Source organism: Corvus moneduloides, chromosome 17, assembly GCF_009650955.1.
Source record: "Corvus moneduloides isolate bCorMon1 chromosome 17, bCorMon1.pri, whole genome shotgun sequence".
Lineage (NCBI taxonomy): Eukaryota > Metazoa > Chordata > Aves > Passeriformes > Corvidae > Corvus > Corvus moneduloides.
The window spans coordinates 9,456,064-9,526,190 of record NC_045492.1 but is presented as its reverse complement, the minus strand read 5'-3'; the positions used below and the strand labels follow the sequence as shown (position 1 = coordinate 9,526,190).

The following is a 70,127-nucleotide window of genomic DNA, read 5'->3' as shown; positions in this document are numbered from 1 at the left end:
GAGCAGACTCAGAGAATTGGTGAGGTGTCAGAGACCTCTGAAGATCATCTAGTCCAGCCCTCCTTGGGCCACCTCAGGACCATGCCCACACCCCTTTTGAATGTCCTCAAGGGTGGAGACTCTGAAACCCCTCTGAGCAACTGGTTCCTGTACTTCACCCTCACAGGAAAATGTTTTTCCACACATTTAAACAGAATTTCCCACACTTCAATTTGTACCCATTGCCACTCCCAGTGGGCACCACTGGGGAGGGTGTGTCTGTTTCCCTGCTTCCCTGAGCTGCTCTGTCCTTACAGCCAGGTGTAAATCTGGGCACAGAGCCAGCCCTAGCAGCAGTGACCTGTGCAAGGGGTAGGGCCCAGTGCTGGTAAAACCCCAATCCTACATCTGTAGGGCAGCTGGAAACACAGAGCCTGTGGTCACCAGCTATTTCTTGACTGTTCTTGGGGACTCCTTGTGTTTCACTGTGGATCTTGCTCGTTTATCAAAACATCTGGGCACCAGAAGACACCTTTACAGAAGGGTCTGTACTGTTTTTTAATCAAGAAGTAAAAAGTTTGCCTTCTTCACAGGAGCTTTGCCCTTCATTTATCTTTCTGGCATATGGGCAGCAGAAGGTCTCTGCTTCTGACAGAGTGAAAGAGTCTTACATATGGCTTAATTACAGTAAATTATCAGCAGAGGGAAGGGTTTGCAGGGGGACAGCTGAATCCCGCTCATGGGCTCAGTGAACGTCCGCCCAGGATCTCAGTGCTGTGCCACATTTCACAGGGACACTTTGCTCCACCCCAGAGGACAAACTGTTCAGAGAAAAGTCCATCCTCTGGTGTCTCCCTGGGCTGGGGACCTTTCTGGAAACGACAGCATGGGAATTGTCTGGCTTCTCAGCCCTTTTGAGCACCATGACATCAGAGCCTGATTGACATTACCAGCATCACCCTGAGTGTCACCCAATGGGAAGTGCCTTTGCATGCAGCTCCCCAGGATGACACAAGAGACCATGTCAGGACAATGGAGGGTTGCATAAAATGTTCTTCCTTTGCCTGGTTTATGTCACATCTTTGAAAGTGTACCCCTCCTGTGACAGTCTGAAGTGAATAAACAAAGTTCTGGGGAAATGGTATGCAGTGTTCAAACACTTTGCTGAACTTTAATGTTCTGTAAGTTGTAAGGAAATGACTACAAAAGCCTTGGAAGAGCAAAGAGAGAGTTAGCTCAAGGCAAGGTGATATTCCCTCATTAAAATCTATTTGTGCAAAGTTAAGACGTCAAAGAAATTTCACTTGTTCCAGGAGGGTATGAAAGCCCATGTTATTAGTGATCAGAAGGGACTTGAGAGTCCTATTTGCCAAACAGGAGGGTGTAGGGAAAGAAAAGAACAGAAAAAAAAGCATTTGAGCATTTAATGTTATCTGAGAGGAATAACGAATTCAACTGCCTTAAAACAACAACTCTTTGGATCATAGAAAGTAGTTTTAAGGAAAAAAGTCTTCTAAATGTGGGTTGAGATCCTGTGTGCAGTTTTTCAACTGCTGCACAGCAATACTGACAGTCCAGTCCCAAGGGCAACCAGCCTTGTGTCCCTTCACCCATTTTATAGAGGGTGAATGAGGCTGTCAAAGACTCGATTATTAACTCTTAGATTATCTGGATGTGTGCTTGTGTGGGTGGTGTGTGCTGCAAAACCACAGGATCACAGGCAGATATTTAGCATTAAACTTGACACTTTTCATATTATCACTGCTCAGGGTGACATTGGGGTTTTTACGATCCAAGAACCAAGCCTTCCTCAGATGGAAGCTGTTTTGTGGTTGATGGTCGTTTGGCCCTTCAGATGCAGGGTTTTGGCAGAATTAGAATGCACCTGCATTCAGAGTTGTCTGAGCAGAGACTGGCACAGGTTGCCCAGAGAAGTTGTGGAAGGCCCATCTCTGGAAGTGTCCAAGACCAGGTTGGACAGGACTTGGAGCAGCCTGGTCTAGGAGAAGATGTCCCTGCCCATGGCAGGGGTTGGAACAAGATGACCTTTAAGATCCCTTTCAGCTCAGGCCAGTCTATGATTCTATGATTCTACGTGGCAAGAAACACCTCCTTACTCCATGGCTTGTAACTCCTGAGGATTTGTGCAGTGTTTGCTGAGCGTTCTTTCTCTTTCCCTGGGAAATCACCAGAATTCTCCCATCTCTGCCTGGGCTGGGCTGTCTGTCTGTTTTAACAGCTTCTTTTATCACTGGCAGCCATGTGAGGAATGACCATATTAAAAGGTGAGGCTCTCTTTCTGTGCTGATAGCAGCCAAGGCCCTCCCCCAGTTCTGCATTAATGCAGAGTGGTGAAGTGGCCACGGGCTGATTGCATTTGCTAATGCTAATCACCGAGGGCCAGGCGAGGTGAAGAAGTGAACTATATTTTATTCAGTTTGACAGAAGGAGGAGTCAAATGGAAATGATTTTTATCTCTGGTTGTGGCCGAGCTAAATTAATGCTGAAAGGCTCATGAGAGCAGATGTCAGTATTTTATGTGCTCTCCTTGGTTGGGGCACCAAACTGCACATCAGCTTGTGCATTGACTTAGGGACAAAGCTGGGCTCTGTCCCCAGCTGCATGGGCTGAGCAGCCTGGAAGATGAAGATGTAGGGAGTGAAGTAATGGTTTATTTTGCCTGCTTGAAACAAAGACAGGTCACCAGAGCTGAATTCCAAGTGCTGTCAGGTCCTTTCCCATGACGTGCACAGAGGGAAAGCAGGGAGAGAAAAAACCCTAGCAACCCTTCAGCACAACACTAATTAATTGCTGAGCACCAGTGATGATTAGTACCCTGCCAGCACTGTAGACCTCTGCCTGTATTGATTTTATCTGAGGAGCCCTGCACCCACGGACCAGGTAAATACAGCTGTGTGTTGGGCTGTTCCCCAGAGTCATCCAAACCTTGCCATCCTAGGAATCCTGGAAGCTTTCAAGGTTTAAACAGGGGGTAAGATACTGCAAGGGATAGATAGAGTTGCTGCTGTGCCCAGGTGAGAGGGAGGGTGGGTGAGAAAGCCTGGTAAGGACCCCTGTCTCTCACCTCCCTCTGGGGAGCTGTGGGCTCCTTGCCATGGGATCCTGGGTGCTCTGTGGCTAAGGGCTGTACAGGGGACTGGTGGGAGAGTAATCAAGGCCTGCCATTACCCAGGCACCAGGAAACCTTTCAGAAAGCCTTGCATCTTGCATTTTTTCTTGTAAAAGCATCTTGCATTTACTTCTTGGAAAAAAACCACTGGGCTAATGACAGCTGGGTGAAAGCGGAGCAGTCACTGGAAAGAGAGAGGATGGAAGAAGCTCAATGAAATCTGCCCAGTGAATGAGGGAGAGATGGGAAGAGAGTGAACAGGGAAGCAAATGTGATAATTGGCAGAGCATGGTGAGCAGTGCCACCCACACAGCGGCGGGTGGGATGTTGGGAGCTGAGGCAGGAGCCACTGCAAGCACATTTCCACGTCTTTATTCTCCATATCATGCTCCTCTTCTAATTTCAAGGTCTGATCAAGCCTTACTATTGTCACCCCTTTTTGCTGTAAAGACACCTAATAATGTTGACAGTTGAGGTGGCTGGGGGATGTGATATTAGTACTGACAAATGCTGGTAATTTGCAAGCAATGTTTTCCCTCTAGCACCAGTGGGAAATCACCTAACCTTTGCCAATAATTCTCAACATAACTCACAAAATCTCATCTTCTATCATTATGAGGAGCGGCATTTCTGGAAATTATCAGCTTCTGCTTGAATTTATCCATGCTAGACTATACAGAGGAGGCGATATTAATCAGTGTGTGAGGCCCACTGTAGTATTAAGGATTCTCTTACAAGATCTTTTTGCCATATGCTCTCTGATATTAAGCATACTTGATTATGCTTTCAGATAGTTTTTCCATCCTGTCACCTTGGCTTTAACTATTTTTTAGCTGTTGTTATCAGATCAAATTTTTTTAAATCATAATTTACTTAACATGTCTGGGGAGAGCACTTGGGTGTGTTTATGCTTGAAACCAACACTGATTAATCAATAGCTGGTGGACTGGTATCAGTGTAACTGGCACAGATTTGAAGGTTGCAATGGGGACAGTGAGCTGAGCATCTGACCTGCCACATCGAGCATAAGTAACAGATTTTCAGAAGTGCTGGGCTTAGGGGCAGCTTCTTTGGAGAATACATTGAGCTGTTGGCCAGTTAAGTCTTTGGCAAATCTTGCCTTAATTTTTCAGTTGAGAATATACAAAGAAACCACACTGATAGAAAATATCCCAACACCTGTGCCGAGCCAAGGAGCCTCCCGAGTTCACACACAGCCTGAGCTTATTTTACAGAAGCTGTAGCCAAACAATGCTGGTAGCAACTGTCTTTAAAGTGAAATTAAAATGTAATGAGGGTGGGAGGCAGGGACGAGCTCGCATGGACCATCTGAGCTGTTGCAATTCTAGAATTCATCAGTGCTGGTGAAAGCGGAGAGCGGCTGTTGTGTTATTGATGCAGGCGGGGAGCAGGTTATTGCATTATTGACATGCAGGAGGTGGAGAGAGATTACCATGCTAGCAGCGGGACAAGAAGAGAGATTATCCAAATGTAATAAGTCATTGTTACAGCAAAGACATTTTTCCACACTTCCCCCCCACCACACTCCTTACCCCGTCCTTTCCACCTCCCGCCTGCATAATATGAAAGGTCAGGGATATCCAGACAGATGGTTGGGAGGGTTTATGGAGAGGGGATGCTTTCTTTGGTCATTTTTTCTGAAATGGTGATTGTGCTCAGGAAAAAAAGGGAAAGCATTTGGGTTTTCTGCCTGGGATTAACTCACCCCAATGCCATACTAGGCAAGGGGGAATGTGGGTGAGGAGATGGTCCCTGTCATGGACATCTGTGCTGCTCTGTGTGGCAGCTCCGAGAGGCACAGCTGCATCCAAGGCACTGGAATAACCAGGGCATAAGTGCCACTGGATTCTGGCTTTTTATTTAATAAATAACTTCACTAATTTTTTTTTACTGTGTAAAAGGGGCAGTCAACTTTTCGAGGAGGCAACAACATCCTCAAAGGACTCTGATTGCTCATTGAGAGAGTATTTATCTCTCAAGCTCACTTATTTGCTTGTAGATAACACCTGTCTTTTATATTTCAGTTCCCTGGATTTAGTTCTCTCTTCATCTGGAACTGCCTGCTCTTAGAGCAGGCTTCTTAATACCAAACCCTAATTGAGGAAAATTATTGCCCACTGTAGAGAAAGTGACTCACTATGTAAAATATCCCCCCTGGAAAATACACCAAGCTGCGTTCGTGGGTCAGAGCTGCTGCTCAGAGAAGATCATGCCAGGATGCCCCATGGATAACTGTGAATTTTGGAGCTGGCCTGAAGTGATCAGCTCATATCCTCTCAGATTTAATTGGGTTACGGGGTGACTTCTGATCCCTGATCCCCAGGGAAGGAGCCACAAAGATTGCGGCATCTGCAGCAATCTCATCTGTCCACGGCCGCAGTCAGGGAGAGAAGAATGGCTGCTTAATCAGACACACAATCTAAAAATGTCACATTATTATTTATGAAGTGTTTAATAATCACACCACAATCATTGGACGCAGTGAGGTGGAAAAAGAAAATGTAATTTTTCAAATAATATATTCGAATTCTGTTATTTGGGGAAGAAAAAAAAAAAACCCTAAGTAAATTATTTCTTTTAATTTGAAGAATACAGTTTGTGCTCGTCTTGCAACAATGCCTCATTTATGTGTGGATGAGGAGCCACAGGCAGCTGGGGCAGTCTGGAATTTAGCAGTTTGAATGAGCCTGATGTGCCCTTCTGCTGTCCACGTGCACCTTTCACTTGCTGTTGTGAAACCCTGCAAACTTTGTTCAGGAACACACCTTGTCCGTAAGAAGCAGCACACTGGGAAGTTCAACCTGGCTGTGATGTGAATACTAACAAAAATCCATAACTTTTAGATAAAGCTATAGGATAATGGCACTTGCAGCTGGGATAAAGAAACAGCTCTACCACAGAAAAACACTTATTTATCTGTCCCAAGGGTGGCTGGAGAGCTAAGTGCATGTGCAGAGATTTGGGTCTGGGACCTGGACGGGTACAGGGGGCATTTCTGCTATGGGCATGAATTTCTGTGATGCTGGAGAACGTGACTTGTCTCACAAGAAAGGCAAGCAGACCACTGTGCTTGCAGAGGCACAAAAGGGAATACAGAATGTGTCTTTTCAGACAGAAATTAATCTGAAAAAATGAATTGGTGTATTTTGCAATTATTTGGCAGTTACATCCGGTTTTGTCTGTATGTTTCATCTGATATCTTTTCCACCTACTATCCTTCCCCTTTTTGACTGGGGAAGTATTTTGTAGAAGAGAGCTAAGCTCAAAAATGTAAACCCTTACCCTGTCTTGTTTCATGTCCTTCCTTCCAGACTGGCCTTGCCTTTACTGGTGTCTTGCTTCATTTTCCTATTTTCAGATCACTGCTCATGTTTGGAGTAGGGTCCTCTGAGGAGCTGAGCTGTTCTAGGTCCTGTTGCAGGAGAAGGGAGTTCAGAGCACATTACTCCTCCAAGGCTGGCACCTTTTGCTGCCTCCTGGTTCGTGTGCCAGCATGATCAGCAGTCAAACAGCCGAGGGGATGGCAGAGTCCAGGCACGTTGTGCTGCTCAGGAATTCATGCTCCCTCTGTTGGCTGCCTGGCTCTGGAGCCATGGAGGGAAAGAGAAATGTCATTGGGTTATGTCAGGCAGAAACGATTTCTCTATTTCTAATTGCTGGGTGACCAGCAAGCCAGTTCTGGAGGTGACTGTAAAAATAATTTTTTTGCCTCAGGAGCATCCCCCAACTGCTTCTGAACTTGGTGTGTTGTGGATAACTCCAGTTATTTCATTTAAATTCCAGTTAGTTCATTTAAATGCTTCAATCTGAGTCGGGTGTCCCTGTGGGAGGAACAGTGGGAAGCTGAGGTCTGTGCGCTCAGGTCTGGGCAAACTCAAGCAGCTTTAGGGGACCTCCAGCACATCCCTGGGGAAAAGAGCCTTCACAGTCTGCTATGTCCCCAGATTTGTCACCTGTGCTTTGGGCCTGGCTGTGGGGATGGTGCAGAGCGCTCGGCGTGTGATGCCATCAGCTCATCTCAGTTTGCCTGCGCAGACCCTTGCAGGAGGAAAGGGCCTGCCTGCCTCCTCATACCCTCCTCCACACCAGCACCTCCCATCCCGTGGATGTGTAAGGGATGGGATGGGGAGGAAGGCAGCCCAGTCCCACACAGGTCTGTGTTCCATATAGCTCCCATGGATCGTATCACCTCTGCTGATTAATGCAGTGCAATCAACAGTTTAATATGTTACTACTAAATACGTTAATTATATTATTCCTTTCTGACACTGCAATCACTAGATTTTTATGCTTTGATGCTAAATCTAGTAAAATTTTAAATTGGAGTAATTAAATAATTAGCTGTAATATGTGACAAGCCAACAAAACGATTGCTGTTTTATTATTTTTGTGGTGACAATGTTGCTTCTGTTTGTGTTCAGGCAGCCAGGCCTTGAAAGGAGTTTGCAGTCAGAAATACCATCCTACTCCAGACCAGAGATCTCTGCCAGAGTGGGTTTTGACTGGGGGAAGTAATTTGTATTGTCTTCAGCTCTAACAATAGCTCTCCATGTTTTTATGACTTCTCTGTCTTTAAGATATACTTCACCACCCCTCTCTCCTAAAGAATTATTTCTACACTTTTCCAAAGCTCTACTGTCCCTAATGGCTTTTCCCTCTCCGTTTAACCTTACACTTCAGTGCACTTGTTTAGGCTCTTATCCTTGGTTCAGGGCTCTGGCTGCTTTCTGCATGCCTTTTCTTTTTTAATGTATATATATTAGGTTCCCAACACATCCCTGTGACAACCAGAAAAACAAATATCCCCATTTCTGCCTGAGGAGCTCCTCCTGGGGAAAATGGGTTGGGTGAGGTTTCACAGCGCAGCACTGGCAACTTGAAATTTATAAAACTGGACAGCCCTGTAACAGAAATAGATCTATCAATGCTGTGTTATGACATGCTCAGAAATCAAATATCAGTGTAGATGAGCAGAAAGATTGGCAGCACAGGCTTGGGTTCTTCTTCTCTTTTGTTTTGCCTCTTTATCACTTCTTCCACTCCCTCTGGCTCTTCCTCTTGCTCTCCTGTTTATTCATGTGACCACTTGTTCCTTGAGCAGCACACAAAGTGCTTGGGATGTCACTGGTTGCAGCAATTATAATTAAAATATTTTATAAATCTTCTGGAGAACATGGAGATTTTTAACTTGACAGCTGAGCAAGGTTCTGCTAAGGAGGGTGTGAGTTTTTAATGGAGTTTTTCTTTGCTTGTTTGTTAATTTTAATGCCAGCCTGCATTTCTTACAGGTTACCAGGAGGAAATCCTGCTCTTGTATATTATTCAGGACCCTTTAGGTGGGTAGGGTCCTCCTGGACCACAGGCTTTGCCCCTCCTGCACAGATTCACCTGTTTCCAGCAGCTTCTTCCAAAACCTGAGAGCAGCAGTGATATGTTTTACAGCCCCACAGAGTGTGAGGAGAAGTGACAAGATTTTCCTATAAATATGACTCTAATCACACAAATGTGCAAACCCCTTAGGAGGGATCCAGGTGAATTTCACACTCTGTGATAGGTTTTTGTTGTCATTTCATTTTCTTGTCTTTTTTTTTTTTTTTATCCCCCCTAATTTTTTACATTGCTGCAATTTCTGAGCTGCACCTCACCTTTTTTCTTGTAGACAGCTCAGGCTACGTCCCCAGAAACACAAAAAGGATCTAAATTAAATACTTCACAGCAATGCAGCACTTTACAGCCTTGAATTGACTATCAGTCCTCACACTCTCTCTCTCTCGGCCAGCAGCATAAAAATAGGCTGTCTCCTCTAAAATAAGTGGAAAACAAAGAAAAAGAGCCAGGTTGTCTTTGGTTGCCCAGTAGCACCATCAGATTTAGTGGGCTTACATCAGGGGTTAATTTGCCTTAGAGAGATTCTGTTTTTTTAAAAAAGAAGCCTCCAATTTTCCTCTCACTCTATCTGTGCTTTTATTTGGTGGGTACCAACCCAGTAATGACACCCATGTCCCTGTGAAACACGAAACTGCCGAGCCTGTCGCTGTTGTTGTTTTCTGAACACTACATATATTCCTAATTTCAAGCATTTTACATCACCTCTATGTGTCTGGCATCACTGCTCCCTGAGAAGCTGCTTGCTGGCCTATGAATTTTGTTCGCTTCCCTGGGGAAAATTCATTCTCTCACTTGTTTTAACTTCTTGTTTTAATCTTAAAAAGGAGCAGTAGGGAGTAACCTTGCAAAGTGAGATGGATATTTAAGGGGAAAGAAAAAAAGAAAGTAATTGTTGAGCAGGCCTTTTATATATATATAAGAAACACTATTTTAAAATGTTAGAAATTTAAGTATAGAGACACTCAAATGGATTTTTAGCAAAATTAGTGGAAACCCAAAAATAACACTGTAAGAATAATTAAGGCACTTTGCTATTCACTCCTTAGGCATTTGGTAGGCTTGGCTCTTGTACAGCAGGAGCTGGATATCATTGCAGGGGGAGGGCTGTAAAGTAACTTACACCAGGTGAAGTCTGATGAGATGTAACTTAATAGGTGCCTTTTAGGGAATGTTACAATAGCTCTACCTTTCAGCCCACTGCAGCAGCCTGCTTGCATAGCAGTGGGATTTATTGTCCGTCACCTCCGGTGCTATTTATATGGGTAATTTAATTTAACGCCAGCAGGAGACTCCAAATAACTCTCCCCAGCATGGGAAGAACAATAACCTCGAGTGTATATTCACACAATATTTCTGACCTGCAGGGCTGGCCAGGTTTGGGAGCGGATGTGCCTTGTTCTGCTTGGAGGAGAACTGAAGGCAGATATGCCCCTGCCCTCTTTCTGTTTCATTTAAGGGGTTTCCTAATTCTCCTTTCTCAGAGCTGGGTCTCCAGGGTCCATCCTGTCCCTGCCATCTCTTCCTCCCAGCTCTTGCATCTGCTGTATTATATTAAACTGCACAAATCACATCTGCCTTTATGACCAAGCCTTGATCCTGGATTTTTTGACAATACACAAGTCCAGTTTCAACAGCTGACCCAGGAGCGGAGTGTGTGGCTTTTAGGGGACAGGGACATGGTGGGTAAAGGATAGGAAACTCAGAACTGCATCCCTCACCTCGTTGTGCCAGCCTGTGTTTGGGGTGATGGCCCCTCTTGTTTTGGCTACCATGACATTAAACCTCACTGGAAGTGCCAGTTCCACCAAGGTTCTGTCCCACCCATTGCAATATGGTGCCTGTCTGTGTCGAGAGAGCATTTATAGGCTTGTGGAAAGGTGCCACATGCTTCCTCGCCGGTGAACAGAAATAAGGGAGCACTAATTAGGTCTGTGGTGTTGGCAGGGGGATCCATGTGTCAGGAAAAGAAAGCACAGGGCTCTGCAGAAATCCGGCCATCTCTCCAGTGTATTCATCAATATGTGTGAACCAGGAGGAAGAGTAATTCCACGTTTAAGGATCACAACACAGGTTTCGGCGCCAGGCTCCTGTGAAAGATGCAACCTTCCCAGCCGAGCCGTGTCTGAATACATCATTTAACGTTATCTCACAGTGCAGCTGCCTCATGTGTTCCAAATGTCACCAAGTTTGGGGAGATTTCTGAAAGGGAATGTGCTCAGTGCTTCTTCAGCTGCCTTTATTAATGAAACCGGAGAGGGAACAACTGGAGACAAATGATTCTGCTTGGCACATGGGATATGTTGATGCTGGTATTTCATCCTGCAAATATTATTGGCTGGAGTGGAAGTTTTCCAAGGTGGGTACCAGTTTAATTTAGTGCATTCACGTGTCTGGGGGCAGCTGGTGGCCTTGTCTGCAAATCTGGTGGCCCAGGTGAGCACAAGATGCTCTGACTTTGCCTGCTGATGTTACTCCTCACCTTATATTTCCTTGCAGCACTAAACCCTCCTTTATTTTGGCTTCTTCCAAACAGGGCAACGAGAGCCAATTCCCTGCATCAGCTCCACTGCCCAGGCCTGAGCACGTCCAACCCCAGCATTTTGCATTGGCTGCATCACATGAAAACCCTCTGCTGCATCCTGCCAGATGCTGCTGCTCCTTACACTGCTGCTCCACAGTAGGTGAGTCCTGGCAAATCCTGGAGGCATTCCCACCCCTCACTCAGGGTGCTGATGGCTGAAGAAACATTCTCAGCTTTTTTGGGATCTGTGTTTAATTATTGCACTCAATTAGTCACTTCCCCCACCTCCACACTTCATTTATAATTTTTTTTTCCACGAGTCATGAGAAGGTTGTAGCCAAAAGAGATGACAGATGATTCACAGACAACCTTCTCTCCTGTTTTGTACTCCCAAGAACTTTGGGAACCAGAAAGGAAGTAATTTTTGGACTAATGAAACAGCTCCTGCTGGGGCCATGTAGCGATCAATTATCCGGCCTCTCCGTCCTCCTTCCCTTTGGAGGCTCTGGCACCTGCACATTATGATTAACGCAGGCATTGCAGGTAACACTGAGCACATTGGAAGGTTTCCACAAGCCAAAGGCCATTTCACAGGCTGGAACGAAGGCTGTTAGGGAAAATAAGGGCATTGCAATTTCATACAATACATGGAGAGCTGGCTCTAGAGGAAGACACACCACCCTCCTTTGAGAGAGCACCCCAGAAAGGCAAAGCTCTATTTTCCCAGAGCCTTTTAGTGCCTGCTTAAGTTCTTGAGCTGTTACAGAAAATAGGAACATTTGGGCCCTATCAGTGTAATAGCTAATAATGGCCTCACAGTTTACTTATCTTCCCAGGAACCCTTTAATATAGCCGGCCATTTGCTAACAGATGGGAAACAGGTATGGAGGAAACCTAAGCAGCTGGTCCAAGGTCGTAAGGGAAGGCTGTGGCAGAGCCAGGGCTGAGTCCAAGCCTGCAGATCCTGAGCCAGATCTGTGACCAGTGACATCCTGGTGACATCCTTGCCTGGGGAGCATCAGGAGATGACACAGGGAGAGCCAGGCCCTGTCCTGGGCTGTCCTCAGCCCCATCTGCTGACAGAGGAGCTCTCAGATTGCGGCTGAGGCTGAGCTGCCCAGACAGATGTCGCAGCCTGACCCGGAGCAGGAGCCTCAGGAGGAGGATTTTTATGAGTGGTAGCCAGGATTTGGCTTTGTTCAGCAGCACCTTTGCTGGGAGACCTGAAGGAGCTGCTCATCTTGCAGAATGCAGATATGCAAATACATCTGTATCTATAAACCTGCCTCCCTCATGCAGCTGGGGAGGTTCAGCTCAGCACCAGGGGCTTTGCTCCCTTTTTTACTGAGCCCACTCCGCTCAGGCTCGTGATGCTCCCGATTGATTCCTGTTTATACAGAATTTCCATGTTAATGTTTTGTTTGGTGCATCTCACAGTGAGATGCAGCAAGGCGTTTGTACAAACACCTCCAGGGAAAAGAAAGGGACCTCCTGCCTTGCCCTGCAGCTCACTGACAGCCTGGGAGCACCTTGCAGAGGGGATGGTCACTCCTGGGCTCCCCAACACCTCCTCTGGGAGCCCCCAGACCCAGGAGGTGACATCTTAAAATCTGTCGGGCTATTTTAAAGAGGGCCATGTCTTTTTTTGAAAACGCTTCAGGGAAACAGATGCTTGAGTTGTTCTTTAATGTAGAAGGTAACTGCTAATTAGTTTTGTATACAGCATAAGCCTTCGCTCCACATGGCATATTTTGTGTCAGCGAAGGATCCCTGTCAGGGACTTTATCTGCTTGCTGTCCTCCCCCGGCACTCAAGAAAGAATGGAGTTTCCATCTTCAACCCTACCTTTCCATTTTCATCATTTCTCTCTTAAAAATCAGATCATGCATCCTCTGTGGCTGACATGGGGTGTTTGGAGGAGAGGACCAGCCCCTTCCCCCTGGCCCTACTCACCCTTTCTCCACGCAGCCTGCCCGCCTTCCACGTGTGTGCTGTGGTGGCAAGGCAGGTTTTTTTTCTTTCAGCAGGGCCCCTCTGCCACATGGGGATTGCACATATGTGGGAGGAATACAGTGCATGGCCCATTTGAAGTCGTCTTTATAAATATTCAATTCCCCTTGACGCAACGGGCAACACAGCAAAGCAGCCCCTCATGGTCTTGCATGCCAATAATTTGCAGATTAAAACTCCTCCAATGTGCATCTCCACAATGGGGCCTGCCTTATCTGGAATGGGCCTGTGAAACTATTGTGGTGATAATCTGGGGATTAAGAGACTTTAATAAAAAGCTTTGACATGACAGGTCATAGCTGCTCTGGAGAAAAAAAATAAAGAAAAAAAAAAAATCAAATCTGTTTCTCCCGAATGGCTTAATCCCGTGTGAGCCAGGATCCTCACTCTCCAAGGGTGCCAGGGGGATTCAAAGGTGCTCAGCACCTTGCTCCAGGAGCTCATGGTCCCCCCGACAGGGTTAATTGCCTCCCGAGCCTGCTGTCCTCACTGTGCCCTCTACAGCCACCCTGGGGGGCACCCTGGGGCCTTTCCAGAGCTTTTCTTAAAATCCACCACTCCAGGGCTGCTCCTGCCCTTACCCTTGGCTGCAGAGGGTCCACATTGTTTCCATCCTCCTGGCCATGGCCCAGCCCACACTCCTTGTGCTGGTCCCAGTGTGTTTTGGGGAGGACTCCCAGTTCAGGACCCCACATGGAGCCTGTGCCCACCCACATTAATTACATTTGGGTTTCTCATGGAAATACAAGGCTGCAGCAATCCTCATCCAGCACTTGTCTCTAAACAAACTGTTAATATTTTAAGTGTCTTTCATGAGCCTGAGTCTAATTAATTAAAGGTTTATAAAAACAATTAGGTTTTGATAGGGATCACCTTCTCTGGAGTCCCATGTCTGCACTGAAAAAAGAGAGGGGTTAGAAAGGCTCAGGTTGAAATTTAGAACTGCAGTGAATAAGAGAATACACAAATCCCACATGGATTGGGGAAATTAGGACATTTGGTGCCAGATTGTCTGACTAATTAGATTTCTATCAAGTCCTCAGGGACTGGCTGATGCAGCATTTTAATTTAAAGCTGCAGCGGTAGCAGCAGCAGCAGCTTCTTTCCTTCTTCTCATGCTCTTTATATCAAATGGTCTGTGTTTTTCACCAGCAATCATTTCCCTTTCTAATGCTGGACCTCTGCAAGGACCAAACCTTGTTCTGTGTTTTGCGGGATGGGTCTGCTTTGCTGAGTTTTGTTGGAATGAGAACTGCTGGGTTTTGTTTGAATGAGAAAACTCTCTGTGCCTGCAAAGGGATTTTCCCATTCCATGGAGCATGGCATTCCTTGACAGACACGTGGGATAAACTCATAGAGGAAAAAAGCTGAGGTGCCTCAGAGTTACCCAGTTCATCAGTGAGTTTTTCTAACTGAGAGCATCTTCAAAAATTGTTGTATTCCACAGAACCAGGAAAAGCAGACCTAAGGAAATGTTCCACCATGCTGCTCTCTGAACCTGCCCCCTGAACATTGTACCAGGCACCAGGAGCTTTGCGTTCCAGATGAAATACTGGCAGTTTCTTGGAGTCAGTTCATTTCCACCCTGAACCACCTGAAATTAAGATCAATGCTCAACAGATGCTCCCTGCAGGGAGAATAGGGTGGCACCTCTCTCAATTATATTCATTTAAAATAAGGTGATGCAATTGTTCTGCAGCCAGATAGGGGCTGGAAAACAGAGCAGGTTGGTGGCAAAGACCAAGTCCAAGGTGCCTGTCCCTGAACCATATTGCTGGTTCAGGTGCCTATTTAGAGCAGGTGCCTAACTTTTAAGCCTGTGAAGTTAAAGGGACTGAATTTGGGCTTAAAGTGTATAGAGCAAAGCACAAACCATCAAATTCTTACTTAGTAGGCACCTAAATTTAGTGTTAATTGCTCCAAAAATAGTTTGTGTTATTGAAATAGAATAAGTGGGGTTTTTTTAAAGCCATTTCTTACTTGACAGTATGAGATTGCAAATATTCCTGTGCCCTATTTAATGAAAAATTATTATGCTATTATTGCTATTTTATATGATGGATACATAATTAACAATGTCTGTAGAATCATTTCTTCTCCCATTTTGCTCTACTTCTTCCAGACTATTTTATCAAAAAAAAAAAAAAAAAAAAAAAAAAAAAAAAAGAAAAGAAAAGAAAAGATAATGGAATTATATCTTATGCTTCAATGAAACTGAAAACTATTATTCCTCCCGATAACCAAACCCAGCAAAGTCAACCATTCCAGTGACTATTAAACACAAAAGGTACATTTTAGATGTATTATGAATCTACTGCTAAGTCTTTAACTTATTGCTTTGTGAAGAGAAGTTCAGCAGTGGAGGGAGCTCAAATGAAATCACAGCCTCTGAAGACACTGAATCTCCCAGCGTTCATTGATTGAAGGCAGGCCTATAACATTATTGAAATGGTTTCACTTAACCTCATTTCCCCGTTATTATTTTGTTATGCTTTTTGGGGAAGGTTATAGAATACTTATTTACTCCTGTCAGTGATCCCTAGATGCTAAAAATGATTTAAGGCCCCTGTGATCCAGCCAGATGCACGATGCAGGAGGCAACAGGAGCCAGGCCAGGACCAACAGCCCTGTTTGTGGCCTGATCATTTCAATTTCCAGTCGATGTGCTGAAGAGGGAGAAGGCCAGCTATTGCTGTAAAAGCATTGAGAGCCCCAGCGATGGATGAGATCCCACTAAACTGAGTAATACAGAAACAGAACAGAGAGGACATTCCGAGCCCCCAAGTGCCCAGAGCTGCTGAACTCTGAAAGGTGCCATAAGCACTACGGGCAGAGCAAATGAGTTTGAGTTTCTGTGAAAATGCAGCTCTTATTTGGGGTCCTGAGAGGAATCTTGGGTCTCCTGAAAAGCTGAAAAGCCTGACTTCTCACACCCAGATCTGTGGACCTATAAAGTGCTCCTACAATTTTGTGCTGGTGCTTTTTCACCCTTGAAATGTCAGAACAGATAGAAAAGGCAGAATGATGCTTATAAAATATGTTTTCAGCGAGGTGCTTCTGGACAGAGATGTTTTTTCCCTTCAATGTTTCTCTCCTCACCCAACAGATAAATATAACAATTTCCAAGCTATTTGGATTAACTAGAAATTAATTTTCTTTCTTCTCCTTTTCCTTTCACCGAAAGAAAAACAACAGAACAAGCCACCGTTTTGCATTGATAATACTGTTTCATTTCCCTTTCTTTCATTTTAAGTCCTGTTTTATTTTCAAATCAAGACAAGGCACATCCAGAGAATAATTTTTCTCATTGGAAGGTAGTCATCAGAAATGGGAGAGATGTGGTTTGTGTTCCTGTACTGTGAAACCTGGCTGACATGTCTACCTGAGGTATTGGCTTGAAAATTATCAAAATGTGATCATTTTTACTTTTCTTAAATATAATTTCTGCGTATACTCTGCATTATACCCATGAAAAATTGTCTGTGGCTCCACCAGAACTAATATAGTTTTGAAAATGAACTTGTTACCTGAAAATGCATTTATTTTGGTTTGCAAAGTGCATACTGTGAAAACATTGTCCTGAGTGACCATGATAAATGTTATTTATATTGTTCTGTGAATAACAATCTGATGAACAACTTGAAGATTTCTTCCCAACCATAATCTAACAAATCTAGCTGGAGTTTTTGAAGAAAAGGCCAAAAGGTCTTGTTTCAGCAGTCTCCAGATACAAATAGTTTTGTTCCTAATTCAATCGCTTCCAGGATTTATCCATCTCTCCTGATTTTAAGCAGGGTGGGTGACCTGGGACAATCACGAGAGGGAGGGGCACAGGTCCTGCAGGAGCAGGGCTGATGTGGTGGTGGGCTGTGTGTCACACTGTGGAGATGTGACACATCATTCAATCATTCTTCACAGTGTAAAAGTGAGTCTGCTTGTGGAAGGTGCCTCGCTGCCTTCCTTCAGGCAACTGGGAAACTGGGACAGGGCTACTGAAAATCCTGAGGATGGTGCAATATTAACCATTCCTTTAATTCTATTGCTTGTAATGTCAAACCTTTTTGCTCTCTACACCTACCTGCAAGGAGGTGGTAGCCAGGTGGGGGTCAGTCTCTTTTCCCAGGTGAGAAGCAACAGAACAAGAAGAAATGTCCTCAAGTTGCACCAGGGTAGGTTTAGATTGGTTATTAAGGAAAATTTCTTCACTGGAAGGGTTGTCCAGCACTGGCACAGGCTGTCCAGGGCACTGGTGGAGTCCCCATCCCTGCAGGGTTTAAAAGCCGTGTGGATGTGGCAGCTGGGGACGTGGTTTAGTGATGGGCTTGGCAGTGCTGGGGGAACGGTTGGACTTGATGATCTTAGAGGGCTTTTCCAACCTAAACGATTCCATGATTCTATGATTCTAATTAGTCTCATTTGCTGACACACAAGCCTTTAATTGCAAGTTGAATAATTAGACATATCTGCATATGCAAATGAATAGGGTTATACTATGTCACTCAACATGATTTCTCTGGAGACAAATAGCTCTCTATATTTCAGGAGAGAATATGATATATTAATTTACTTAGACAAATAACTTTATTTAGAATGAGCCGCTCTCATGTTTGTTTATATAAAGCAATAAGAGAAGAAATAGAAGAGATTTTATGTGGAAGGAAACAGCTGGAAGATACTAATTTATGAGGGGGGAATCCTTGCAAACCGTAATGCTTCTGTGCAGTGAGAGATGGGAGCAGGGAACCTTCTCCGGGCAGGAACCTGCTCTTGGGGGCTCGAGAGCTGCAGCACGGGGCTGTGGCCTCACTGGGACCACCGCTCCCATCCCGCCCATCCCAACCTCCTTCCTTCTTCCCGGCATTTCTGCATCCCCCTGCTGTGCTGGCGATGCTGGCAGTGCTCGGCCTGTTGTTCCCCACCCAGATGGCCGCTGCAGCGCAGCCATGGGCTGCAATTTGGGGCGGGCGCACGCCGGGATGCTCAGCCCTCCTCCGCCCACATGCGGGCCGAATCCTCATCAGGCAGCAGGGAGGGGGCTGCCGGTGGCGGGCACCCCGCTTTGGGCGTGAGCCAGCACTCGCCGGAGCACACGGGACAATTCCCACCGCGCTCCCAACGCTCCGTGTGGGAGCGAGACACGGCAGGAGGGGGAATCCCACGCTGGGCATTTGGGGGGCTTGGAAAAACCGCACGGGGAGGGGGGAGCAGCAGCTGCGAGTAGAGCACGTGGGAGCGGTGATGGCATTTGGAAGCAGGGATATTCGGAGGCGGTGATATTGGGAGCGGGGATATTTGGAAGCAGGGGATGTTTGGAAGAGGGGATGTTCGGAAGCGGGGATATTTCCGTGCCTGCCGGCACTGCCCCTGTCCCGGCCCGTTGTTAAGGTAATACCCAACACAGGATGGAAATCTGCTCCGCACCCCGGCCGCTTCCCGAGTAACGGGGACGAGGATGGCGCTGCTCGCTCGGGACTGCCCCGGGGGCTGTGCTGCAGCCGCAGCGGCGGGACGGCCCCGTGGGGCCGGGATGGGACCCTCCGGTCCCGCCGGTGGCCCCGAGCCGCCCCCTCCTCCCGCGCCGTTACCGCGGCAACCGGGGCGGCTGCAGGGGCGCGCGGCGCCGGCAGGGGGCAGCACCCGCACGGGCCTGCCCGGAGCGGCGGCGGAGGGACCGGGCGGGATCGGGATCGGGATCGGGATCGGGATCGGGATCGGGATCGGGATCGGGATCGGGATCGGGATCGGGGGTGCGGGATCGGGATCGGGGGTGCGGGATGGGGACGGGGTGGGGGCGCGATAAGGATGGGATGGGCATGGGATAGATGCGGGATAGGAATAGGATAGGAATGGGACGGGAGCAGGATAAGGATGGGATGGGCATGGGATGGGTGCAGGCAGGGTGCAGCATCCCCCCCCCTCCTGCCGCACCCAGGATCCCATCCCAGCTGCCCTGCCCAGTAATCGCCCTGCCGGCTCCTGCCAGCTCCAATTGCAGCCACATCCCACTCGTGTCACGCCGGGGTAGGGGGTTGCTCTGTCCCACGTCAGGATCAGCCCCGTGGTCACGGCAGTGCAAGGACCATCATTTGGGGTTGGCTGACTGCGTTTTCCCGTGTTATCCATGCAGCAAAACAAGGGTTGTGAACAGGATTCCCATTCAGGACTCATACGCCCAGCAGGATGCCTAAATCGTGTTCAGGATTTCTAAAACCGTCCTGAGACACCGACTTGGCAGGATCTGATGATGCAACCTGCTCCTCATCGTTTCTGAACTTCCTCTTCCTTCCTAATTTTGAACTTTTAGTTCAAGCATCACTGCCTTGATTTAGGCACTGAGGTATCCGTCATGGGAAGCTCACAGAAAGATTAGTGTCCCCCTGCTCTGTCCCTCTGCCCAGCTAAGGGAATGGCCACATCTGCTGTCGGCACAAATCAAATATGAAATTACTGTGAGTTACTCAAAGATATTCCTGGGTAAATTGGATGGTGGTTAAGGCACACTTTATTAGTGAAATATAGCTAAGAGCTAAAGGAAGGTCCAGTAAACATCTCCATTCTTAATGCAGGCTGGCACAACACCCTTAATGCTCTACAAACAGCACATCTTTAATGCAAAGAAGTCTTGTGATATCAGAAACATGAGGAAAATGGCTGTTAAGGCACCCAGACCTCTGTGCCAATTTTTAAAAATCAAACTACCAGACAGACTCACTAAGGTGCTTGTCGTGTCTCAAAATCTTAGGATTCCCATGACCAAAAGCCTCCTGAAGCCCTTAAAGGTATTTTGTGTGTCCTGGTGCTGCAGGAGTTAACCAGTGGAGAGGGTGGAATCTGCATAAGGCTGATTTGGGGAAAAAAAAATAATGAAATGCAGCTTAGCTGAGTCTGAGTGGGATTTGGGGAATGGCATTTCTGAAGGGAAACCTGTCCTAGATCGGCGCTGCCGTGCTGTGGAAGGGGCATCTTGCTGGAGGCTGGTGAGGCTCTAATTCACACCCAGAAACATCCCTCCATGAGACACAGGTTATTTATCACTTCCCATCTTGGTGCTTTCCCTGCACAGGGGTGCAGGGTGGTGATGGGTGGCCCTTGGTGCTTCCCATGGGTGCTGACACCCTGTCCTGGACACCACAGCACCACGACATGATTTTATGTGGAGCCACCTACCCCGAGGCTACACCAAGGTTGCTTTAATTTGCTCAAGATGAGCCTTTCCCCACTGAATTATTATTGTTGTTATTATTATTATAATTATTATCATTATTATTGAATATTTCTACATGCAACATCTGGGAGCCCCAGTCAATTCTGTGCAGTTTTTCCTATAAAAGAAGCTCCATGTGATTGATCCTTTCCCTTGCTCCAGAATCCATTTCCCACAGGGGTGGATGTGTGCTGGGAGCCATCCTGCCTTTCTTCCCAGATTCAGGGGGCAGGGGGATCTCAGGATGCCTGAGCCCTATTGCAAACTCCTCTGTAAACCTCTGAGTTGATGAAATCACGCAGGTGCATTTCTGTGCCCCTCCCTAGGACAGCTCAGTGCCCTGTTCACGCTGTTCCAACGACACACAGAGTCCTTGCATGCTTCCCTGCTCTGCCTGTGGGTGTGTCTGTACATGGATTTCCATGTGCACATACCCAAATATGGTATTTTTTGGAAAGTTGAGGTCACAGTGCCATGATGCTTTGCTAAAACCCATCAAACTGTCGTTCCCATTAATGCTTTCCTAATCCCAGTGTCTTGGTGAAAAGCAATCAGACCACTTTGGCTTCAGAAAAGCCACGGAGCTCTTTTCCCTAATTCCTGGTTTTATTCTCCTTACGTGGGTGCAGCATTTTAAGGCAGGTTGCAGCTCAGCATCACCCTTTTGATTCTCTCTAACCATTTCTTTGCCTCGTGGCAACACAGAGCTTTCACTGCACAAACAAATCTAAGGGATAGATAGATTTCCTCGCTGTGAAATAAGTAAAGCAGATGACTGAATAAAGTTTCAGTTCCCTGCCTGGTTCAGCAGCTCTCTCTTGCTCTATTACATTTCCTAACTTGCCTCAGCAACTCTCTTACCCAGCTCTGTGACTCTCTGAGCAGGTGATGCTGTTGGGTTTCCTCTGCACTTGAAATCCTGGCCCGACCCTTTTACACAGGGCCAAATGCTGCTCTCAGTTCCCCCGGTTAATCCAGAGTAAATCCCTGGGATTAACTGGATTTAACCCTGTGCTGGCTGAGCACTGTGTGCAGCCCTGACTGGTGGTGTTGCCCAGGGTCTGCTGGGAACCATGTCCTTGCCAGGAGCCACAGGATGGGTAAGGAGGTGCTCCCAGTAACGACCAATAAACCAGCCCACACTCCACAGGTAATGGCAGGGCAACCTGCAATGGAGGAGACAAAATCACCCAAAATCATCCTTCTTAACAAAGACCATCTCTTCTTCCCACTTTCACATCTTTCCTCCCTGCCTGCCCTGAGAGTTTCACTGCACAGTTTATCAGGATTCATTTCATTTTCATTCTCTCTGGTTTCCTCCCCAGAGCACATGACACCCAGAATGGGGGTTTGGGCAGCTGTGCAGGGTATTCCCTGCTCTTCCCTGCACTCCTTGGGGTGGGGGCACAGGGTTTTGTTCCAGTATTTTTCTCTTGGGAGCCTGGGTGAAATATTCAGGGCCTTTGTTTGACCAAGCCCAGGCTCAAAGCCTGTGTGAGGTTGGTTTTTCTATCTGCTGGATATTTTCTTGGCCTGAACTGAACAAGAGGAGGTTCTGCCTCCCTGGGACCTGGGCAAGGAGCTCATCCTTCCTCTGACTCTGCATTTTCCCGAGACTCTTTTCATGTCCATTATCCCCCGAGGGTGCTGTGGCTCCAGCTGGGTGCTGTAGGACGGAAGGCAAAAAGTGTGGGGTGAGGATGACTCTGGTCCTGCCAGCCTTGGATGGTGGGGGCTTTGGGCTCGCTCAAGCTCTGCCAAGTTGCTTCCCTCTGTTTGCATCCCTACCTCATCCTTCCCAGTCAGGCATGACCTGGAGCGAGTCCCTTTAGCTCTCCTCATGTGCAGCTGAGGGAGAAGCGCTCAACTCTCACTCCCCAAAGCCCCCTCTGTCTCCTCCGCCTCTATTCCACCCTCACCAGCAGAACCCTTCCCCTGGCACAGGAGGCTGCTGGAAAAAGAGAGCAGCAAGCCCCAAAGATGTGTCATTGTGCTGAGTGCTTTCAAACCTTGCAGGATGTCACTGTGTCACAATTTCAGTTCATTAGGTGGCGCAGGGAAGACGCTGTGACATCAAAGCGCTCCCTTTCCCTATAGAAACGGGAGCAGCTCTTTTGATCTCAGCCCCCACTATCCCCCCCAGATTAATATTTACTTGTACAACCCAAACCTACGGGGATCCTGTGCTTGATTCTGCCATATGTTCTGGGGCGCTTTTCCTTGCTTCCCTGCTTTTCTTTGGGAGGTGGCTTGTCAGCAGGGGGAGGAGTAAGCAGTAATTTTTAGATGTTTATTTATTTCCCTGCTACCCTCTGCTCCTCGGGCACAGCAGGGGAGGGCACCCAACCTATTTCGTGTCAACCAGTTGCTTTGAAGCTTGCCACAATCAAACGCTTTTATTTTGGGTAACCCGGCCAGCTGTTTGTTTGCTTCCCTGCCTTATATTGATTCAAGGAGATAATCTCCCAGGCCCCACGTGCTTAATCTGTGAGCTGCTAATGTTGCATGAGATATCGAAACAGTCCCTTTGCCCCTGGATTGCTGGGATATTTATGGCTGAAAGCAGAGGTTTAGAGCATAATGCTCATCTTCGGAGCAGCACAGAACATGTGTGTGGCTCAGAGCACAGACTGCTGGGGACTTTCATGGGGATGTTGTAGCTCTAATTCAGTGACAAAAGGTGGCCTTGTACTTTGTATTGTAGGAATATTCTGATATAATTTGGATCCTAGTGAGTCATTAGGATTTGTAATATGAGGGTTCAGCCACTGGCAGCATCTGAGTGACAGCAGTGGATGCTCCCTAAGAATCCAAAATGCAGGGCAGGAATTCAGGGTGGGGAAAAACTCAGCACAAGTGTGAAACCCCAGCTTCTTCCCCCCCAAAAAAGAGGGACCAAACCTCAAAGCCAATTTGAGCAGGATCTGGCTCTCGGTGCGTTAGCAGCTGACAAAATGGAGTGGAAATGAATTCAATTCAGAAACATCTAATTTAATGAGAGACTCTCTAAGAATAATTTTGCCGCAGATGCTTAAAGTGATTTCAACTTGAAAAGCAGGAAAGACAGACAAGATGATAGAAAATGACTATGGAATTTATACCTTCCCCTCCTTGCTTTAAGCCCTGCACATCCTGCGCGTGTCCTGGCATCAAAGCTGGAGAAAACCCTGTGCAAGCAAAGCTGCTTCTCCTGGTTTTATGGCCCAGACACAAAGAGGTGGCCACTGAAGGTGTACACAGCCACCTGCCTTGCACCCACAGGGACCAGTCAGGGAGCAAAATCTGTGGGTTTTTTAATGAATTTTTTTTAGTGGTGTTTTCAGTGCTGCTTGCAGAGTGCAAACAGGCAATATTTAAATGGTGTGCTCTGGGTATCAGTCATTCACACCATCGTGGGGAGCTCTAGATGATACTTTTGTGCCCTAAGTGCTGTTTGGGAAGGCAGATCTCAAAAGTCCTGACACAGAGACTGTTGCTGACAATAACATGACCGCTATTCTTTCTACTTTTTTTCCCCCTGCATTTTCCCTTCCTGCTGTTTGGGGGTTTAAACAGCCTTGATTTTCTGTGGCTGACAACACACCCCATATGCTATTTATCTTGTCAAAATTCTCTCCCTCTGCCCTCAGCTCCCATTTTGTTCTCATTAATAGTGATTATGAAAAATGGGGCTAAATACTTACTTTCACATGATTTATCCAAATGTTGAACTGCGTAATTGGAGAAGCTAAGACATTATCCCTTCAGATTCTGTCAAGACTCAATTTCTGCATTCGATTTAATTTTGAGACTCATGACCCTTAACAGTACATGTATTTATTGCCTTTATGGTGGCTCGGCTGTACAATATATCTATCAATCAGAGGCAGGAAGCTGCATATTATTTATAAGGATTTCAATAGTCAGTGTTTTTAAGAACACTTGTCCTTATTAACACTGGGCCCCTAGATACAACAAAATTGAAAGTCAGCTGGAAGGAATGCCCTTATAATGAAGATATTTAATAACTGGCATCACACTCTGATTTTCCTTTTGGTGACAGAAGTGACGCATGAGCAAAGGCAGGGGAGCGCTTTGTGCTGCAAAAACCTCGCCTGCCCCTTCCAGGGCCAGATCCCTTCCACTTCCCACTGGAAATGGCTCATGTCTGAAAGGCACTGGTGTGCAGGCATCTCAGATTTGGTGCTGCCTTCCTGAGCTCCCTCTCTACTGCATGTGCACACACACACACACACACACACGGTGCTTACAGGAGCCGTGGCGCTGCCTCGCAGGGATTTGGTGCATCCCTCTCCCTTTTCTAATCCATCATTTCCACGCCTGTTTTTCACGAATTACTTTTGCCCAGCGTTGGCCCTGATGGCAGCTGAATGCAAATGCTTCTCTGCAGCCAAGGGCCTCCATTCTATGGATTGTCAACGTGCAATTTGGGTTGAAACCACATCTCCTCGAGGCTTCGGAGCTGCTGTGAAGCACCAAAGCACCACAGAAACTCAACCCCACTGTTGCCAACAACACCACCCCACTGCCCAAATCAGCCCTGACACAGTGTTGAAATTGTTTATAAAACGAGTAATCAAGCTGCTAATATCTGCAAGCACCATTTTGGAAAAAAAGAAAAAGATAATAGAGCAACCATCAGGGAGTACAGTTAATGTATAAAACAATTACTGTAGTCAGATGCTTAAGCAAGAGCCATAGTGGCAACAAAGGCATTACTGTACAGAGCAGCAGTGTACAATACAGAGGAGATTTTATTTGTGATGCCAGGATGGAAAAGAAAAACTCTAGGAGGAAGCTGAGACATTTATCACCAAATTTTCACCAGCAGCCTCTTTCCTTGGCGTGAAACCTGCTAACACACGTGTGCACGCACACACATATATCTGCACACAAATACAGCTTTAACTTAGTATTACTTCTTGTAGAAATTAATACAATTATTTAAAGCACACTTATTTGCTGCCAACTAGCTCATGTCAGCAGCCATATCTCTTTTAAATGCTATATTATACAATAGTAGCAGTTTCAAATCCTAACAGCAGTAATCAGCCAGGAGAGCTTTGGTTCAAGTGGGCCTTTTAAACAAAAGCTTCCCTGTCCCATTTTTGATAAGGATCTAACTGCTAATCTTTTATTTTGCAGCCAGACAGGGTCTTGGGCACGGCTCTTCCCTCCTTGTGAGACTCTTGCAGGGAACAATAAGAATATTGATTTTTGTTTTTAGACTCGTAACACCACAGTGATTTTTCCCCACTATATTTTCTCCAGCATTCAGTGGGTTTTGCTCAGCTTTAATTGCTACAAAGCTCTCCTATTTTCTGTTGTTAGCACTAAATCCGTGCCCTGGTCTCCGCCACACGGCAGCGGTTGGGACATTTTATTGTCTCTTTAATCCCAAATCTTCTGCTGTGCATCTTCCTCTGCAAGCAGGAAAAACTGCCTGAAGAACCCCAAAGTACAGACAAAAACCATCAAGGATATAAAGAAAAGCGCTGGCTGGGATATCCTGGTTAAATATCTGTGGAGCAGGAGCTGTTTGCTGGGAGAGGGGTGCTGGGAAGGAATTTTGCTGGTTTTAGTTTAAGGATGAAAGTGAGAGTGGAATTACCTAAAACAGCTTAACTGGAGTGCCTTGGGTTTATCCAGAAAAGTTTCTGTCTATGCAGCCAATGTTGTCACCAATAATTTTTTTCTTAAACCTCTCCTTTTAGATATCCCAATTTTCCATTAATGAAATATTTTTCCCTGTAGTGAACACCTTTTTAATGTGTACAGGATATTTTAGTGCTTTCCCTGCCTTCAATTTCAAAAAGTTAATAAACAGTCAAAATTCAAAATACTTTTATCCACTTTAACAACAACATTATCACTCTAGTTTTGGGTTTATGCTATAATCTGCGTATTAGTAGAACTCAAAGCCAGCAAAACTGTATCTCCATTTAAATAAATGAAGAGATTGATGCACTTTGCAATTCCTTCTGGTTGAATTGTAGATGGAGCAAAGACAAAAAACAATACTCAGGTCATCAAGAACTTTACATTAAAACTTGGTTTCACATTGTTCCAAATTCTAACTACTTTAACCCAAATTTTAAACAGAAAAAATGCACTCATTTCTAAGAATAAGGTTAATGAAAATCAGAAAGTTTAGTCCAGCAAATAACTATTTTTGGAGCCTGTCTCATAGCACTTTCTGGGTATTTTCCCCTCACATTGGGATTTGCAAAGGGCTGTGTCCTCTTCCCCATGAACTTTGCATTTATCCATTCCTTTAGTGCTCTCTGGCTCCTGTGGGAAATCTCTTTAGTGCTGGAAATCCTGAGGTTAACTAGCTGCAATTGATATTTATTTATTAAAAGCGTTGGCTGGTCTGGAGGCTGAGCAAGGGTGAGTTTCTCATCCAGGAGATCCAGGGATTTACCTGGGGGGAACAAAATCAGCCGAGCCCAAAGGGTCCCATCCATCCCTGGGTGATTTACCAGGATCATTTGATGCATCAGGGATGCAGGAGACCTCATCCCCTCACCCCAGTGTCCTTCACTGCACTGACCGGCAAGTCCTGGTTGTTATTATTAAGGATTTTTAAATTCTATCGCTTGCCTTTTTTACAGCCAGGCAGTCACCTGTCAGCATCAATTACGGGAGTTAATATTGACGTCCTCTTAAAAGAGGTTTAAATATTAAAGTGAAAAGGGACTTGCTCTGGGCTTCATCGCTTTGTGGTGCTCGTCAATAAAACCTGAACTTGCAGAACAGTTGTCACAGCGATTTTTTATGTCTCGCGCTGACGCGATGCCTGAGTGGCAAACGTCGCTGGAATCTTTCAAATGAGCAAACTGCACTTATTAATTATGGTAATAATGACGACTTCACAGAGCTGCTCTGAGGGACACGATAGCTGAAACTTGCTCCCTGCAAAAGGGGCAGCACAGGAGCTGTTGTCTTTGTCGTTTTTAGAGGCTTTAATGCAGGAAAAAATCATCCTCTGCTTCTGGGGAAACAACCGTTCACACACACAAACCCCAACCCTCAAAATGCATATCTTTATTTTAACCACCATGGTATTTATTGATTTCCCCTGCAATTATGCAGTGCTGTATTTATTTGCAGCAGGGCTCTGCTGTGCCATATATTAAACCTCCCTTCCTCCAGTGGTGGCTCTTTAGAAAAATGCTTCTGATTTCCCCTCAGAGTATGAGGTCAATAGGCCATAACTTATGATTTTGAACCTATAGCCAGACCTAATTTATGGATCATTTCTGGTTTCTGGTGTTTAACTGTTTCTGGGAGAGGGTTTCATCAGAGAGAAGGAGCAGATCCTTGGGCACAGCTGAGATCCAGACCTATGGACTGTAGGAAAACTCAGGGCAATGCTACAGCTAATTCAGACCTGCTTCTCTATAAATTATGTATAGTTCTTCTGAAAAATGTTTGTATTTCCTAATACAGCACTAGATTGTCTCACTAAAACAAGGGAAATGTTGTTAAGAAAGAAAATTCTCACGTATCAGAAATTAATTTCAATTTGCTAAGCACAGAATGCATTTAATTCTCAAATTTTGTTTATCGGGCTAATATTGACAAAATATGGATTTGCTTTTCTGACTCCACAACTTTGGCAATGTTTGCCATGGGCATAAGGTGAAGGTTTTACATTAGAATATGTAAATATTAAAAAGAAATAATCTCCTGGTCTCTGGCACAATCAGGTTTGCGTGTGCTGGGACATCAGGGCGATGCTGCAGCGGGCAGGATCACAACGGGGTGGGTGAACTGGGGTTCACATGCTGTTTGCTCTGACTCCAGCTGGCTCAGGGAGCTCAGGAAAGGGCTGATCCCCAATTCCAGCAGATTTTGGATCAGGCACAGAGAAAGCTGGGTGCATAAATGGGGCCAGCACAGGCTGCCTGTACAGAGGGGAGCACTGGGAGCTGTCCAGGCTGGGGCCGTGGCACTCTGCATGCATCAGTTCATTTTTGACTTAGCTGCATGAGCAGCTCCTGGGAGTGATCCCCTTGTGCTTTCCATCACCAAAACCATCTGCTAGAGTTGTGCCTGGAATCGCCTGGTCCTCTGGAGGCAGCAGGGAGGGGAAAAAAAAAAAAAAAAGAAAAGGCAAAGTGAAATCCTTCCTTGGAAAGAAGAAGTAAAATAATTAATTAAATAAATAAAAGGTTTAACCTGTTTGATCCCGAATGAAGTTTTTGCAGCCCCAGAGCAGGTCAGAGTGGGCTCGGTTGGATTCATCCTTCAAGAGCTCGCTAATGGTACCGGGTGCCCGGAGGTTTGCCAGGTGCCTGGAGAGCGTGTGGAACATGCCAGGGAACAAATAAATGGTGGAGTCAAAAGCTCCTGATGAGGGTCGGATGTGAACCGGTGCCAGGCGCACTCAGCAGCCGCTCTGCAGCCCCGGCTGCGTCAGCACCGAGCTTGCCACGACAACCCTCAGCTCTGCACAGCCAGGCACGTGGGAGCTCAGGAAACCCGGCAGGAAAAATGCCATGGGAAGTGCGGGCTGGGGGCTGAGCTGCTCCTCTCACCCCTGGCTGCACACACGGAGCGAGTGCGTGAGTGCTCATACCCACGGCAGGCTCTGCCCCTGCAGCGGCACCCAGGCACCACGGGGTGACTTGGAAACGAACCCACAGCCTTTAATTCTGGATTTATGGCTGCGACTGATCCTAAGCTAACCTTTTGCCATTACAGTGCCTGAATGCAACTTTGGGGATTAATAAATGGGAAAAGTCGAGACCTTAACTGTCAGGAATATAGTAGATGTGCCCGGCGCTAAAACCAACAGCCATAAACCATGCAGGAGCTCACTTCACCTAAAGGAAAACCAGCTTCCTGGTGGATAGGGTTAACAGCATCCAGCCACAGTGCCAAGAGACACAGCCGTGGCTCCAGGCTCCAGCATCTGCCTTGCAGGAGCCCAAGGAGTTAAACCCAAGCAAACCTCCTCATGCGTTTTATGTCACAACTCCCCCTTTTTTGTCTGTGTGTGTGTGTGACCAAGCCAAGTTCTTTTTTAGCTCTACCCTTTTGAAAACTGCTGGTTACAGATAAATTAAAATGCCAGAACTGAAATTGCCCACGTTAGCCCCTAAGGGAGCCTGCACTGTCATCTTTCATTAGATGCTGATAGACCAAAAGCCCAAGGCAAAGTGAAAGCTGGTTCCTAAGAAAGGGCTGGGAGCCAGGAGCTGCATCTCTCTGCTGTAATCTTGCATCTCTGTCCTTTTAAGTTTAAGCTGAGCAATGCTTTCTTGGACATGTCTGTTTTCATACTGCAAATTTCAGTCTTAAAATCAACAGCAAATATGAACAGGGTAATCCACAGAGTCCTAAATTGTCAAGACAAGCCAGTGCATTTTCTCAGAGCAATCTGATGGTTTTGTCTGGTGTCAGCCCTTACATCCTCCAGTGCAGATGATATGTTTGGACGGTTTAATAAAGAGCCGTTTAGAAATGTGACTCTTATTAAATAATAGAACCACAGAATCTTTCAGTGACAAAGCTGGTATTTTCCCCCATGCTTCTCCCATCCCTTTTCAGGAGGGGTAGTGTCTTAGTGGGCTTTCTGGGGTGCAACACAGAGGTGAAGTGGTCTAGTCTCAAAAAACTATCAAAGTCTGCAATTATGCCTGCACAAGGAGCTTAATAAACCATAAAGGCCAGTGGCCTTCCAGCATCCTTTCACTTCGTGTTTGCATTAGAGACGTGCTATGACTTAGAAAAACGGGACTTGTCCAGGGTGTGCACAGGCACTGGGCAGTGGGCAGAAGCATCCAAAAGGAGAAACAGCCCAAATCCAATCCCTTATGAGCAACTGCAACTGCATTTTGCTGTTGTACCCAAAGGATAAAAGCTTCCTCATTTTCCCAGGGGCAGTGAATGGATGAGGATGCTCTTGGACACCACCCTTGTGCCACCTTATCCTTACAAAATCCTGCTGAGGGAATCAAACTGGGAAGCCATACTGGGGTGCCCAGCAGCTGTAACCTTTGGATTTCCAGACACCATGAAGTTCAATAGCAGGTAGCTGAATATGGTGTGTTTCAAGGCATGCAAAAGTGTTGAAAGCCTGGAGAAGCCGGCTCAGTTGGTTTTGCTCATCTGTCGCTCTAGGCAGTGAAATAATTTACTCCATTTCCATCCACCTTCTTCTCTTTATTTGTATTGAGTTATGATGGGGAAACGAGCTGCCTTAGATGTTGCTTACTTTCCTGGAGTCAGCAAGGCTTTAGTTTTCAGACCATTATATCTCTGTGCTCCTAATCTCAGTGGGTTTTTTTTTTTCCTAGCTGCTCCTGAATTAATTTTTATTCTGTGTATACAATACAAAGCAAACATCCACCCAGCAAAGTCCAGCTTTTCTCTCTGCGGCAGGCAGGACACCTCACCGCATGACACCCGCAGTTGATTGAGTGGAGGAAACCAGGACACAAAGTAAAGAAAACTGCAAAATATATTGTTCCAAAAGTTATTGGGCAAGACCATGGGGAATGAGTTTCCATTGCACTACAACTCCAGGGGAGGCAATAATAATGAGCTGCACTTAGCAAAAGTAAATACCTCCATGGAGGTGCACAGGGCTTGGGCTGCTGCACTGTGTCAGCGCTGTGAGCTGGACCCCTCATGATTGTGAAGGGAGGGGAACGATTTTGGCTCTATTTCTGGTGAGTTTCTGCTGTATGAGAGCACTTCAGTGGAAGGCATTGTGGTAGGGATGGTATGAGAGGTCTTAGCGAGGACAAACATTCCCGCAATGCAATAATTTGGCATTTAAATTATAAATTTTCTTTCTGCATCCTGAAGACTTTCTCCAATATACAAGGAGAAAGGTACTGCCATGGGCTTCATGGACAGCACTGCCATGGCTCTGCCTGCCCAATTTCACTCCTCCTCACTTTTTAAATAAATGTATACTCGTATGCTGCAGATCAAGTCTGTTGCCAGGGGCTCTCATTTGGGATAAAGCAGGGGATTAATTTCGCATACATGATCCAAATAAAATCAGAAGAGTGAAAAGAAGCAGATCAGACTTTGGGTCTCATTATGGTCACTTCTCCTGACTGCATAATTTTGGTCTTCATCTGGAGGGGTGGTGAAGGGTGTATGTGCACCCAGCAAGCCTTTGGGATGCCCAGCAAGGATGCAGCCCCATTTCCTTGCCTGGGTCCTCTGACCCTCCGGCATCCACTGTACATGGAAAGGCCATGGCATTAGACCAGCCAAGCCTCCAGCACTTTCCAACAGGTGCCTGGGAAATGCCACCAGGCAGTGATGGTCCTGACAAGGTGCACGTCAGGGTGCAGAGGTGGGTGCTCCAAAGAACCCTCTTTGGCCGTGGAGCAAAGCTGTGGGGTTGCCAGAGGGCAAATTTGGTCTAAAATCAGAAACACCATTTAGTTTCCTGCCTTATAAAAGAGGGTAATCACACTCTCTTTACATGGGTATCATGCTGTTTAATTAGTAAATGATTAATTTGCTAATGATTTCCCTGGCATGGAAAGTGCTACTGAACAGCTTCTTTTCCCAGCCATGGCAATCTGTGGCAGAAGGGAGGGACATCTGCACCTTCTCAGGCCTGTTTGGTTACTCCCCCATTCCTCCACTGCTCTGCCCAGATCTCTGCACTGGGTAGATGCAGCTCTGGGACCCCATTCCTGCAGCACCTCTGCAGTGAGGCAGGAAAGTTTTTTGTGAGCTGAGCCACAACATTGCTCTCCAGCAAGCAAAAAGAAATGTTTTCTCAGAGATGGACAAGAGCTGGGAACTGAGGACCATCTCTTCTGGCAGCCCCCCTTGTGCCTTGCTCAGAGCCACCTGCAGAAGAGACACGTTTGCATGGCAAACTCAGACATAAAACATGTTGTTCTGCTCTGTAAACACTCAAATGTCTCAAATTCTGTTTTATTCACAGTTTCAGCAAACGAGATTATCGGTGAAAGGAGAAGGAAGCAGAAGTGAATTGCAGCCTTGCTTAGGAAAAGGGAGAGAGACTAATTTAAGCCAATTTCTCCAATCAAGAAGAAAGGCTGTTTGAAAAACAGATCAAAACGAGAGTGGTTTCCTTGCAGAAGGAGTTTATCAGAATGGCATTTTCCACAAAAAGGGCTTGAGATGGACCTTGAGAAGGCTGGGGTTGATCCTCAGAGCAGTTTGCACCTTTGCAGCACACTCTGCAGCATTCCCATTCCCCGGTGTGGCTGTTTCTCCACGTTCCTCTGGCTCCCAGGGGGTTATTCTGCCACAGAGACAGATAAAAAGCCCCAGAAAGTCTTCCCTTTTCCTGCTCCAAAGCTTCCCTGACCAAGATGAATATGTACCCTGGCCTCTGGGAGCACCCCAGGTTTCAAGCAGAGACAGGGCTCATGCCTGTCCTCTGCTGTGGGTCCTGCCCTTTTAATTCTTGTGAGCAGCTTATCTGCCTTTCCTTTATGTCAATTCTCTCCTTCCTTCCTCAGGATTTTCTCCTTACCCTCATCTTCCTGCCATCCTTTTCCCCAGCCCAGCTAAGCCTCCCTTGGGAGGGGCTGCCCCTTTTACAGCTTTTTGCCTGAAGCCACGTATCTCCTAAGCAAGTGCTTTTTTGAGGGCTCTTGACATTAAAAACTCCAGTTTTGAAGCTTAATGGGGAAGTATAACTGTGACATCAGCATTGTGGCACCAGGAAAAAACCCACTGCAAATGTGAGCAGAGCTGGACCCCGCGCATCTTGAGTGGCTTCCTGTTCCTTAGGAAAGCTTGGCACAAAAATGCACTGCCTTTTGTGTGCAAAGCCGTGCACTCAGCCCTGCAAACTGGTGAGATTGGCTTAAAAATAACGATGTTTTAAAATAGAGTAAAATGCATTTTGGGCAACTTTCATATGCTCCTTGGCTTTGGAGTCGTTTTTGGTTTGGCCCTGGGGACCACTTCAATCCCATTTCCAAGTTCTTCTCTGTACCCTAAAGGGCCAGACATCTACTTGAAGAAATCAAATCAAATCAGAGATTGCCTGAAACCCCACAAAAATACTGATGCTTTTAAAACCAAACAAAATCTTCACTCCAAATGGAAGCTGGGTCCAGCCTGACAACAGAAATCACAAGTTGGCACTGCAGCCCTCCCAGCGAGGCATCCTGGCTGATTAGTGCTGCTGCCTCATTAACATGCATACCGTAATCTCATTTGCTCCAGGACTGCTTTGATGTTAATTCCAGCGTTTTGGTGCAGTGTGGTGCTGCACTCTGTGTTTCCAGGCTAGCATTCCTCTCTTCTGCAGCCCAAGCCTTTTCTTTTTTGTGAGTCTGTCCTTGCTGTGGCCACTAAAGCACTGGCCACCTTCATCCTCCCAGCCCTGTGGCTCTGCCCCGCACTTTCCAGCCTGGCCCCATACGGGTTGTGCTCTGCTTTCCATATCATTTTCTCTCCCTGTAATTTTCCAGCCATTTTTTCATGTATTTTTTCAAACTAAGAGCACCTTTTCCCCAACCCCTGTAACTCCTAGATAGGATATTCAACCATGACAGTTGTCCAGTTCGGGAACAAGAAGCCACTAAATGCTCTGAGGTAAATCCCACTGACCCCAAAGAGAAAATAAATGCACTGGTGCAGGATGGACAAGGCATAAGCAGATGTCCAGTGAGGTGGGGGACCAAAGTTTAATGGTCATTACAGGGAGCTGAGCTATCAAGAGAGCCAGACACGCTGCCAGGGTTGTCTGGGGCTGGGCTAGAGGTTTTGTTCAGAGCAAGATGGAGACTTCACCTCTCCACAAAATCAATCACTTTCACACTTCTCCAATGTGGATTCCAGATATCCTGGGTATTTTTGATGGTGAGGGCTCAGAGCTGCCTCAAAACATGGGCAGGGCCAGAAAAATGAGGCTGCTTTATTGTCTGGGAGATCAATGGCTTTAATAATTAGCATCTTACTTACACATGATTTCTATACTCAATTTGAATCTTAATTAGAGATGGAGAGGGGGATTTAGAAATCCTGGTGTAGCTCACGAGTGTCTCCCGCCTCCTTGGAGGAGGAGACCCTGTGGTGAGACCTGTGACAAACCTGCTGCAGCGTCAGGGACCTCATCCTGCTGCTTCCTGGGGAGCACCCAGTCCCTCTGGAGAGGACATTGGAGCCAAGTCCCACAGCCAAGTCCTGTACACCCACAGAGCCCCAAAGCATAGCTCCAGCCTGCAAAGGGGAACACACCAGAGCTTGAGGCTGAGGCTAAGGGTGCTGCTCAGTCCTGGAGCTGCTCTGGATGGGGCTGAGGCTGAGGCTGAGGATGCTGCTCAAACCCAGAACTGTTCCAGATGGGGCTGGTGATGCTACTCAGCCCCAGCATCTGCCCAAAGTGCTCCGCAGCTGTAAAAATCCGCTGCAGTTTAGGACCAAGAAAGGGATGGAGGGGCTGTCAGTGCAGGCAGGCGGCTTTAAAGCTCAGCCTACATATCTTTACACAAGGACATGCATTAAAAAAATGCGAGGCATTTGAAGCCCACCATTTTAATTAAACTGATTTAACATCCGAGCTTGTGAGGGGCGCAGGGCTGGCAAGCACAAAGAAGCTGCACAATCACTTTGGCTCCATTGTTGACAGGCTTTTGCTCTCTGTTTGTACAATAACCTATTGAACTTTTCCAGACTGTAATTCAATACAGAATAGATCCTTGCAGGAGGCTTTTTTGGCAGGGAGCACTGAAGGCCTTGAATCAATTTCACTTTTCCAGCGTGGTTGTTTAATGTATTGATACCAGCTGGAAAAAAAAAAAAAAAAAGGAAAAATAAAAAGGAATCAATGTTACTTTTATTTGTCCTGAGCTGAAGCCTTTTGGTTCTGTTCTTTGTGACACTGATACCATGCAGCGTGTGGCTATTGTCCCACCTTCGCCAGGAAAAGCAAAGGCTGTTAACGTGAAACAAGGCGGGTTTTTTGTCCGTAATACTTCCCGCTTTTGCAAAGGCTTAAAAGGTTTCGTAGGAAGAGAAAAGTCCAGCAATCCACCACTGCATGGCTTAGCTGGTTGTTCTGGTGATGCTGAGACAATGCTGCAGAACTGCTGGGACTCTGGGTGCGTGGCCAAGGCAGTGCTCCAGGTCAGGCGTCCCCCATCACTCGGGCTGAGTGATCACTCTGAGCACGGAGCCAGGGTTCCGCCAGCTCCTCTTTGGGGACCTGTTTTAAAAACAGCCCAGGGACCTCCTGCCATGCTCTGGCAGCACAGCTGGATCAGCCCTGTGAGGGACCTGTGCTGCATTGCCAGTGGGACACCTTCACCCTGGGCAGCATCACAGGAGTGTCTGCGCAGCCTTGGAGCGAGTGCCAGGGGAGAGGGAACATCAGCACGGCTCTGGCTGAGCTGGGGGTGGGCTGGCAGCACAGTGCAGCCCATCATCACCCTTCCATGCATCAGGATGAGGGGCGGGCAGGAGCTGGCCGATGCCCACAGTTCGGGTTGCACGGCAGGAGCACGCCGGCTCCGGAGCAGGGGACGCGCAGCGCTCCAGAAGCACTCCCAAAAGACAGGGATGTTAATTGTTACTTAAGCAATGAAGCTGTTTCAGATTGCCTGGGGTGAAGCAGCGGCGGTGGAAGGTGTCTCACTGCCAGAGTGAGAAGTGGCGTCGTTGGGGCCCCTCTTTACTGGGAAACTTTTACTGGGAGTGTGAAAGCAAGCTGGGGCCACTGGTGTGACCTGCGAGCACCTGGGAGAAAAACCAGAGAATCCAGCCCGAAGTGAGCATGCAGAGGGAAAACAAATCCCACTGGGCTTGAGCCAAGCTTCCAGGCGAAACCAGGGAGCAGGACTGGGATGACTTAGATCTCCCTGGATTCCCAGGCATCCCTGCTGAGCCACTGTGCCTTTTCCAGCCCCAGAAGAGGAACCTTTCCCTGCCTTCCTCCCATCTCAGCCCTCCCCAGTCCATGCTTCCTGCGAGGCTCTGGCCTCCACCCCGTGTGACACAGATGTCTGTTCACCAGCAGAAGATTACACGTATGAACACACATGTAGAGGGAGGGGATCTGCTTGCTGACCATTACCAGTTTTCCTCGGAAAAGGAAAGGCTGGATTTCGCAAACCCTGAGTGATGTTAGAGCACACTGATTTACACTCTCAGGGGTTTTTTTCTGTTAGGATTTACCCCAAATGAAGAGGAGACTGATACTGCAGCAGTTAACTGCAGGAAACAGGAGGAGTGTTTTGAGTGGAGTTTCACTTGCTGAAGATCTGCCCTGAAGAGTTAGTCTTGGGTTTAGAAGGCAGATGCTGGAGGGCCAGACAGAGCTTTCTGCCCTGCAAGTTACCAGGGGTAGAGAGGGTAAAACACATCCCTAAAATAAATTTGTGTGCATGGCAAGGTGTCTGTTCCTCCCCCGATTAGAAATTCAAGCTGTCTGATATTACTGTAGCGAGTCCTGACGAACGGAACTGGGAAACACAGTCACTGCTTATAATGAGGTGCTGCAGTGTAAACCTAATCTTCATTTAGAGCAATTTCTGAAAGACAAAGAGAAATCCACCTGACGAGATGCCGCTGAACCGCGCGATGCACCTACAAATCAAAGCCCCACGTCCCAAAACTTAGCTGGGAAGGGGAAATAAATGACAGGGGAGCGGCTGAGCAGGTGGAGGCCGCCTTGCAGGAGCATCCCTGGGCAGGATGGGGCCGGGAGGATGAAATGTGAGGAGCATCACAGCCCCCTCGGCTCACTCTGCCACGCACACGCGATGCACGCCTGACCCTCAGCATCCTCTCGCTCCCCTTCCTCCCCCCTCCACTTATAAATCAGAGCAGAATTAATTCAGGCGCCGCGTTTTATTTGATAAACGTCAAAATATGTAAATACCGGGCTCTCTTCCTACAGTCGCTAAAACAAATGGAAAACACATTTATTAGCATAGAGATGAGTTTAATCAAATCAGCGGCGAGTACAAATTAGCCACAGGAAACGTAATGAGCTGGGAATTAATTAGCAGCATAATGGTAATAACTTTGCCTGCTGATTACCTTGCGGCCATGGCTCTCCCCCAGGGCTTTCCATGGGTTCTCCAACAGCTGATCTTTTCTGTTGCAGGAGCCCCTGAACTGGAACAGCATGGCCGACAGCTCCCGTGCAACAGACTGGAAGAGGGGAGGGAGACCGAGGGAGGGAGGGGGAAAAAAGCCAAGTGAAAGATCCACCGCCTTCACCTTCCTTCCTTTGCCCATCGCTCTCCCGGTTTGTTCTGCCAGGCTGAGCGCTCCCTGCGCTGTGTGGGGATGCCCTCATGGGTGGTGGGCTGGGTGAGATATCTGGGTCACCTTCCCCACGTGAATGTTCCCTCCTGGGCCAAGCACATGGCACACTTCAGAGCAGCCACCTGCACCCCGGGCTTATTCCAGTTCACCCTGCTGCAGGGTGGGTAATGCTGGATCTGACTTGTCCAAAAATAAATACCCAGGCGGTTCCGGAGAGAGGCTGAAGTTGCCTCGGGAAGGGCAGGAGCAGGCTGACCCCGGAGACTCAGCTGGCTGTTTTGAGGAGCTGATGTTGCATGAGAAAGGGACAATTGGTGCTCCAGGGGCTTTATAAAGTGCTGGGCTTGTAAATTAACTGTTTGACACCAACAGTGATGGAGAACAGTGGGGGGCAGGGGACGCATGGAAGGAAGGGGCAGTTTCTCTTGATTTATTTGTATTCCTCCTGCAATGCCTCTCCTCCTAACACCTGAGCAGTCCAAAACAACTTGCATAGAGCCTTCCGGTGCCGGAGCTAAAAGCACTTCATAAGCCTTAATGAATCAAGCTGTGCAACAGCCCTGTGAGGAATTATTATTCCCAATGGTGCGGGAAGGTAAAGGGAAAAATGCTCATGTTTGGGGGCCTCCATTTGGATGCTCCAGTCCATCCTCGTGCACCTCCTCACAGCAGCCTCCCAGGCAAGTGACTGAGGCAAAACCTGAGAAGTTAAAAAAAAATACATCTAAGTTAAAAAAATAAGCCAGACTGGGAAACACAGTGATTTCTGGATGGTGAAAAGTGGGAATCCTGCTTCCAGGTCTCTGGTACCTGCAGAGCCTCTGTCTTGTCCTTAAGCATAAAGAAGCTCCACATTCAGCTCTGCTCTTTGAAGCTGAGACTAATTTCTCCTGCTTAGGGATCCAAGTAAAATCCAGAACGGACCTCTGGATGCAAAAATAAGCAAGTAGGCATACAAATTCCAGCTTGGACACCCAAGATAAAGTTTTCCAAAGCCCTCTGTACTGCTTCCCCCAAACTTTTCTGGTAATAGGTATTCACCACTACCTTCAATTACAGTATCAGACCATTGCTTCTACCAACATCTCCCTGACAACTTTGATCAAACCTGCAGCACTGCAAACAGTGCTGATGGCAATGCCTCACCTCAGCAAGCTGACTGGGAGAAGAGTTTGACAGCTGTCCCTGGAAAATCTCACAGGTCCCTCCAAAATGAAGTCAGAGGAGAGCAAATGAGTCCTGCTGTGCTCTGGATCAGACCTGCTTTCATGCAGGGACTGAAATGGATATTTAAAAGTCCCAAGATATGGCAATAATCTGGAATTCAGTCTCCATGGGATGTTTGGTGATGTGTGAACTTTTGTGGGAGCATTTGCTCCTCTGGAGAAGCAGACACAGAATTTCAACAGAGCAACTCTTTAGAGCCTGATCTGCAGAGGTGCATGGGGAAGGGATGTTTGCAGAGATCCTTACAGCATTTTTTCAGGATTCCTCCTTCCAGGAGGCAGTGCTGCCTGCTCTGTTAGAGGCTGGACTCAGCCTTCCTGCTGCTTGTTGGGTTTGTACCCCGAGCTGAAGGGTCTTCAAGCCTGATGGGCCCTGTGGGCTGTGCGAGAGCTGCCATCCACTCTCAAAGGCCATCTCTGGGATGTTCCTCTCTGGAGATCCTACCCTGCAGAGTCAGGGCAACATGGGCCTGACCTCAGATGAAAGTTGTATTGCTTCAGTTAAAGATGCTTCATTTTTAACTCCTTTTATTGCCTCTGATTTTTTTTTTTTTTATCCAAGGGAGCTTGTGCTAGTTGACACAATAGATTAAACCATGAGTCGTAGTAGAAGAATCCTGTGTTTTATTATCAGGGATAAATAATATCTCCCCCAGAGGAAAATGGGAGAACACAAGGTCACCCAGCATGCCCAGAGCGGAGCCTGAATAGAAGCTGTAAGTTGCTCCAGCCTCCTGTGCAGCCTGAGCTTCGTTCTGAAGGCAGAGGGGTTTATTCTTCAAAGTACCACTTTCCTTTGCTACCTGCAGACAAATAGGTTGCTCTAAGATGCGTTCCACGAGCTGATTTTTGCTTCATGAAAGCCTGAACCAACACTGATCATAAGAGAATTGACAGTGATCGTAAAATATGAAAGGTTTTTAAGAAGGACTCTACATCATACTGAGGTCTGCAGCAGGATTTCTGCTTCAGAGCCGGAGGGGCCAAATGCATCCCTGGTTTATTGATGAAAACGTGGAAGTGAAAGCAGCAAAAGCAGAATTGTGCCCCTGTATGTTCAAGGCTACCTAATGCCACAGAAGCTTTTAGGAAATCTACCACTTTAAGCATAAACACAAGACAATTTTGTTCTCATGCAATTTTCTTGCCAATGCTTTTTCTTAAAAATCTGTACAGCTGTCATATAAAATATGCCTGAGTTTGTTCTAATTTAGATTACGCATATTTGTCCTCAGTGAATGATTGATTAAGTGCTCTGATCTTGACTGCTATATTAGCAGCAGGGTATCTGTGCAAGAGGATTGGGAAGCTCATTGGATAAATGGTAGAGATGAAATCTTAGCTGTTACAGATCTGGGTTTCTTGTTCACAGCCAAGGCAAATGCTGTCTTCTGTGCAATAACAAACATGCTTTGTAATGTGTTCCAGGATAGTGCTGAGCCTGACTTTGTTTCCTCATGGAGGGGCTTTAAGCTGTCACAATTCCGTGGCACCAAACCCTTCGTGTCACAGATCTCACTGCAAAGAGGGTATCTCTGAGTTCACTGGATCAGTTGTGATTTACGCTGATGTAACTCAAAACAAAATGTGTCTCACTGACATCTGCGGAGCTGCTCAGATAAAACCAATACATAAGCAAAATTAGGGGAAAAATAAGATCTCTCTGTGAAACCGAGCTCATTCAAAGCAGCAAGCACGGCTTAGCAGGACTGACCAAAATGGAAAACCTCCTTCAGGGGTTAGCTACCCTGTCAATCTCACTTTACCATCACTGACCCTGAGCTGGGAGCAAATACATTGTTACCTACAGGAGCTGGGAGATATTTTCTTGCTTCTTTGTATAATCTTAGGTTCCGTACTTCTTACAGGAAATTATGTCAATTTATGTTTTGTCATATTTTCATTTGTTCGTGTTTACGAGCTAGAATGGACACAACTAAAGGTACTTGAAAACACCAACTTAAAAAAAAATCCACTTTATTTTTCTTTAATGCATCTTCATTTCTACACTGGTCTATTGCATTGTCTTTGCAACACTGTAGCACTGAGAAGGTGTGGTAACAGAACAGGCAATTATGAAAAGAAAGGAGGATTTTTTTTTTCTCCTTTTCTCTTTCTGAATCATTTCCCTGACCTTCTTGGAGGTGTAGAGAAAGCTTCCAAAACCATCAGAATAAATAGGTTGTTTACTGTGATGTTTTCAGCCTTGGTAAAAAAAAAAAAAAAAAAAGAAGATAAAGAATAAAGAAAAGAAAATCCCTATACCCGCTGTCTTCCAAAAGGAGACAGATCAAGTGTGAACTCTAGAGAAAATATTCCAAAATCTGAGCATGATGCTGTCACAGCAAAGCAGAGTAAAACAGAAAAAAGCTAAACAAAAAGTGACCCCAGGGGGACTCAGCACCCTCCTTCTTATCGTGGACTTGGGGGGGAAAAAAAGGGGCAGGTTGCAGAAATACCAAAACAAGGGGATTTATCTTGGCAAAGACTCTGTCCCAGCCTGATTTCCCGTGATTAGGGTATCATGATTGCCGGTGTCCGCACTGATGTGCTCCCAGCCCCTGCACACGCGGGGACAGGATCTCAGGTGACCCCTGAGCGATCCCGGCCGCCCAACGCGAGCCCTTTCCCGGGGAAAACCATGGCCTGCAGCCACGGAGGGAAGTGCTAAGCTGTGTTAATGATGCTGTGTTATCATCAGGCTCTAATGCTGCCTGGGATGGATGTCACCGCTGTGTATGTTCCTGCAGATCAGTTGGTAATTACACTTGGATCCAAAGTAATTACGCTGAGACTTGCACTCCGGTTTAGGAGACAGAAATAACCATGCACTCGCCTGGTCCCACACGTAGCACTTGTGATGTAATTTAATAGCCAGCTACTAACATGAAAGTAAAGAGGCATTTCTCTTGTATTTATGCCCTTTTAAATTAAACATCGGTGTTTTTCCCTGTGAAAGGAGCACTGTGCCACTGGTCTACTTTTCCTGCTCAAGCGCCCTCCTCTTTTCCTGACAAAATGAAATACACCGAAGGAAAATAAATATTTATGAGCTCCTCCTGGGGGGTGATTGTTTTGACGCAGGTCTTGCTTTGGCTTCACTCTCTGCCCTATTTAAAATTTCGTCAGGGAAAAGCCGTCCTTCTAAAGGCTGGAGGAAGATGAGGCATTTGGATGAGTTTTGTGGTCTCTGGGTGGGGAGCAGAGGGACCAACCTTCCTTTTGGAGGTTTTCCAGGTCACATCTGCCAGTGTGTTTCCTCTTTACCCTCCCAACACTAAACACCTGGACAGCTGTAGCACTGCATTAAGCACCTATTTTTGACGAGGAGCTCAGAGGCGAGGGAGGCAGCCGGGTGCCTGGAGCCCACCTGCAATGAGAACCTTCCCTGTCTGCAGTTCTGTTTCCCAACTGTCCATCAGCAGAATACGCAGCTTTTTTCTCATGTAGAATCCTCTTGTGCATTCCCAAATAAGCCAAGACTCTGCAAATATTCCCCTTCCTTCAGGGTGAGGAGCTTACTTTGGTTAGGAAAAGAAAGAGTTTACTGGGATCTCTTTCTTTTGGCAATGTCTGGGTAATCATTGCTTGTGATAATGCCATCCCAGATGTTGAAACATCTCCTGTATTAATTTTACCCAGAAGATAATTTCCCTTAGAAATCATGTGCAAATCCCCTGTTCTAATTTAAGAATTAATTCAGTACACTAAATCTTAGCTCTTCATCCTGGAAATGTTTTGCAGTGTCTGTTAACCCTTTGCAACAACAGCAACCAGCCCAAGTGGGGGATGTAGAGCTGTAACTAAGTCTGTCTCTCACACCAAGCTCTTTTTGAGGCCAGTACACAATATTTTGAAGCCTAGGCACCTAGAGCCTACCTGCTTAAATGATTTCCTTGTCCTCAGAGAATAACAAGCATAGATTAATTTGTTGTTGCACTTATGGGGGGAGACACACCAGTGGTCCCACACACCGCACTGCAGTGGTGCCTGGAACTGCCATCTCACCCACCATCAGGGCTTCGACAGATGCTAGGAATGAAAATAGGATGATTCCACATTTAACCAGACATGGAGGAGAAAGAGGAGCTGAATGGTTTGGCTGAACCTGTGTAAGAAATGTATGGGAGAGCTGGGAACACATCACACTTCTTCAGAGTCCTGGATGTGGGTCAGTAGTACCTGACCATCTCTCCCTCCCTGGGTGGGCTCAGGCACACAGAAGTTCACACCAGTACTACTAGATAAAAGTACTGCTGGTGTGAACTGCTTCATGCCTTTGCTGGACTTTCTTCATTTAATTTACAACGGAAAGTGTGTCACACTCCAGACCGGGCATTTTCCTGCCCTTCCACGTTGTGACAATCCTAAAGCATCACAGCCTTTATACTGAAAGTCTTTGACTGCCATTGAAAAGAGTGAAGAAAATAAAGAGGCCAAATCTCTGAATTTCCCCCTGATATGTGAGATCAGAGTGCAGTCCAGCACACCTTTTGTGGAGCAGGATGCTCCAAAAAACATTTCCTGGTTCCTAGCAGAACAATATAACTTTATCCCATCCCAGTGGTAATACCCAGCAACTGCCTCATGCAACGTGAAGCTGCATTTGGGATTCCACTGGTTTTACTGGGGGTGGTTGTGTTTGCACAAGCAGCACCTCATGCACTTTGCAGAGCAGAGTGCCAGCCAAGGACCTGCTCCAAAGAGGATTCATTCGGAATCAGCTTTGATAATCATCATAAGGTGGTAATAGGTGATTAGAGCCAGGTTATTCCAGCATCTTCACCACCACCCCCTAAACTCCTGGATCCTGTACTGACACTGTGCAGCAACTTGTCGTCAGAGGAGAAGAATGATGCAATCCACTCCCCAAATCCTTTCTCTTTCATTTCAATGAAATAGACTGGGAAAATATTGCTGTGTCCTTGTGGTCCTTAAGCAAAGGAGGCTGCATTTGTGCTACCCTGAATTTCGGCACACTGACAGGCTGGATCTGCTGGCCCAGCAGTCCAAGCATGTGCATTGGTTATTATTCCTCCTGATGAATTCACTTGGGGGATCTGCTCCTTGAATGCAAAGCTCTCAGGTCAGAACAAATGGAAAATGCATTACACAGAGCGTGACATGCTGTGAGTCCCAGAAATGTGTTCAGATACGTCCATAGGCAGTGGGATAAAGCTGTTCCTTTATCTCACAGTTGCTGATGGAATCTCCTTCTAGAAACCTGTTTTTGCATCAGCAATGGCTATTTGCAGTGAATTACTGGAGTTTCTTGTATTTATTACATATTGAAATATAACAAGCTTAAATTACAGCTTTGTTCTAATTTTGATTAGTGGGGAACATGACAAAAAAGACCCAATATCAAATCTGAAATATTTAGAAAGCCTTTCTCTAAAAAAAACGAGAACTTGAAGTGTTTTGATAGGAAAGCTAGCTGCAGTTTTCCAACAAAAATTTTCATGCAACATCTCAGGATCTTGATCCCGAAACGGAACAATTTGTGGTGTCTGAGGCCCTGATCCTGCCACGAAACATGTACTGGCTGGTTCTGTGGGAGTTTTCTCCTTTCTTCAGCAAGGCAGAGACAGAGTTTAGTGTTATTTAGTGAATTGTCACAAGGCAAGACACAGATATTCTCACCCAACCCACTGATCTTTCTAGAAGACTTTATATATCATTTGTTTTGCTGTTTTCATTTGCTTTGCTGCTTTCCTGAGTTACAGGATACTACATTCTCATTCAGGGTGTTCCATATTTATCTTCGAAGGAACAGAACTGTGTTTCCAGACATGTTTTGCAGCTCAGATCAACATGCACAAGTCTTGGTCCCACCATTATTCTCCCAAATGTGTAGGATGTGGGAAGCTGAGGTGTGGATGTGTTGACATAATCAAGATTCAAGTGGGCAGAAGTTCACTGTTAGTTTGGCGGCCTGGGAGAGGTGTCCTGGTGTCTGCTGGAGGTGGGAGCAGAGGTCCTGTGCAGCAGCAAGGAAGGAAATATCTCAGCAATAAATGATGCCCACTGTCAGCACTGATCACGCCTCTCTGTGAACGCTCAACCCTGGCACCTCTTGCTCCCAGGACCCAGCTCCCAAGCTCAGTGTTTGAGCTGAGGACAGTGAGCATTGGCACAATCGAACATCTTCTTTTCCCTCCCTTCATTTCCCCTCCCACAGGGGAAAAAAACTTGGGTTTAAAGTCTGCTCTTGTTTGATAACTTCCCTTAACTACCAGCTAAATAATACATGAACACTGAGCCTCCATGCTGACTGATGACTCCCTCTCCTGACCCTGTTTTACTTTTATTGCTTGGCTCGGGCCAGTTCCTTCAAGTCCTGAATCATCAGAACAGAGACCTTGAGGTATTCCAGGCAAATCAATCCCTGGCCCATTGACATATTGCTTTAGCTAACCAACCATACAACTTCGCTTTTCCCTGATAATTTCTCAATTAATTGCTTTTCAGCTCTCATTCGTTACAAGGTCAGGCTGTGACTGGACTTGTACATTCCCATCTCTGATAAACTCTCCTGGTCCCCTAATCAGCCACGACTGGGATTTTAGTTCCATTAACTTATTCATCATCCAGACATTTTCATCTTGGGGAGCTTGACTTTTGATTGTATCAGGAGTATCTTCAATTATTTAAGAGGACTTAAAATTGCCTTCTTACCTAAAAGGAAAATGCATTTGGAGCCCTGAAAATTGATCATATTGGACCAGTGTCTTTTGGATGTTCATATGTGCAAGCCCACGTTAAAAAAAAAAGCTCCTGCATGGCCAGAACAGAAGAATTTGCTGCTGGTGAACATGTGTGTGCATGAGGCTGACTCTATTAAGATGTCAGCTATAGGGGAATGACAGTGTGCTGATGACTGGTGGCTTACTAATGCTAAATCACGCCTGAGATTCTGTTCCATGATGTCAAACATTGATTCAGTTTCCGTGGGAAGTTATGCAAATGCCAGAGCCCTTCAACGAGATCTGAGACTGAAATTGCAAGCAAAAAAACCCCTAATAATAAAAAAAATTGCTTCCCTTCTCCTGGCAAGAAATCTTTTTGGAAAATCTTGAAGGGAGCTGCTGCAGGAAGGGGGTGCATTTTGAACAGGTCCCCACAGGCAGAAGTGCTCGTAGGACCCTTCTTCAGCTTTGGTGAGAGCTGGGAGCCAAATTCTTCTCTTCTGCTGCATCCTTCTGTCTGGGGCTGTGCTTCACCTTTGCAGCAGCTGGTCCAGTCCAAGACAGCAACGCACGAGAGCCATTTTCCACAAAATTTGTCTTTCAACAGAAGCAGCAGGCCACGTTACACAACAAGATGCCTCCATCCCAGCTCTTCTCCACGCCCCTCTTCCCACAGTTCACATCCAGGCAAAGCTCCTAAGAGCCTGCAAGATTCTCCCAAGGGCAAAACTGGTGGCAAAACCAGACAAACTGGCATCAGCTGGGAAATGGTGAATTTCTGAGCACAGTGATGGGACAAAGGAGTCTAGAATCCCACCTTGCTCTTTGTACCAGGCTCTGTGGCTTTCTCTTTGACTGAACCCCACCTTCCTAGGGTGGAACTGGGGAACTGTTCTAGATTATCTGAGTGCTTCAGGCTCCGAAGAATATGCAGAGAGAGGTCAAACTGTATTGACAGGCTGTCTAGGAGGAAATGCTGGTTTAATATTGGCAAGAAAAGACTACTGCATATTTAAAAGGAGCCTCTTCTTCCAGGAAATGTGGTCTTGTTTCAGTTCCCTTTCTGCTGAACATGGGTGGTAGCTTTTATCACCCATGATTTCATTGCAGGCCACAGAATGATGGATTTTTCTGGCAGAACTATATACTCACACTTTTGAGTGCAAATTTTCATAATTCACTTAAAAAGAAAAGCTCACATTATCAGTGAGAAAAGACTAAAAGCACAGAAAATTGAAAAAAAACTGCACCAGAAGTGCCTTGTGATGAAGGAAAGTGCAACAGCAACAACAGTATGAACTCTGGGGTGTTGCTTTGCTTGTTTTTCCCCCCAAACTCCCATAACTCACCCATCCCACTGGAAAAAACACGCCCTTTCTTGACGCATCAGCAAGAAGGGCCTTTCCATGGTCTCTGTCTCTTCCTGTCAATGATGTACCAGAAGGCACCAACACTTGGAGGACGTGAAGAAACATACAGTTCTTTCCCCTCCTGTTGCTAGGATTCACAGCTCTACCCCACGACTTTCCGGGGCTTCAGCTCCTATTTTGGCTGTAGGGAAAAAGAAAGAAACCTTGTTGCTTCCAGGCTTTCTGCAGAAGGCTTGAGCAGCTCCAGTGCCAACCCTTATAATATTGCTACAGTCAGACATAAAATCTTAATGCACAATAGTGCCTTGGATCTCACATTCTTCTGAAAAAGGTGAGTCCCCAGTAGTAAATGAAATATTAAACATTATTAAATATGAAACAGCTAAACCTGGATTCCATTAAAATGAATCTTTCATGGTTTTCCTGGTTTCTTTTTCCCATTCCTTTTTTTTTTCCCCAGGGACCGCAGCGATCTCATGAGCTTTTATGTGTCCTTTTAAAGGCAGAAAAATCACAGATAATTTAAGTGTATTCTATTCAGATTTATTTTAGCCAGAAAACAAATCAAGGCAGTGAAACTCTCACTTGGTCGCGTCTCTCTGACTGAACTATTCAGCAGTCAATATCAAAGGCTCACCTAAAGATACTCTTGTAATGCCTGCTGACATGTGCCACCTATTTAGAAATCTTGTACCCAGTTACACACTCTACTTTCATTTAGAATGGCTTTAATCTTCCACCATACACTAAAAAAACACGCTCTTATTACATAGGATGCATTTTGAGCTGGTTTTGCTGCTCCTGCAGGTTTTCTGGGAGTTAAACTCTGTCTGAGGTGAGTGCCCACATGGGAGCTGGCAGCTGGGCATCAAAGGGAATGTCTGGGAGAAAAAATCTGGGATTTTACAGAGCCGCCCTTAGATTGGCTGATGACACAAACTTGACTGAGAGTGTGACTGCACTGGTAGCACAGGGCAGTCAACAGGACAAGCCAGGACTCAATATCATCACTGTATTTCATGACTGTAGTATTTGCACCTCAAAATTTGTAAATATATGGCAATCTGTGAATCTCTGGTGCTGGAGCAAACCAAAGGTATGTCCTTCTCATGACATGTATGTATGTCCTTGCTTTCAGAATTTAAGCCCTTTCTGCTATTATTAACTTCCGTATTTGAAAAGGGTTGGTAGAAATTTTTAGAAGAGGATGGGAAAAAGAGCTCTTGGCCTTGCTAAGAGGATGCCAGAGCCTGAATCTGTGTGAGAGCATTCCCTGGCTCTGGCTGGGACACTGCTGGATCAGGCTGGGTCTGGTGGGAGGTTGCATCTCCAGCGCACACCCTAATTCTTGACTTGCTGCTGCAAAACATGCATGAATTAATCTGCAGACACATTTCTGGACTGGAAGGCAATAAGTACTAAGAAAGACAACTTAAAATGGCAAGGAAGGTAGAAGGCCATTAATTATTCATGACTACTGTTCCATTTTGTGCAAAAAGCCTTTCTGCCTTGCTTTCCATTTTGCTTTGCTTGGGTCACTTCTGAGGCTCAGCAAAGGAGATTTAAATGGACTCCCCACCTCAGGAGCTCGTGCTGATGGTTCCCTTGCACCCAGCTGGGTTTTGCATCTCTCCCTCCAGGAATTCAGCAGAGTGGGGTCCTGCAGCAAAGTGGGAAAATCCACACTCTGCCCTGGTTCAGAGTGTGCCATTTTTCAGATTTCTAAAAAAAAAAAAAAAAAAAAAAAGAAGAACAGTAAATGGTACAAGGTTATTTTCTGTATTTAAATACGCTAATATTTTCTTTTTGGTGTGGTTCTGCATCAGCTGAGATGGCAAGAGCATCCCACCAGCAATGGCCTTCTGGCAGCCTGACCAGAACATACGCTCTTGGTCTGGTTTTGTGAGGGCTTTTTATGCTTTTTTCTGGCCTGACACCCTTGGAATAGAGAGCAGCGACTCCAAACTGCATTATTTATTTATTTTAATGAACTGCCTTTGGCCAGCTCATGTTTGCACCACAAAGATTTCAGATTGCCTCAGAGCACCAGAAAACATGCTGCAAACTGCTATGAAGCTGAGACACGAACATGTCAAATAAGTGATCCACATGAGAGTAGATAGACATGACATTTAGTAATCATCTTTCTTGGACAAAATGGGGCATTGCTGTCACTTTAAGTAAATCTCAGTCAAATTTCTGGCATTTTACCATAGGGGAAGCAGAAGGCATAATAGTAAATTTCTCTTTAAAAAATATAAAAGATCAACCTTGGGAAAAAAATATGGTTGCCACAATTTAAGGTGCAATACCTCATCCTAGCTCGGCCAGCCGTTTCCTGGCTGCTGATATCAATATGTCACTCCTAATGTTTACTGATGTTCACTTTATAAATTACTTTTCCTCACTGTCAGAGTATCTGTCACTGGCTTCTCTTCCCCCTCTTTGCCTCTCATCCTCTTTAATAAAGATTAATATCTTTGAGGTTAAGTAAAAAGATCACATACTACGTAAATCACACACATAGGTCTGATATTTAAAAAAAAGATGAACATGTAATTGCTGAGATTATGTGAGCAAATTGGGTAATTCCTGGCCTAAATGAACAGAGTTGGCTTTTGTGGGATCAGTTAATCTAAGTGCACATTCAAATAAAGAGTATTTTGTGCAGGCATTTGAGCTTCTGAAAGTTCCACTGTTGAAGAAGTGTAGATGTTCAAAGCAAAAATTGGTGAGTTTAACTTCTACAGCTTCTCTGAAGTTTCAATATGTTTAAAAGACATACAGAATGGGGATTCTCTAAAAATGTGGCGCACTGGCTTTCCATATTTATAGTCCACCAGTGACTTCTATATTAAATGGTTTCAGTCTATGAGTCCAAACAAGATTTTTCAACCTGTCACTCCTGCAGTTCAGCCTGGTACATGAAATGCTAAACATGTTCAGGGTGCTTTGTACATCTTCCTTGACAAACACCTGCAGTAATGACTCCAGAATGAATATTTAGCTGGCAATTTTATGGATGAAGCACAAACCAGTTATTTTGGCTTTGCAATGCTAAGAGCAGTGAACGTGCACTTGGTTTTTAAACTGCAAGATGCAGCTTGGAAGACACAGTGAAGGAGATGATGGACCCTTCATATAAACTATGATCCAGGTAAGGTTTGCCTGGCTAGGAACTGCAGGATTAGACCAAAACATAGGATCATACCTATGTACCAAAACCTACAAGATCAGAATAAAACAGCTGCTGTAGAGGTCAAACTTCGGCTCATTTTTCTGACCACTGCCTTTGCTGTGCATGTAGGACAATTTTGTGGTAAGGGTGGAAGATACAGATTCATGGTCCAATGCAGACACTTCCTGCAGACTTCCCAGCCAGGCTCCATGGGGCAGACCTAATAAAGCAGGCAACATCTCAAAAGGGATTTCAGCCCTTCTTCCTGATCCATTAACCTGAAGTCCTTCCCTTTTTGGCACTCCAGCTTTGGTGTTTGAGCTCTCTGATACCCTCAGCAGTAATTCTGCATATCCTCAGATTTACAGCAGTTCTGGTGTGGCTGAGCCACTCAGTTCGTGGTTTGTACATCTGACCCATTGGGAATTTGCACACAAAGGCTCTTCTGCTCTCTTCCAGGCACTGGAATTTCTCTGAAAGTGGTGGAGACTGAGCACAGGACACTGGAGATCCAGGTCTTGTGTTGTCTGGGAGGCCCCAGACCCACCTTGTTGCACAGGGCAGCATCTTCTTTTCTGCACTGTGGGTGTTTTGCATTTTGCATGGTTGTGTGTGGAGGTGATCTGGCTCCTCTCCATCTTGCCCCTTTGAGAAGCATCCCTGGAAATGGAGAAAACCCTGAGGACATGCTGGATCAGGAATGGAGCATGAAAAGGGTTGTGGCTTTGATGAAGACACTTCTTTAGGAGTGGAGCATTTTGGTTGTGTTTTGTTTTTTATCCAGAAGCAGTTTGACATAAATTGTTGGATTTAACCCCTAAACTCTGAGTAAAACCCAACTCCAGATGTCAAAGGTGACATCCCTGTCAGTGCCCAAACCACAGCCTCCTCTTTGAGCAGGTACATTTTGCTGTGTTGTGAACTCCAGTTCAGGGAGAACTGCAGTTCCTGGGTCTGCAGGGATGGGACAGTTTGAGAGGCAGATCTCATGCAAAGGACACTGATGGTGCTCTTTAGATTCACACAAAACCTTCCAGCTATTGGCAAGCTACAAAAAAAGAGTTGGTACCAAAAGCCAGTTCCTGAAGGGAGAATTGTGTGTGTTATTCCTCTCCAGTGCACCGACAAAACTAATGTGCTCAGAAGATGACTCTGAAACTGCCTTTTGTTGTATTTTGTAGGATTTTCTATTTGCAATAACTATCGTGTGATTTTATTTCTAGGAACTAGATTATTTTACAATAAAGGCAAAGAACCTCCAATCATTTTAGCAAGCAAAGAAAAAACACCTCTAAACGTTCCAAGAATATTACAAAACATCCTAAAACCAACTTAGTTTTCACTCACATGATTGATATGTGCACTATTTTACTGCACAACACTGTTTTTCTTACACAGAATTGTTTCTTTCAACTATAGCTAACTTGATTCTCTGTGTAGCAGGATCTGAGGCCAGTAAACCATGAAGAAATTTTACACTGCAGACTGCAGCAAGCAGAGGTCTCTCTAGTGAAGGCATTATTTTACAAAATGATGGATGTGCATATTTATTTGCTCTGTGACTTCCACGTCAGGTTTGTCATATTTCCTCAAATTACTAGTTAAACCAAGGTTTTGAGTTTTGTTTTGTTTTTGTTTCTGCTGAAGCCTGCAGGCTCAATATACCTTATAAAAATCAAGCTGTAATTTATCTGCTCCATAGATCATGTGTAACAATAATCACTCTGGAGTCTGTGCCGGGTTTGGATGTCTGGCTTTGTTGGAAGAGATGTATGAAGTGAACAAAAAGCTTCCTGATTTTCATACTCCGCAATAAACCTGAAATATGGAGAGAAGTGAAACATGTATTTAAATTAAACCGAGGAATCATGACAAAGAAGGAGTACAGAGAAATACACGCACACCCAGACACATATTTCGCAATGACACAGTATTATTTCTCCTACCAGATGGACCTCTACAAGTTCTGCGCACTCCATGTTGCAGACATTCAGCAATCCAGGCAGTGAAACAATTTTCACCCTCAACTTGGACTTACCAGAACAGTGAATTGTTAACTTGCATTTTGCAGGGATAAAAATCTTTGCCAACATGAAAACGTAGGGACCCCCAAAAGGGTTCGTACTCGCAGGCACTGCCTGCAGTGTTTAAGTGCTACTTCACTCGGAATTCACTGCTCAGTGTTACTGCTTATTTCACATACATATGGGTAATTTTGGAAAGGCCACGAGAAAACCTCAGAATCTTTTTCTAGGTGTTTGCAAAAATAATAATAACAACAGGCTAAAATTATTAGCTGACCAACCCCGCCATATACAAACAGAAAACTCACTGAAGATTATCGTAGCTTTAATCCCCTCCACACTCACCCCCACCTCTGGGGAAGGCAGGGAATAATCACAATACATTGAAATATTTTTTATTGCCCGGGGTGGGCAGTGCCTCCCACAGCCAAACTGCCTTTTGCAAGGCATTTCTCTCCTTGTTTTGTTTGTCACAACACCGAGAGGATACGTGATTCATGTTGCACCTCCCCGTGTGGGGATGCGGAGCGGGTGCGAGACTGTGCGAGGCGCCTGCCGGGGCCACGCGCGTCCCTCGTCACCGCACAGGTTAATCAGCAGCCAGGCTCTGTCACCGCCGGGGCCCCAAGGAAGCCAAGCACTGGGAAAAGATTTCTGGTCCATTGGCTGTAGGAACACAGAGCTGCAGCAAGGCCCCGGCGTGAGGAAGAGAATGCAATTTTAAAATTAATTAATTCTCTGCGATGAACTTTGTCGGAGAGCTGCAGCCCCGCTCTGGTTGGGGAGGGGGGGTACCTCCTCTGCTCCCCAGACAATGCCATGCCTGGGACTGGGTGGGTAAAACACATCCTGGGAGGCATTTCCAAAAGCCCAGTTTCTGGTCAGTCTGCAGCCTGAGTTACAGGGCAAATCTGATTCTGCCTGCAGCTCCCCAAATTCTCTCTTGTCTTTTTTTTTTTTAAAAAATCCTAAATTGCTGTGGCACCGCCATTAAGAGATCCACCAGAAGCCTGGAAGAAGAGATTAGCACATACCAGAGTGACAGGGCTGCTGGGAAGGGGAAAAAATAGACAACATCAGTGCAATGTACCATTAAAAGTATGGAGTGACAGATGACAGTTGGTCTGTGATGGGGTGATTCAGCTAAATGGTAAACAGAAGGGCGAATTCTGATCTCGCTTATGCCAACATAAACCTTGGGCTGCAGAGGAGCTGCTTCGCGTCTCTAGGACCAGAGTGAAGCCCATACAAGCTGTGACTCAGCCAGATAATCTCTGACAACTGTTAGCACCGTGGTAAATATGGCAACGTGGCAGGCTGGAAAAGGGGCTAAAAAAAGTTTCGCTTCCACACTTCCAAAACGAAATGTTTCAGAGGTTTTTTATCTCAGAACAACGTCTAAAATCTTGGTAGCAGTAATAGAAGTGGTTGAGAAATATTGAGGTAAAACATGTTGGGTTTTTTTTTTTCAGGTTGGATGAAATATTTTGACTGAGGCCAAATTAATGAGGTTGCTGAGCCAATGGAGTGAAAAGTCAGTTATCTCCATAAATTCCAGTCCCTCCGGAGTGGACCTGATGGACACTGTGCTCAACCATTAATGGTGATGTGGTGGACAGACACTAACTCATGTCTGCATGAGATACATGAGGAAAGGCTTTTAAAAAGAGGTATTTGCTAAGAGAATGTTGAACATTTGTTTTTGCTTCAAAAACACATTTTCAAAGAGAGGATCCCATCCAAAACATATGTTCCCTCCCTGTGTGGGCAGGCGTGCAAACACTAACGTGGGACCCAGCAAACTGCAAAGGAGAGCATGGAAGCCAAAGCTAAAACTCCCATCTCACTGCTGAGGCTTCCTCGTGATAAAGCTGCTGCTCTCAGGTACTGGCACCAAGAAAAGGGTGGGTTGGGCCTGTCCTGGCTCCTGGATGTCTGAACCCACTTGTCCCTTCACCCATTGGCACCATCTGGCACCACATTGTTTGCATTTGGTAAATGACAATGTAAAAACTATCGGGATGTGAACCTGTGCCGCATTGCTGTTCTGATTAAGAGAATAAATTCCCTTCTTTCTTTCCATGGCTTCACTTTGTGAGGTATTGGTATTTTAACTTCAGTCCGCACAGCGCCTTGTTTCACCAGCAAGCTACTGTGGTATCTGCAGAACTGCAAATAAGCCATTTCTCATGGAAAATGTTGAATTTTTCACATTTTAGCTGATCTGAAAGGCACCTATGCACAGAGATATGGAGATCTGAAACACATCATCCTTGGTGGGAAAGGCCATGAGAAGGGACTGTCCCATGGGGAGGCCTCTATGGCAGCTGCATCACCCTCCAAGGCTTTAGGAAATTTAGCACCACTCAGTGTCATTTAAGATTTGGGGAAAAGTTTTGTTTTCCCCAAATCTTAAATCAAATTGCTTCCTCCTGTGAGCCCAACTCGAGATAGCAGTGAGAATGGGTCTAGAAAATAAAGCTCTGCACCTTATATAGGAAAGCTACCAGAAATATATGGATTGTGGAATTACTCTTTGCTGAGAAGGGAATTCAGATTTTATTCCTCCTATTGCGTTTTATTTCTTGTGTCATTACAGAATACACAAGCAGATTATTCCCCAGCCACAAAACAGTTGCAGCGAGATGCTGCAGTTGAAAAGAACAAAACAGGCAACAGTTCAACATTCTCAGTTAAGATCATTATGATACTATTAATGGATATTAATTTCTGTTTATTTTACAAATATTGGGAAACTAGTTTTCAAATTCACACCTCACCAAATGCTTTACAACAATGATTTGTTTCATTAATTTTATCAGCTGCATGCCTTGTTTTTTTATAGCATGTTCTTTGCTGAGAGACATTAATCTGATGGAGCATCCTAAGAGCCTGTGCAGAGGATCCAAGCTGATAAATGTTGGTGCACAGGCTGCCCACCACTGTCAGTTTTTCAATTTGCAGTGTAGTTGGGGCACATAATAAATTTCTGGGGGTTTTATTTTTATTTTACAGAAGCCTTGAAATTTTCCTGTGCATATTTTCTCACTGTTTTATCATATATATGAGCCCTCAACATCCAAATGTCAAATTCTGTGTGATATGGGTTAGGTAATAAACTCTATGGCATTATTTTTAGAATACCTATAAAAATAACTAACACAGTTTAAAGTCATGTCTTAGTTAAATATTCAGTGTAGAATTGGTTTCTAGCTGAATTCAGTAGCCACTATTTCTGAGTTTCTCACTAATAAATATAAAATGCTAATGGAAAGTGAACAGGAAAATATTCTGCATATGCTAAATTGACCTTATATTCAAAATGCAAAAATGCTTATGGCACGTGGTTAAAAAAAAATAAAGTGGGTTAATGCTTACACCTGGAGAACAGTGAAGAAGAATAGTGAACTCTAAAGAGAGCAGTGCACACATCATTATTTAAAATATTTTCCTTAGTTTCTCAAGGTTTACAAAATGTCATGGCTTTCTCTAAAATGGCAAGAGCAGAGAGAGGCAGCCAACACTAAATTCTATTTCTGATTTTGATCCAGACTCCTTCTTCCTGCCCGTTTCTGGAGGATGCTCCAGAGCTGAGTGTTGCAGTGTTACCCCAGTGCCCCTGTACCCATCTCAGGGATGGGCAAGTGGCCCAAGGGAGCAGAGTCAGGTCCCTCCAGTGACACCAGCTCCAGGCCAGTCACATCTGGCACACAGATCACGCAACACTCACGTGCCAGGAGTTTTACAGCCCATTTATCGGGGGTTGCCCACATCCTTACACCTCCCAGGTGATGAACTCCTCCCCAGAAGGAGCAGGAAGCAGGACTGGAGGTCTGTACAACCTTCCTCCGAGTCAGGGCATGCCCTGGGTGAGGGTTTTACAGGCTGAGTGGAATCCCAAGTGGCTTTTTCTCTGCTCTTCCCTGTCAGTCTGCTGTGAATGCTCCCCTGGATGCTGAATTCCTCTGCTGAAAACTGGAGATGGAGCTAAAACTCACGCGCTGGGATTGGACCTCCTGCCACTGCGCTGAATCTGGGGTCTGTCGAGCACTGCCAGTGGTGGAGCAGTGCAGGAATGGCAGTGGGGAAACACTACAACAACAAATGGGTGCTACTGCATTCCCTCCCCTCCCTCCCAGTCCCTGGGCCAAATTTCTTTATTCCTTTCAATGCAACTCAAAACCAATGAAGTCAATAGAAAAACCAGTTAACCAGACCCTGACTCAGCCCTTGGTTTGCTTAATCTCCCGTGCTGTGGAGTTAACCCATGACACACTTCAGTTTACCTTCATGTCTTTCCCCTGAGTAGACAGAGAATCCTATTTTTCATATTTGTTTCCCTGGACCTTGGCCAGCTGAATAGAGGTCAAATACGTCAAGCTGGGTCTAAACTACAGGAAAAAAATGAGCTGCATTTCAACCTTTTTCTCTAGCAGAGTGACAATATAATTCATGTTTATATTCCTGCCTTCACCACCGTCCTGCTGTTTGACCTTGGTGAAGTCACTTCATCTTTTTGGACCTTCATTTCTCCTCCAGCTTGTTCCTTTTGTCTTTAGACTAATATGGGGCAAAAATAAACAAATATCTACGGGGTAAAACATGGCTTAGGCAGTGCATTGGCAATGTTACGACAAAGTGCTTCCACCTCCTGGACTTGAGGTCCAGGCAGAAGTTATGGAAAATAATACCAGCATAAATTCCAAGCATGGGATAAACATAAAGCAATGTGCTGTCCCCATGCATGCCATGGGTTTTCAGCATTGCCACCCAGATTAGCAGGCAGCTCTCTGGTGCACAGCAGCACCGTGCCCACTAATTCTGCCATGCAGCAGGAAAAGCTGGTTCTGGTGAGACTAGGAGCTGTGCAAATGTGAAATGCCTTCAGCTGAGTGAAACTCCCATTTTTATGGAGATATTTGGCTGCCTTCAGATCTAATTTCAGGATCCAAACTCCCCAATTTCCCCATAAGAATGTGTTCAAACATTGCTTGACTGCTATTCTCCCTTGCTCAGAGCTGGGAAGTCATCACAACTGATGAGGAGTCGTTATAAAGTTGACAATTTGCCCCTTCCCTTCGAAAACCCAATTCTGCAGAGCTTCATTCCTTTCAGCCCACACTGACTCTCATCCAAAGCCTTCCCTGCTGCTCGAAAGAAACCTGAAATTTCCCAACTGCAGGATTAAACTCATCCTCACCCCCTCCAAACAAACAAACAAACAAACAAACGACTAAAGAGGGAAGAAATTATCTCTACAGTAGGGAGATGAATGTAAAGAGCTTATATGTTAATCATTAGCAGAAAAAAAAATCCCAACTGAAGTCAGAAGGAAAGAAAAGAAGAGATAAAGGGGAAATACAGACACTGGAAGGGAAAAAAAGATGAAAGCAGGAGAAACAAAGTGCCGCTACCAAGAGTGTTGTTTGTCTGCTCTGTGAGAGTGGCCAGAGCCCTGTCCAGACTGGGCGAACAGAATTACTCAACTTCTAAACTCCCGGCAATTCCTGCAGTGCGTCCCCTGGGTCCCAGCTCTCCCACACCCCCTGGGTGGGGGTCACCCTGTGCTCTGCCTGGCAGGAACCCTGAGAGCTGGGAAGGAGGGAGGGAAGGAGAGAGGGAGGGCAACCCAAACCCAGCACCCCCCTGTGCCCTGCGAGCCCGTGATCTCCTTTATATCCATCACTTACTCAGCCATTCCTTTCTCCCCGTGATGACCACTTGCAAAATAAAGGCAAATGTCTTGATATTTATTATTGTATTTTAATTTTTTTTTTTTTTTTGTATCCCTGGTCTGGAAGGAGTTAAAGTCATTATCTCCTCGATGTCCACCGCAGCACTGCATCCCCGCTGAGCTCCATCAGAGCTGCCGGGGCAGTGGCAGCGGTGACTTCACCTCCGTGCGTCGCAGCCTCGCGCGGTGCCCAACTGCTGGAGTTTGCTAATTTGTGTGTTTTCACTCGAGGCCTGCTGATTCAATCATTTTAAAGATGCCCATTTCTTCCAAGCCAGGGATTTTATGACTCTAAGGATTAGAAGCTGTTATCCCAACAAACCCTGGAGCTCTATATATTCTGATTTTATGGTAAGCTTCACTAATAAACTGTTTAAAACATATGCTAATTGTGTTTATTGTATTCTTTAATTATCATATGTATCATTAAAGATGTACTATCCCGTTTGGAATCCTAATACCTAATGCCCTCCTTTTATTTATTTATTTTCCTTTTTTTGGTATCGTTTCACAGTACTGCATTACCTTAAAAAAAAAGAGGGAGGAATTGGAAATACAGATATATATTTTAACAAGGAAGCTTATTTTCAATTTTCATTGCTTATTTAAAAGTAGAGTCTTTGAATTTAATTTGAAATCTCTCTCATGAAGAAAGGCAGGCAGGGAATGACATAACAAAACATGGCATTTTGTCTCGGTGCGTTTTATTCTTTAATTCTTTTTTAAAATACGCCTCCCTATCATCTCCTGTGTTTAGTTTTCTGTTTTCAGACTGCTCAAAATGATAATTTTGAGCCAACCCAGCTGAGTTGGGTTACAAAAGATCAGAATAATTGTCCCCTCATTTTTGTTATATCTCATTATTCTTATCATACATACACACACTCACACACACACCCCAGCGTGTGCATAATAAATAAGGGTGTATTATGTATATGTACATGCACCCATGTATACAAATGTATATTCACACTAATTGTGCTCGTTTTTTACCCATTAATGAGGAGTTGTTTTTGCCAAATAGAGTTACCCACCATCCGAGCTGTGTGAGCAATTTTCACTATTTTGAAGCCTGATCTTGATCCTGAAAGCTGTTTTATCCTGTTGCTTTAAAATGAGGGTGCCCCAGCACAATAAAAGCCTGGATTCAGGAAATATTCCCCTCTCCTGACTTGCCCCCCACAGGCAGAACAATGTCCCCCAGCCCTGGTTGCTGTTGATGGCAGTGGCCTGCCCTGATTCCTATACTGCTTTTATTATTTTCATTTTTTTTCCTTTTTCATTTGGGAAAATGAACTGACATCAACATGGGGCATTTTGCTCATTGCTGAAAAAGAAAACAGCAATAAAAAATCCCAGCTTTTTTCAGCTGCGCAAGCCAGGGGAAGGGCAGGAAGACGCATGTGCAGCGAGATCAGTCCGTGGTCATCAATACTGCAGACGAGAATAATAAATATGTGCAGGCACACGACAGAAAAACACGGCCACGCTCATTTCTGCACTCATATGCTCCAGCTCAGACCTTTAAGTTCTTTCCCCCCCCCTCCATATTTGAGGAACATCCTGGGAAAAACACGATTATCCCAACAGAGGGTTTTGTTTTGATGAAAAGGGATGAAGCTGCTGGGCTGCTTTGCTGCTGGCATAGTGGAGGATTTGTTCTCAGGAGTTTATCAATCAGATTTTTTTATTTTACTTGAAGAATGTTTCCTTTAGATACCAGATGTTAATGTCACCTCATGAATGAAACTGCATCTGCAAATTGAATAATGTCATTTGCATTCACTCATTCTAAATAACATTGAAAAGTGGCAATGCTGCGTGTGGTGAAATTTTTTTTCCAGGCAAAAGAGACTCTGCTTTGGTATCCAAGACATGATAAAACACTGGGATTTGGATTCTTTAATAAACTCATTAAATAAGTGCAGTATTGGGCCAAAAACTTAAAACCCATGTAACTTTGGTTCCTAAATAATGGCAACCCTCAGCCTAAGCATCCACATCACATAATACAGAACCTAATGTCAAGTCAGGTTCTCTTTATAGGGGTGATGGGTGAATTTGGGACAAGCTGCCTGCATAGGTGTTGGCACTTTTCACTTGCTGGGATCCCTGAGGACAGGCTTAATTGTTTGTTTTGTCTTTCTGAAGATGTAACCCGTTGTTGGTTTGACATCCCAGCCACAGGTGTGCTTCAAGCTGCAGGAAGAAATAGCAGATTGTATGCTGTGGAAACAAACCCACTGTGGTTAGAGACATCTCAGCCCATGGCTGATTTTATCCTGAATTCCATGGGTGTAATATTTGGGGTGTTGGTGTGTCTGGGGGGCCCACAGGGAGCACATCCTCCCTGCCTGCACCAGCCCAGCCAGCACAGCTCTGCCCTTGCTGCAGCCCCTGGAAATGATCATTTTGCACAGCCCCACACAAATTAAAGCATCGCCATCTCTCCCTATTATATTAATGGATTTTATGCTACTTTTTAAATTACACTGTTTTCAAACAGGAATACATTTGAATGTCAGACTCTAATACCCAAATATAAATGTCAAGACCTCTGTACTTCTCCGGCATGTAGGAACTAATTTAATCATCTCAGTGAAACGATTTCAGTTCAGACAATCACTTTGTTCGAGTGGAAGGGTTATGAAGAGGGTGCACAGCCACGGGAAAGTGCTTACACACTATTTAGGGCCTTGCTTTTTTTAGAGAAAGAAAACCAAGATGGGCATTTGTGCAAGAGTGGAAATTCCCAGCCCCTGCCCAGCTGATGGCAAAGGAGGTAATTGCACTGCGGGCTCAGAAAAATGATGCGCAGCACCGAGGAATAGCAAATGCTCATTTATTGGAGAAAAGAAGGGGAGGGAGCAGTGATGGAAAATGATTTTTTTCCCCCTGTGTCTGAAGAATAAAAAGAACCATCTTGTGAAATCCAGGCTGCCTGGTCAGTGAGTGCTGCTAGGCTCCCGAGTGGGTTATCCCATTGGCTGCGCACACGGAAACCACGGACACGGGAGAAAAGCAGCAGCAGTTTTGCGTATGGACTGTGGGCCTCCTGCTTCTAAAACTCAGCTTAGACAGCTTCATTCCTCCTTTTTACATATGGCATTTTAAAAAAGGCAAAGGCAGCGCTTTTGTTTTATCCCTTTGGTTTTATCCAAAGGGTAACTGCTGAACAGGATTGGCAGAAGGAGCTTATGCCCTATGTGGGCCTGCTACCCCCAACATCACGGTACTCCACCATAACTCATGGCTTCTGTCTGTTCTGGGAGGGAGGGAAGTTCCTCCAAAATTTCTGAGGTAGTTCAGATCGGCTCCAGGCCACTGCTGTGCAAAGACTTCCATCAGCAGGCATGCAGTGACTGTATGGGAAAGAGAAAGAAACATCCCAGCTCCTTTCTGGGGTTTCTGGAGGACTGGGGAGGCTTGAGAGGAAGAGGCATAGTCAGAGAAAGATGGGAAAGAGAAAGGGGAAGGGTAGATCAGAGCCTGGAGACATGGGGAAGGGATGGTTAGGGACCCCAGAGTTTATAAATGAAGGACATGCACCAATCCATGTGTGCAGGGAATGTTTGTCCTTTCCCTGGGTGTGCCATCACCTCCTGAGCTGCAGTCCAGCAGCCTGCACCGGAGCGGATCCAGTTCCCGGCGAAGTTGCTGGGAATAAGCACGGATTCAGTGCTGATCGCACTTGCCTGCCTTGAATGTAAAACTTTCAGCCCTAATTCTGTCTTTACAACAAACAGGATTAAAATCTTTGAACTGAAATAATGTTGCTGCTGTGTCATGCACCCCTGAACAAAACAAGCTGGAGGAATAATCAGGGCTGCAGTCCGTTTTGGAGAGCTTGGGTGAAAGAGGCAAAAAGAATTTGTCGGGTTACTTGTTACAATTAGATGCAGTATAGATGATGTCAAGTTATATTAATAGCTCTAAGATTTTCCAAGTGTTGGTATGAAAACTGCCCAGGATTGATAATGAAAACATGCACAGGAGAGCTTTGTAAAACAATCAAAAATCAATCCCATGTGTCAAGCTGAACATATCAACGAGACAGTTTGCAGTCAGAGGGTTTTCTTATGAAGTGCTGTCAACAGTCAATGCTACACTTGTCTGATCCGTCCAGTTCCGCTAAGTGGAAAGATTTCTCTTTATATTAACCCAATAGAAAAGGAAAGGAAAACCAGGAAAATGTAAGCCACGGTAATTCATCTCAAGTATCCTGAAGGACAATTAGCAACAAAGGCTAGCGGTGGTAAGCCTGCTCTTTGGTGGGGTTTGGAGATCCGGGACTGTAATTATTGAGCCATCCTGCTGAATAGCACAATCAATGCTTGATGGCTGCGCCGGTGCGGCGGCTAGGGCTCTTGTGTAAATGAAATGTCAGGCTGGGGGAAAAGGGGCCATTGTGTTTACCCGAGCCTGGATTAGCTTTTAGAGAACAATGAATCTGCAATCGACGAAAGACATTTTAATGGTGTTGTCGGGATCTTTCTTAAAAGGAGGTTGGGGTGATGGAGAGGGAGGGAGAACGGCACTGGCGAGGAGGGTGCATTCCACCCGTGCTGTGCAGGTGTGCACACGTCCAGCCCCACTTCACGGCTTGTCCCAGCTGGACCGTGGTCCTTGGAGTTGGCAGCAGCCACCCAGGATCAGGGCAGTGGAACCACAGTGCAGTCATGCCAGGCTTCACGACTGGCTGGGCAGGTGACAGGTTTTTGCACCCGGCGACACATCTTTCTGCCCAAAGTGCCTTAAGTCTCCCTCCCCTTGCTCCCTCGAGCATGGGTCTTCTGGATTTATAGCCTCAGGGTTTATCCCTCTCCCTCTATCACAGTATTTTCACTCTTTCTCTCCTTCTCTCTCAAAAATAAGCTTCTCCCCAGAAGCATCAAGCTCAAGCTTTTCAGCCCTCCCCTTAAATTCCTGTCTAACTTCTCACGGACACATCTCTATTCTTGTCATGTCTTACTTCCTTCTTTCACAGCAGAAATATTTATCAAACTGTTCTTCAAACCTGCCAGTAGCTTCACTTCCCCCTTCAGTTTTCCCAGCACTGCTCCTTATATTGCAAAATCATCCCTTATTCCATGCACTGAATGAATATTCCAGCTTCAGCCATGGATGTTCTGGGAGAGTTTTGTGTGGGCACATGCCCAGAGATGAAGGACAGATTTTTGTGGCCATTCAAAGGTATTTGCTAATCTTTTCTCACCAATTGCAAGTATTCCAATCCTGGAGAGTGTTGCTGGGTGGGAAGGTGACAGGTATCCCAATCTCTTGTTTCCAGCCACATGCTGGAAGAGCAAACCTGCACCGCCAAGGGACATTTGAAAATTTCCTTTTTGCCCTTGTGTAGAATGTAATGCTCATCCCTCCAGGAATATCAGGGTAAGTAAATACCTGTGGACTACACATTGCTGTGCTTGTTTTTACTACAGGGTGATGAAGCGAATGAAGCAGCCCTGGCTGTGCTAAGCTTGGAGAAGACAAGTGATGACAGGAATATCCAGAGGTTTTGGGAATGCATTTGCTTTCTTTACTCAGGCTTCATTCAAACACATTTTTGCAGACAACCTTTTCAGTGTTAATGACATGGTGTCCACCCTACCCAGACCCTGCTGACACTGTGGTGTCTGACTCCTGCCACTAAACCCAGAGAGTTTAGTCCCATTTTCCTTCCTCCAGCCCCAGCACCTGCTCAGCCATGGAGCAAACCAAGGCTGGTGGTCTGTGAAGTGCTCGGGGCAGGCACCGAGTCTCACCCGTAAACCACCACCACACACCTCCTCAGAGGAAGGCAAACTCTGCAGATGTAATTGATTAGTAACTATCAGCTAATTGCAGGGTAATCACATGATTATTTTTGCTTTGCAAACTGAATAGTTGCCATGAGATTGGATAATTGTGCGGGGCAATTTTACACGGAGGCACATACGAATGCAGAGTAAAACCAGTCTCAGGGCTGTGTGCAGCAGGCAGGGTGATTTCATTCCTTGCAAGTCCAGTGTGCACATCAGTGCATTGTGTGCTTCTCAAGGCATCTTTGAATCCTGTGCTCTAAAGGAGAACCAAAAGATAAGAAATTGCTCTACCAGCATCACTAGAATGAAAAAAAATCCCCAAACTTTTGGCAAGGCAGCATCTTGACAGGTCTGCCAGCCCACAGGGAAGATGCAATGCTCCTGTCCTTTGGAGGAGGGCTTGGGCTGCTCCTCCAGGAGGAGGAGAGGCGGAGGCAGGGACACACTGCAGGAGCACACTCTGCTTAACCCCAGGAACTTGTTTGCCTGCAGCCCACGTAGGCACCACAGCCACAGCCACACCTGCAAATGAGCGCAAAGCATCTCCCTCTCCTCTCAAGGCCTCGTCACAAAACACAGAGATGGTGGTTGGAATAATTTGTCCTTTTGTAGCTCATTAAAATTTTGGTGTTGGCAGGAGAGTCAATCAAATGCTAGCAATGCAACCCAAATATTTTCCCAGATGGGTTGGACATTGTACCAGTAAGCAATTGAAGAAATTATTTTCTCTGTTGGCAGGGTGATTTCAAAGGCACTGTAGTCTCTGAATGTCTCTTAGATGATTAAGTATTTCAAGCCATTTTCAATGTCACTGATTCAGATTAATCAAATATTGAAGAGATGGGGTTAAAGCTGGAAGATATGTTCTCTTTGGCCTCTCAGTATTGTGGCATCAAACCTGTGGGATAAATATTCCACACAAGAGGCCTGTATATTGCAAGTTTAATGGAAGTATGATTGCTTCTCTTGCCGGGGGATCCTAAAGCTTCCTACATGTCAGGATTCCTGCAAAAAACACTGGAACTACTGAAATAGGACCTACCGGGGAAAAAACTCACATCTCAGTGATTCAGAAAAAATAATGTAAAGAACTGGCATACATCTGAATTAAAAAAATGCCTGTATTAATTTCAGTTTGGTATTACAAGACACATTTCTGTGTGAGCCAAGAGCCAGCAGAACGTACATGGGAATATTTTTAGGCTTTATGTAGGAAAAATTAATATAAGAAACAAATGCCACAAGCACATTCATGGATGTACAGGAGGATGGTTTGGATCCTCAGCTGATGGAAGGAAGCCTCTGTCATCTGTTGCAAGGGAGATACAGGGATTTACCCCAGCTGAGGCTTCAGCTCAGTCTGTGGAAATGCTGTTGATGTCAAGTGGCCAGTGGCCAATGACTGGGAAGGAAGTTGGAGCAGGGAGCCTTTGTCTCTTTGGATTTCTTCAGGAAATAATGAAGGAAACACAATAGAATATATCTGTGAGGCCACAATGCTATCAGAGGGGTTGGGTACAAGAAAAACACCTTGAGGTCCACTCTTGTATTCTGGTATTCACTCCGATGTCCTCAGAAGCTGCCACCGGGAGGCTCTGCCCAAGGCCCCAGATGAACTGAAAAATGTTTCTGTGTGGGAAAAAACCCTCTCAGAATGAGTTACGTTGGTTTTTACAAGGAGCCACATGTGCTCATAGCCTGATTTAAAGAGAAAAACAACAACAAAAAAACCCCAATTCATTGCTGGCAGAAATGTTTTTGGTCCCAGAAGACAATCTATTGGTAATGTTGCATCTGCAATTAATTTTGAGTGAAACAGAAAGCTCACACACACTCACTGATCTGAATTTGGAAGAACAGACACACTCTGCCATCATTTTCATAATGCTCCCTGCTACTCCCACACCAGGCATTTCAGGGTGCACCAGCTCAACTTTCTTAGTTTCCAGGTATAGTTTTTTGTAACTGGAAAGTATATGTATCATGCAAAGTCTGGTTTTTTTAATATCTCTGGATTTTAAAATCTCAGTGGTTAAACTAAAAACTATGTTAGAAGTAGAAGGGAAATGTTGAAAGCTGAAAGTGAGAAAAAAAAAAGGAGAAAAATCAGGGTCACCTGGTTACAGTCAGACAAAAGCCACATTTCAAAAAATGTACCCTGTAATTTAGTCAAAATGGAAAGGACAGAAAAAAGGTCAATATTGTTTTAAATGAGACTAACAGCTTCCTTTATGTAATGGGTGAACTCCAGTGTGTTTCCGGATGATTGGCAATTTAGCTGCTCGGGGGAAAAAAAGGTTAAACTTATCAGCACACAAAAGTGCCAGCAATTTATTTCTGTCACTTTCCTACAAATTAACCTATTTTAAGGCATTCTGAACCTCATCAGCAAGCCCAGGTGTGGCTGGGAATGAGGGTCAGCACCAGGCCCACATGCACGGGGAACACGTGACAGCAGCTCCAGAGGTGGCAACCACACAAAGGAGCTCTCGAAGATGAATCCCATGAGGAGAGGGCTTAAATTTTCAGAAAAGGAAATAAATACTCAACACTCTCCCAAATGAGTGAGGTTTGCTCAGCCCGTGCACTCTGTGGAGCCTGAGGTGGGATGCTCTGCATCCCTGTGCACACTGGAGAGTGGAAGGGATGGATGCTCCAGGGGGATGAGCTTACAGAGTTCTGCTACATCAAAAGACATTTATGGATCTGCATCCTGCCCTGCCCAACCCCTGGCTTTGAAACTCAGAGAATAAGGGCAAGCAGAGGAAAACACAACTCTAACCCCATCCCTTCACAGACCTTTGCTCACCCAGCTCCAAACCCTGTGCAGCAGGCTGGGGTTTTTAGGCTGTAATCCCTGGAGTCACACAGACAGAACACCCTCTCGTGCAGCTACAGTACCAGTCTGTCTGTCTGTCTGTCTGTCTCTCTGTGGTGTTGAAGGCAGTTACAGCTTGATGAACAAACATAAAGCTGGGGTCACACCAGTGGTGACAGTCCCAAGAAGAGGGGTGGCACACAGTGTGTGCTTAGGCACGGAATCTTCCCATCACCTCATATTTTTTTTATTGATCAACCTCCATTTATTTTCCCCATGAGGTTGGCTTGGCTCTATTCCACATCTTTGGCTGGTGGGGTGTCAGGGTGTGGATGAAGTGGGACTGAGGAGGAGGTGGGAGAGAGATGGTCAGCAGCAGAGTTTGGGAAAGGATTGTGAGATCCACGGGATGGGAAAGCTGGAGAAATGGCACAGATGGAGGCAGGGAGAGGTCTGAGTAGGAAGGCAGGCTCAAACCCACCTCTGAGAGCCTCCAAAAGGCACAGATTCCCACAGCAGGGAAGGAATAAAAGCAGAAAAGCAGCATTTTTGTTCATTGGTTTATATTAGAGATATGGACTTTCCTAGAGACACCAGCTTAAAGGAGACCTTTAGCAGTAACATTTTCAAACAACAGTTGGTATTTCCTTTCCATGCTGATTACAGCCTTTCTAAAAGCCCAGGGCAGGGCCTCCATTCACTTCATGTGCACCAGGGCTGGACAAGGCTCTACCACATAGCTCTCTGCAATTTCAACAGAAAATAGCATAATTAATTTAAACATAATAGCTACAGTTTTGAAGGGGGCCAACATGAAAGTAGTGGATTGAGGCTCCTGCACCATTTGTGGCCAGAAGGTTCCACAGTCCAGAGGTGTGGCGGTGCTGCCCTTCATGGAGAGGTGCTCGGAGCTCTGAAATTCCAGGATTTTTACCTGGTGCAGCTTCTCAAAGGAGACATTAATGGCTTGGATCTAAATCACTGAGCCTCACAGCTGACAGTGCTTCTAGCCAAAGCAGTGGCTCTCCCTTTAAAACACACAGGGTAGATAAAGCAGCATCTTTCAATATCTAGATATTTTTTAGTGTTGATTTTAAATACAAGGATGCTTGACTGACTGTGCTACACCATGACAAAGCTCTTAATGATTGCTCCAGATACATCCACAGGTGAACCTGCCAGTGAGTTAATCAGCAGAAGAGGCTTGACACAGTGGTATTTTGATCTTTGGGATTTCTGTGAGCGCTTATGGGCCTTTTTTTTCTTCTCTGACTACTAAAATCATCATCATCAGCGGGTTTCCTTCATAACCAGATTGCTTTAGAGCTAAATACTGACCAAGAACAAACTGCTGACCTCAAATTACAGCAAAGACAAGAGTCTTGTAAAACTTACAGGAGTATGATTTCAATTCAGACCATTAAAATATTTCAAATACTTCTGCTTGAACCTTATGGCTTCTTTTCTTGAATACCTGAAATACCTGGTTTAACCTGCTGCAGACATCATTATCTTTGCTATTACCTCTTGTGACACAACTTTTACTCTCATAATTACTCCTATAGATGATCAAGAGAAAAAGTGAAAATATGAGTATTTTCAAGCAGTGGAGGGAGCCTTTAAAATTTCTCTTTTATATCTAACTAGTACAACTTAATTATCTTTCAATAGAAGTTGCATTCACAATTGGAATAAAATATGATGTAAGCAGCATCAGGAGGGACGGGCTGTAAATGTCCAGTAAAGTTTTCAGGGTCAGTTACAGTGCCTGGTGTAAGGAGGTGGTAAATACCAGTTTAGGGAGAAAATTAGGAAGGATTAATTTTCTCTTGCTCTTTCCCCCCTCTGGTATGAGACAGTCAGGCAGCAGCTCATGTTACAAAAACATTAACTTCCAGAGGCCTTTAATAACAGCCTTCAATGAACCTAGAAATGCTAAGAGGGACAATTTTGCAGTCTAGGGTGTTTGAATCAGTAGCTTTTCATATCACAGTTGAGGCATAAATAGCCATTGTATCTGCTGAAATTATTTCGATCAACTTATGTATTCACCAAGTGGTGTCACTACCACCGTTCTCCATCGCAGTGCTGGAGGAGCTAAGATTCGAGGAACTTGACAGGATAATTAAGTATGAAAGCAGACTGGATTTAGCAGGACCCCAGTGAGTCAACAATCCCAATTGTTTCATCATCTCGGCTTTGTGCTGTTCATATCTTATCAGATTAGATAACAATCTGGTATAGCTACGAGTTGAATTACCATGTTGAACTGCACAGTTAGACCACATGAAAAACATCAATATACATTTAAATAATCCCATTTTCAAACTCAGATAAGAAATGGCCAACCTCTACAAATCAAAGGCATATCCTCAGGCTAAAATAAAGAGTGGTCTGATTACCTATTCAGTGATATCAAAGTGCGACAATCAAATGCTATCGCCAATATAATGCAGAGGGCCTTATAGCAGAGCAGCAACATGATGGCCTCCTGACAGCAAATTTCAGAGCTAAAATTCACAGGTGGCAAATTTCAAAGGTAAGGAAAGGATGCAGCCAGGTAGCTCCCACAGAGTGGAAATCTTCCAGTGCCTCAGAGCCTCTTCCTCCTCCTCCACATTCCTCCTTGCAGCGCTCACAGGGCTGATGCTCTCAGCCCGCAGTGCAGAAGCTCAGAGGGTCTGCAGGCAGCAGATCCCCCCTTTTCTTACCTTTCCATCACCCTTCCTGGACACAGAGTCTGTTGCCAGCCCACACACAGTTCCTCTTGCCCTGTCTTCCCAAAATGACCCCTGCTCTCCCAGAAGTCCCATTTGAAAGTCTTTTCCATGGGAGAACCCCCACTGCCACCTGCAAATGCAGGTGGCCACATGTGACCACCTGTGAGGTGGCCAGGCCATGGTACCTGTAGGAGCTTGAAATTGTTTCTAATTTGTACTGGGTTGAGAACAAAATTAAGCTTGGAGAAGTTAAGTTTGAGATGAATATGTGGCCCTTTTAATTACAGTCACATTTTCTGCCAGATCCTGACTCCCCATGAAAGCTGAGCGAAACTCTGCATTAAGAACCCTGTTCTTAATTGAGAATGAAAATCGAACTGAATAAAAATTAAACAGCGATCGATTCTCTTTAAGCACCGCCGGTCATTCCCCTTCCTTCCTCCTTTCCCCACCCCTCACACATTATCCTCTGATCTTTTATGCAGCTATTTGCAAACTAACCATTAGTTGTCAGTCTCCAGCCATGCAGAGCCGGCAGCCGGAGGATCCTGCAGCCGCTCCGGGAGAGAGCTGCACCCGTGGAGCCGCCAGCACCCTGGGAGCAGCACGGAGAGCATACACAAGGACAGGTGTGACCCTCCGGAGCAGGGGAACACTGCCATTAAACAAGGATACCTGGAAACAACCGAGGGATGATCCCAAAACAGAGCTCCTCCATTCCGGCTCTGCTCCCAGCACAAACAACCGGCCAATGTGCGACACAAGCTGAGGAGCCGATTCCCAGAGGTGGCGCTGAAATTGTGGCACCTGTCGTGGCACAGGGGTAGAGGGGGTGACATGGAATGCTGGGAGAGGCTTCTGCCTTTGGAATTTTATCAGTGGATAGCAGAAAGAGCTGGGGGAGGGCAGGGACATTAGCCATTTTTTCACATTTTTGTCCAATTATTTTCAAAGTTTCTTTTGCTGGAAATACTTTTGATCATGACATTCTCAGACAAAACAGTGAAGGAGCACATATTTCCCAGAAATTCCCCATGCCTAGAAGTGCTGGACAGGGCTTTGAACAACCTGGT

At 45.6% G+C, this 70,127-nt stretch overlaps 3 long non-coding RNA genes across 5 annotated transcripts; 1 reads left to right on the top strand and 2 right to left on the bottom strand.

The window, feature by feature from the left end:
* The first annotated feature begins 18,290 nt into the window (after positions 1–18,290).
* LOC116452486 lies at positions 18,291–45,763 on the top strand. Of its 2 annotated transcripts, XR_004243512.1 has the most exons (3): positions 18,291–18,434; positions 30,142–30,294; positions 32,183–45,763. It is a non-coding gene; the product is annotated as an uncharacterized LOC116452486 (long non-coding RNA). The 2 variants fall into 2 exon arrangements; XR_004243513.1 differs by lacking the exon at positions 30,142–30,294.
* On the bottom strand, positions 24,892–29,368 carry LOC116452485. The gene is made up of 2 exons (XR_004243511.1): positions 28,438–29,368; positions 24,892–28,329 (listed from the first exon to the last, which is right to left on the bottom strand). It is a non-coding gene; the product is annotated as an uncharacterized LOC116452485 (long non-coding RNA).
* Positions 37,054–69,903, bottom strand: LOC116452487. 2 transcript variants are annotated; one of them, XR_004243514.1, is made up of 4 exons: positions 69,556–69,903; positions 48,356–48,498; positions 46,756–46,957; positions 37,054–38,191 (listed from the first exon to the last, which is right to left on the bottom strand). It is a non-coding gene; the product is annotated as an uncharacterized LOC116452487 (long non-coding RNA). The 2 variants fall into 2 exon arrangements; XR_004243515.1 differs by having other exon boundaries at positions 69,730–69,903.
* Positions 69,904–70,127: the final 224 nt, after the last annotated feature.